At 45.5% G+C, this 72,089-nt stretch overlaps 1 protein-coding gene across 2 annotated transcripts; it reads right to left on the bottom strand.

The window, feature by feature from the left end:
* Positions 1-11,624: 11,624 nt before the first annotated feature.
* On the bottom strand, positions 11,625-43,651 carry tshz3b (teashirt zinc finger homeobox 3b). 2 transcript variants are annotated; one of them, XM_084925512.1, is made up of 3 exons: positions 43,061-43,651; positions 42,500-42,836; positions 11,625-16,763 (listed from the first exon to the last, which is right to left on the bottom strand). In XM_084925512.1, the coding sequence occupies exons 2-3, from the start codon at positions 42,537-42,539 to the stop codon at positions 13,123-13,125; spliced, it is 3,681 nt and encodes a 1,226-aa protein (XP_084781638.1). In that variant the 5' UTR covers positions 42,540-42,836; positions 43,061-43,651; the 3' UTR covers positions 11,625-13,122. The 2 variants fall into 2 exon arrangements, with proteins under 2 accessions (XP_084781638.1, XP_084781629.1); XM_084925503.1 differs by lacking the exons at positions 42,500-42,836; positions 43,061-43,651 and adding an exon at positions 26,544-26,754.
* Between the last annotated feature and the right edge of the window lie 28,438 nt (positions 43,652-72,089).

The raw sequence follows: 72,089 nt of genomic DNA, 5'->3' as shown, positions 1-72,089 counted from the left end.
GTTTAAGTAGAATTTTTAGGTATCTGTACTTCAGCAGTGATTTTTCTGTCCAATTTTTACTTTTACTCGCTACATTTTTAAACAAATATCTGTACTTTCTATTGCTTACATTTTCAGAACAAGCTTATCACTTTTGGTTGAACACATTTGAGAGGAGTTTTGATTTCACATCACGGCGGGCCTTTAAATATAAAACCAATTTGAGCCTAAAGCGTAACACACGAAAGGCATCCCAGTTACAGGGATGTAACATAAAAGGAGATGAAAGAGGCTAAACTGTGCGCCATAATCAGGGGTAAATATGGGTTGTTTTGGGGGTTTTTGCACAACACTGGAAAGACTGCAGGTGTCCATAAGTTGGGGTCACCGTGCTTCAGCATCTAGCTGGCGAAGGGGAGCGAACATAACCCTAACCCTAACCCCTAACCCTAACATAAAGGGAGTAACTTCTTTTTCTAAGGTAATTTGAAATGCAGCTCAACAAACACACAAAGTGTCAGGGCGCGGATCTGTGACCCAGCATTTTGAGTTTATTTTGTATGTCTGATTTCTGATGACATATTAGAGTAATGGTAAGTTCTAGTGTTTTTATTAGTCTTAGTTAGGTTTTGTTTAGTTAAAGCTTCATCCAATCTCCCTTGTTTATGTGTCGGTTTCTGTTTCCTGTGTAAGTCTGATTTTTAGTTACATCTGTGCCTCGTTCCTCTCCCCTGTTTCCACGTTCCTCTCCTGGTGTATCATTCTCCCCAGTCTGTTATGTGTTTCATGTCATATTGTCAAGCTCATGTTGTCGCAGTCTTCGTCTCATTATGTTTCCTGTTTTATTTTGACAGTCTCATGTTGCCATGTTCAGTGTGTTTAGTTTTGCTTCCCCTGTAGCGTCATGTTCCTTTGTGTCACCTGTGTTTTCACTTTCCTCATTTCATTTTGTTAAATTATAGTTTAGCTAAAGGTCCAGCTGCTGTATTTGACAAGGAGCGCAAAGAAAGAGAGCTAACTTCACTCAGAGGTGAAGAAAGATAAGAAAGACAGGACAGGAGAGGAAGAAGAGAGCTTAGATTTAAAGGGAAGGGTGCTCATTTAAAGCTCACATGTAAGTCCTCATGTTTTTAAACCACATATTGGGTCTGTGCATGTGACATTATGTTTTTTATATCATGAAACCTGTTGAAAAATAACTGTGTTACTTAAAGGCTGCATCAAAATCCTCTGCAGGTTATTGCAGGATAAACTGGTTAGCTTGCTGCACAGTGGTAGATTTGCTGTGTGTGACTGGTGCACAGTGGCGGTGGTACTCATGGTCAGAGTTGGGTCACATCCAGTGTAGCAGAGATGAATTTGAAGTTAAGCTGATGATGCTGAGATCCATTCACTGAACTCCACCTTCATACTGTTTAGTATAAAGACAGCATAAACACCGTACGGTCAGTGTGAAGGATGAAAATCAGCCATGAAACATCCCTGACATCAGGTTGAATTTAGAATTCAGTTCAGTCCAGAGCAGCAGGTCAGATGATCACAGCCTGTACTGGAGCCACTGCAGCGGATTTTAAGGTTCCCCACCTGTTGAGTCCCACTTTAACCCTCGACTCTCCAGCGGTGCCTTGATTAACGAGTTGATGGAGTTTGTAACTCGAATTTCACGTATGTCAAATCCATTGAAATGATTTCAAATGCCATTAATCTGTTCTGGACTCCAAAGAACCACAATTTTTTATTTATTTATTTTTGTTACATGTTTTGAAATAAGAAAACTGTATTTAAAAATAATGGATATCGTATAAAAAGACAATACAATAGAATGGACTGCAATAAACTGGTTTCATTCAGTATAATGTACAGCGTTTACTTGGAGGAGGAGAAAGGCTGAACTGAACAACTGAATCGTATTCGCTGATTTTTCAGAGCCTGTACTTTTTCCCTTTTACTCGAGTAAAGAAGTTCGATCAGTACTTCATCTTTTACTAGAATATTTTCAGCATGACTATCTGTACTTCTACTTAAGTCTATACTTTTGCCACCTCTGATTATTATATAATCTGAGACTGAACACTAAATAAATCACAGTTAGCCTTCATACTGTTAAATAAATGATAAAAGCAGCAGAGAAGAGGAGAGATGTATTCATTTGTTAAAACACATGAAAGCTTAAATCAGTTTTTTAAAGTGCGTCTGATAAAGAAAATAAGAGAAACTCAGAGAAAATCAGCCTTTCTGATAAAATATGGAAAGTTATTTTGGATGCTGAGGAGTTCAATTTTGTCTTTTAAATTTTTCCTTTTTCACTAATTTTATAATTTTGCCTTTTTTTTGGTGAACTCTTAGTTTCCCTTTTTATTTTACAATGTAACAATGTACGATAAGTATATATGAATGAGTGTTGATGACATCAGGAGTCAATTACACACAAAGAACTGAATTTCTTAGTAAGAGATACAAGCCATAAAACTCTGTATGTTAAGTATAAGTAAGCACACACATAGAACATGTGAAGCACACGCTGTGAGATTAACAGAGGGCGCACACACATAACCAGCAGAATAATGTGTGACGTTTTATCCCTTTAAAACAAAGAAAATGCTGCACACACACCTGCGAACTCACCCACCCACACTCAGCACGGTCCTGTGTGTGTGTGCGCGCGTGTGTGAAGTGGCTGAGCTGTGTTTGCAGCATTTAGAGGAAATTACCCTGCGAGCGATGCCTCGGCCGCAGCAGATAGCAGGTCGACTCTCCAGGCTGCACGCCATATTGATTTCTTGTTGTGAGCAGTGCTGTTCAAGCCCCATTTAAGATTTCCATCCAGCCTGCCGCCCAGAGTGCACCAGTCAGCCGTAAATTAGGGAAATTGCACATTCATCACAGCGTTATTTTAAGATACTTTGGAAATATGTGTGGAGGGGAGGGGGAGGAGATGTACCGCATTCAGGTAACAAACACAGCTGGACTAGCGTTCCGGCTAACGATGTCTCTGACAGACTGAGTCTATTCGACGGCTTCATACAAATATTTCAGCTTTCAGCCGTAACACTCCTGTCCTGCTGAAGCTCTGACATCAGTCAGATGGGTTAGAGGAGTAACCCACGGAGCCGTGAGATCCTTTCACTGAACACACAGGAACACTTCAAGAACCTCTGGCCATCAAGGACTATTTCAGGGACCAAATCCAACTGAGGGATATCCTCATTCTCATCCACTGATTTCTCATTTTATCATTTGTGGGGTAACAAACAATCTAAACAGGAAATTAAAAAACTCAGACATCCTGACTACGAATTGTGGGGGAGGGGGGGACCCTGAACACAGCACAAGATGCTGGGACCTACAGACCATTCAGGTGCGACCTACCCCATGCACCTGCCAGCTCTCAGAGACAACAATGTACCAGACCTGACAGCTTCTTCCTGCTCACTGTTATGGCATCAAAAAACAGGCACAGAGGAGCGCGCTGTTTGTGGTTATGGACACAGACATTTTTATTTCAGTCAGCATGAAACTGAAACTGACAAATTTCAACCTGAAAAATCTGCAGGTCAAGTTTGCAAGTCCTCTGTGGGGATGCGTCTACCGTCAACAAAGGATGGACAAGGACAAAAAATGGACAAGTGCTGCATTTTTCCTAAAGTAGTGCTCTGTGCCTGAACTCGGAGAGTAGATTTTATTGACGTATAAAGCAAAGGAATCCTTTACAGACCAATTTATCCTGCTTATTTGGATGTTTTCACTTTTTAAATGTGAAAAACTTCCGTTTATGTACGTGGAGATGAAAAAGTGATGCTGCTGTGATGCAAACAGGAACAGAAATCAGTGCATTCAGTTTTTCATGATGTGACTTTTGTTCTCCGGAGCAGTAAAAGTGCAAACCTCTTTTTTTTTTAAAATCCCAGATCCCTGTAAGAGGTCACATCCAGTGTGTTGGTAGTAATAAATGAATGCAGACTGTTTAGTGTCCGTCTTCCTTCGGTATGCATAGAAAAGAAGGCGAGAATATGAACGCTAACCCTTGTAAGGACTTGTTAAATTTTTACTAAAAGGTAAATAAATGTCAGGGTTGCCTCTGATGTCTGACTTTGATGTGCAACTTCTCGGTCTTTCGGCACACTCGCTGTAGTCTTCTTAAGAAACTGAACCTGCTCAGGCTGAATTTCCATATGTCATAGCTCTGATCTGAGACATCAGCAGCTCTATGAATGAAGAACTTCCTCCAAATCAAGACATTAGCAAATCAAGGCCCTGCTAATGTTAGCACACTAAGAGGCTGCAGACAGAGATTCACAGAGCGATGCTTTGGTCTCTCACATGCTTCTTTGATCTTTTACAGCCAAATGAGTTCAGTTTGGTTTGTTACTGTCGTACCAATGCTCTGCTGTGCTCACTGGAAGTGAATGCTGTTGCTGCAGGTGAAGCATGTTGGCCCACATGGATGTTTTCCAATTTTACACCAACTTCAACCAGATTAGCTTCATTTTTCTAAAACTGAACTACCTGCAAGACCTGAAGGGTTATATTACTGGCATGCATCTGTCCATCCATCCATCCATCATCCATCCATCTAGCCATCATCTGTCCGTCTGTCCATCCATCCATCATCCATCTGTCCATCCATCCATCCATCCATCTTTCCTTCCATCATCCATCATCCATCCATCTAGCCATCATCTGTCTGTCTGTCCATCCATCCATCATCCATCCATCTTTCCTTCCATCATCCATCCATCTAGCCATCATCTGTCCGTTTGTCCATCCATCCATCTTTCCTTCCATCATCCATCCATCCATCATCCATCCATCTAGCCATCATCTGTCCGTCTGTCCATCCATCCATCATCCATCTGTCCATCCATCCATCCATCCATCCATCTTTCCTTCCATCATCCATCCATCTAGCCATCATCTGTCCGTTTGTCCATCCATCCATCATCCATCTGTCCATCCATCCATCTTTCCTTCCATCATCCATCCATCCATCATCCATCCATCTAGCCATCATCTGTCCGTTTGTCCATCCATCCATCATCCATCTGTCCATCCATCCATCTTTCCTTCCATCATCCATCCGTCTGTCCATCCATCCATCATCCATCTGTCCATCCATCCATCCATCCATCTTTCCTTCCATCATCCATCCATCCGTCCGTCTGTCCATCCATCATCCATCTTTCCATCCATCCATCCATCCATCGGTTTAGAGAGGTCCTTTGCAGTTTGTCCTGAAGGATCTTGGGGTGTTCCTACGCTTGATGAGATTCGAATCTCTTCAGTGAGATCTGGTTCTGCCCCAGGGTCTCCTTCCAGTTTGGTAAGACTAAAGCTGTTTGACTGAAAAAGAACCGAAGCTCCTAAGAGTGGACCAGATGACAGCCCTGGAAACACTGAATAAATCTTCCATGGGGTCTCATACGGGAATATTGTGAATTTTACTTTCTCTATGTAGAGCTTGTTGACTCTGTTGACTCTGTTCCTGCGGGTATGCAACATGGGTGCAGATTAGCTTGTTTTCATAATTACTGGCAGCAAAAAAAATAAAAAATCTGAAATGGGTCAGTCGCACCTTTTCAATTGTTAGGTCAGTCGTTCTCACGAGGATGAATCGTAGATTCATCCTCGTGAGAAACACCTCCACTGCTGAGAAGGTAAAGGATCTGTTTCAACTTTGCTGTTCAATATATTTTCTTTTCTTTTCAGAAAGGTCATCGTCTTCATCATTACCAAAGATGTGACACAAACATCAGCCAGCCCAGTGTGCTCGCACTCAATTGACACCTCACCTGAGAAACTGCAGTCTGAGGTAAGTTAAAGGTAATAAAACCCTCCCAGCAGGACCTGTTATGTTTAGCAGGACAATAAATAATTGGATGTTCAGCAGCCTGCTGCTCTGTGTGCGAAGAATCGAATGGTGGGAGAACAAACAGAAGCAGAAAGAGAAAAGAGATGGACAGGCCGCCTGTACTTGTACTCCCGCTTTCTTTGCGTTATGCTGTGTGATTCCTTTGTGAGGACCATTTCCACTGAGCTTGTATTCCCACCCTCCCACCAGCCCAGATTCACATCAAGAAGTCTGGATGTGCAACACACCGCCTCATGTGCACGCAGCAGCTTACGGCGCTCCTCTGTGATCTGCACTGAGTGGCCTACAGATTTACAGTACATCCCAGGAAGACCACCTCCCAGTAAACCTTAGAGAGCATGCAGGTTTTTATGCACAGGCCTGTGGACATATGCATTTATTTATTTATCATTAACTGTCAGTGTCTCACTGCTGGAGTTAAAATAATGGTTAGGGTTAAATTAACACATAAAAATTCACATTTATTTAACCTTTAACCTTCATCTGAAACCAGGACCACCTTCCTTCTGGCTCTAAATATGTTTTGATATTTAGAGCCAGAAGATGTGAGCTGTGAGGACACGGGATCCCAACCTTCGATCCGAGCTAACATCAGTCAAACATAACGTGGAAAACATGAACCAACAAACACTTAAATAAACGGCTCACACCGACAGGAAGCGGGGACGACCAGCAGACTGCAGACAGCAGAATCACTCCCGTGATTTTTCTTCTAAAACAGGGCTGTCAAACATGAGGCCCGGGGCCAGAATCGGCCTGCGAAGACTCTAATCTGGCCGAGTTGACAGCTTTGGAAAATAAGAAAACATTTTAAGTTTGTTTTTCCTACTGATAACAGTCAAATGATGAAAAGGTTCCTGTGTTTTTTCTACTGCTATATGAATATTTTTTAATTGGACTCTAGTTAAATATAAATAATTAAAGGACATTTTCTGTGACTTAACAGACACTTACGGTGTGTTCACACCAAACGCGATAGACACAACCAAAAATGGTTTGGTCAACTTGACGCGTGCAAATTCGCACCTCGACGCATGTCCAACGCAAATTAATTGCATATTTTGATGCGCGTGAACCAGTAATGTGGGAGGAAGTTGTGCCAGTTGATTAGCCTTTCCTCCATATTGAATGAAGTACGAAGGGCTTTGGCTGGACCTGCCCCTTTGACCTAGGTCAGAGCCACGTCACCAGGCTCCTGATTGGTTGTCGTGGCGCGAATTGACGCTGGAGTTCAGATTTTTCCAATTCGAGCGGTAGACGCGATACGCGCGTATGCACAAAATGCAACACAAAAACTGGCGAATAAAAATACGCGCGTCAAACGCGCCCGACGCGCTACTTTGACGCGCGTTTTCTCGTCGTGTCAAACGCTTCTGAATTTTCGCAGGACCCGCAATCGCGCGTCATCACGCTTTTCCATTGACGTTACATGTAAACCCGACGCTTTGGTCGCGTCTATCGCGTTCGGTGTGAACACACCGTTACTGTTTTGTAATTACGGCACCGTCTGGCCAATGAGCTACCAGGACGGTTTCTGTTATTTTACACATTTATTTATCATAATTTAAGCCCGAAGAGTCATGCTGACAGATTTCTTTCTTTGCAGCATTTCTTTATCATGAGAAAAACTGAGATGTGCTGTTCTTTTCTTTTTCTTATAATCAGATATCTGAAGAATTAAATGTGCAGCTAAACTTGTGTACACTGTTGTACAAGTAGAGTTTCATCACTTTGGCCCACAAATTGGCCCTTCATGTTCAGTTCACGAGTCCCTTATAATGATGTTACAATAAAATATTCAGTTAATAAATGATTCAGTTATTCCATATTTACAGCAGCTGAAAAGGCAACAATAATAACAGGAATAATATTAACAGTAGCAGTAATAATAATAATTCGACACATAATGAGGTTATGTTATTGTCACGTGACAGATGAAGACCTCAGTGCAGAGGGAGGTCACTCCACCGCAGCGTCCAGCCAATCACAGAGCAGGCTTCTGATACACCTTCTCATACACCTCGATAAAGAAGGCAGAGCGTGTTCATGTAAACGTACAAATTCAGTAACTTTGTTCACATTTTTCAGAGTACTGAAGTGAAAGCTTTGTGTGTATGAGGATCTGTTAGCTAAATTCTTCCACTCAGTGTGGAGCTGATGGGCTTCAGTCCACATGATGTTTACACACAGTTATGTGGTTAGTGAGTGTGTGCGAGCACGCAGAGCCCGGTGGTGGTCTCCATCGTCTCCCGCACGCCGGGTTCGAACCTTAATAAGCTCCCGTGTTGGCAGAAAGACAGAAAATGGCTTCTCACACTTCAATTTCACGCATATTTTCTTTGAGGCTAATGAGAGCCTTAAACACAGCCAGACTTCAGGCTGACATTTGCACACACAGTGCCACCCTGTCACTGTGGATGAAATCCTACCTGCCTCTGTGTGTGTGTGCTCGGTGGGTTTATGAACACATTTAGATGCTGCTTGGGTCTTCAGCTGATATCTACCTGTGCTGAACCGGTTCTGCTCCTGTGCAGGTCTCTCACCTCTCAGCGTAATTTCACTCTGCGTGTTTTTCCCGTGTTCCTGCTGCACATCATCAGATTGATGGTGATACAGTTCCTATTTAATCACGCTCGAGCCACAAAAAAACTCTGCCTAAATAAACACTTGAAAGGAGCTGCACATCTTGTCAGCATTGTTGTCATCTCCCATGAAGCCTAAACAAATATACCTGCCAGGTTTCTTACCTCGCCAAGAGGCGTCACAAAATGGACGTCCGAGGTAATTATAGAGCCGCAGACGTGAAAGGGAAACTCTGTGGGAGTGAGTGTCGCTCTTTATACTTTCATATCCCATGAGGAGGAAGAGGATGGAGCACCGCTGCTCTCTGCTTTTTAATCTAACACTGAGTGGATGAAACAGATTTTCAGTTTGCCGCGTGTCAGAACGCGCGCATCTCTGCATTAGCGGTCATCTGCAGAGCACTTGAAAGATTTTATTCATGCTATTAGTGACAGGTTTTTTCTTTCCAGCATGTTTTAAAAGAGACTGTCATCATCATCATCATCATCATTATCTGCTTTTTTGTTATTAGACCTTAAAGGGGACACAAAACACTGAACCTATAAAGGCTAATTTACCCCACTGAGCCTTGCTCTGATGGACTGACATGGATAAAAAAAACATGCGTAGCGCCATCTTCTGTCAGTACGTGACGTCATGTGGTTGGTTGGTTGTGGCTAATAGACCTGCATTAGTTTGTGTTCGCTAACTAGTGACAGGATCGATAACTCAGAGGAAAATAAGGACACTGAAACTAAACATCACTGTAGTGCTGCAACAATGAGTTTATGTTAAACCAGGATAAACTGTCCGCTTTACTGTCCAGGAAGTAGCTGTTCGTTGTTTGGCTAGCTGCACTCATACAGGAAAATCCAGCTGTTAGCCGTAATGTTCGGGTATGTAAAGCACTTTATAAATGAGGACTGTGGAGGAGAGCCTTTGATTTAGTTTTGATTGGCTGGAGCTCACAAACAAGTGCTTTGAACAGCAGGTGGGTGGGGCTTCCCCTCTCTATGATATCATCCAGATCCAAGAGTAGAAAAAACAGTCAAAGATCGAATGTTTAAAGCAGCCTTAGCTTTTAGCTCACTGCACGTACCCTGGCCTCGTTATTAGAATCTCTGGTCATGTTTTACACGAATATTTGCCATTGAAAGAGGTGAGACATAGCAGACCACCGCCCAGTGTCAGGTTCATACCACAGCTGCTCTAAATTAACAGTACTGGTTAATTATGTTTCTGTAATGGTTAATCCACCAGTCTGGAGAGCTCTTCAGCCAAAATCATATTTTTAACTATGATTACTGTCTTTATCTGTGAATTTTCATATTTAATGTGTGACAAGAAGCAGAAAAAATAATCAAGTGCATTATTATTATTTAACCAAATTACATTTAACTACAGTTACCTACATTTCTGAACAGAAAAATCTGTTTTAGTGCTCAAATATTCTGCTTGATTCATTTTATTACATTTTAGGACAAATTCCAGCGTGCCAGCTCAAATTTGGGTATAAAGACACAAATTCAGTTTATATGTGGTGAATATATTTTTCAGTCTTAAACCTATATTTGACAGATTTCTAAAATATGAGTGTTTTTATGACAGGCGGTCTAATAAATTGTATATGACAGGAAGTATGAAGTTCAGCTTTGAGTTTTTTTCAGATAAACTTGACTTAGATGTCTTTTTATTAGACTGTAGTGTAACAACTCATTTGAATGTGAAGGACTCGGGATGAAATGTCTGAGTATGCCTTAAGTTTGGAGATGTTTCGCTTTCGGCTCCGTTGATTCCTCCTGTGCATTTCCAGCTACTTCTTTGATTTCATCAGTGAGAGAATAACAATCATCAATATAAGTAATAATAATAAGAAGAACATTAATATAAGAACTCGCAACTGTCAGCAGATTCCTCGAGGGAGATTGCTTAGAATGGACATAAATGTACGAAGACGTGGAAAAACTACAGCGACAAATATGTTCATAAAGCACCACGACACGACCATTAACTACATTTTTTACTAGCGCAGTAATGATGTAATGTTTTTCTGTACTAAATTCAGTAGGTTGGTACTCACATTACAAAGGTTCTTCTGTTATCTGACGCTGGGTGGATAGGCAGAACAAAAGAAACCAGACTTTTTCTTTCTGCGCTCACGCTACAATCGGCTCATTTCAGTTTGGTCTTTTCAGGAGCGGCAACATGACCATGACTCTTGTTTTAAATGCACAAAAGGACAAGAGCGTGATGTTATGTGGAAACATGTTTATACCGCTAACAACATCATAGACAGCATGCTAATGCTGTGCTAGCTAACGCTATGCTAGCCAAGAGCCCAGAGTGATGTTAAAGCCGAGCATATGCAGACTCCAGCCCAGCAGCCAGAGCCTGAACTTCAACAGGTAACAAACTGAAGAGCAGTCCGGCTGTACAGTACAGCCATGCAGTAGAATCACCATGACGACCACATTAAAGTCTCTTTGCGCTGGTTTCCATCTTTGTTTTGTGGATCTACGAGCGTTCATACTAAGAGGAAGATCAGGCGTACAAAGTAGGATAGAGATTTGCGTTGGTGTGTGCGACTGTAGCCTGTAGGTCTACATTGTTCATTGGTAATTATGACACAATCAGCTTGTTTAACAGAGAAACCCGAAAGCAGCATAACAAATGACTTTGCCTGGCAAGTACTTAAGTAACATACTGCATTACTTTTAAGAAAACTACGACTAATGTAAAACAGATAATGACCCCAGCACTGATGGGCGGAGGGTATTTGTTGTCCATTTTCAGATGACTTTATGGCCTAACGTTACAGACTAATCATGGCCAGCGTTGCTAAGTCTGCGCTCGATGGCTAACCTTGCTTTCTTGGTAGCGTTGTCGACAGCAGATACAATCCGAAGTCAGGTGGTCGCCGCGCCAGTTTTCTTCAGCAGCTTTGTGATCCATGAGACCGAGCTCCTTTAAGGCACCAGGATAACAGACGAGGCTACAGGGAAGCGCCACAACCATGGTTTCTGTTTGCATGTCGGAGACTGTGTGTGTGTGTGTTTGTCTCCCACACGCCCGCTGCTGCCACTCACTGTAAACTAGTCTGCAGTTCGTCACAGACAGACGCTGACACACTCCCGGTCTAATGTGCTCATTAGGGACTGCACAGCACACACATAATTGATAGCCACGACACACACAGTACACACACACACGCGCATTATTGCAAAAAACAGTTTCCGTTTTTAATGCTGCAGTAGAAAACAAGGTTATATGAAGTCATATAATGGGGTTCATTGTCAAGAACAACAACAACAAAAAACAACAGAAGGAAGTGAAAAGACGACCGGCACAGAATGCATAACGGTGTCTGTGCTGTTTACATGCCCATATTTTACACATAAGTATTTTTTCTTCTTCTCTCTCCACTCTGGCAGCTGTCAGTTACTTCAGCAAATTAACTGCCAAAAATGCAGCCGAACCTGTCACTCAGGAGGTTAGCGTAGCCATGGTTACCTTTCATATCCCAAAAAGATAAAGCTGCAGAGGAATCATGGCCGACTAATTAGACAGAAAAAAAAGGAAAAAAGAAAAGGCATTCAGCGATATGAAACAACCCAGAGTGCTTATAAATAACAGTTTACATGTGAAACATCTTCATAAAGGAACATCTTTTTGTACAGCCTCAAATATCTTCTCACTGTTCGTTCACGTGTCGGATAAAAAGAGTCTTTAACCCTTTGAGCACGAGTCAGGAATAAAAAGATTCACCTGTTGTCCTTCGTTTGCTTTCTCCCTTTGTTTCTGTATCCTTTGATTAAATAACACATTTATAAAACTATTGTGCAAAACAATTTATTTATGTCTTCATATACTGTGCACCAGCAGATAGTCATAGTCCTTTAAATTAAAAATATAGAAACAATGCATAATTTAGACAGGATAAGTCATATGTCTTATGTACATATTTTACACAGACCTGAATTAATAGAGGCCCCTGATCAATGAAAGTAAATCTTTTTTTTTCTTTTATTCACAAAGCTGCGATATTTGTGTCACATCCTGTGAGACGAGGATCCCGCATCGGGCGGAGGATCTGCTTGACTCGACATTTTCTCCGCTTGGGACGTGACGCGTGTCTAATTTTCACAAGGGCCTCGATAAATTTCCAATCTCTAATCTCAAGTCGACAGTGTTTGGATGTCCGGTGCAGAAATGCTTTGACGTACTCAGAGGGTTAAATTTTAAATGCTGCCTCAGCACCAAAAACAATGAAACAGAAGACAGAGCAGTCAGGAGTGAAAAGAGAAAATAAACCATGAAAAGGGCACCAGGTTTAGCTCCAGAAGGTTCAACTAAACTTTGTTTTTTTATGCATGCAGCTTATCACACCTCAGTGATGCCAAAATATAAAAACAACAGAAATCCATTTACACAAATCTCAAAATACAAACACTTTGTTTTAGAGCTCTTTTTTTTACTTCATATACTGCCCCATCAGCCCCCACCCAATCCCCGCCCTTAAAAAAAATGAACGTCTGCGTGAAAAGTCAGTCTACATCATACATAATAAAATTAAAAAACTTCTACAACACAAAATGTAAAACCATGTGCCGAAACTCAGAGCAGTAGTTGCATGGCATCTTTGTGCAGTCCTAACGCTTAAGGCGTCCTTCGTCATCGTTTCTCGTCTGTCAGAGACGGCGAGCAAGCCGGTGCTACTGTTTGTCCAGCTCGCACACATACATGAGGTGATCCTCTGGCGACTTCCCATGAGTCTTACTCAGGTGAAGCTTGACCGCGTGCTTGCTCGCAAATGTCCGATTACACAGTTTGCACTGATAAAGGGCGCCGCTGTCATCGTCCTCGGGAGAGGGCAACGGCGATTCGGAGGAGGGCAGAGACGTGGTTAAGGATGAGGACAGGGAGATGGGTAAGGAGGACGGGATGGATGTGGGGAGTGAGGACGGCAAAGGGTGGCTGGACGGGTGGAGGTTGGAGAACAGTTTCTCAGACAGTCCTTTGGTATGGCGTTGGTGGTGGTGTTGCTGGGAGATCTGGCTGAGCAGCTGCTCCCCAGAAAGCTTCGCCAGGTCTCGCAGGCGAAAGCCCAGGTGGGATTCCAGGTGGCTGACGTAGGTGGACGGCGAACGAATCTGAGAGGCGCAGTCACTGCAGAAAAACACAGGGTGACCAGAATCCAGGTTCTTCAAGAACTTTGTGCCACCGGTTCTCCTCAGCTGGTACTTGACATTGGCCAGCCAGTGGGATATGGTTGTCATGGAGAGACCCGTAAAGCGGGAGATATGCATTCTTTCCTGTGGGCTCAGGTCCGACATCATGTACTTGCCGTCATTTGTTTGTCTGAGACTGGAAGCAAACTGGGCCTGTAGGATGAGGAGGTGCTGAGGGTTCCAGTTGGACTGGCGGCCTTTACGCTTCTGGGCAGGCGAAACATCTTCGGTCTCTTCCTGCGTGACGCCGTCGATGTCAGAGCGCTCGGACTGGCTGGTGGGCGTGGAGGACTTGGACACAGCCTGGCTTTCTGTCAGGTTCCTCAACATGTCTGAGATATCTGAGAGGGCGTTTTCTCTCAGAGGTGACGTGGACATGAAGGAAGCTACTGCAGCTGAGGCTTTGGTCATGCTGATGGTGGAGGAGGGAGACACCGAGGATGGGGTGGAAGTGGGGGAGGAGAGAGATGTCGACCCCAAAGAGTTGCTGCTTTTGTCTGCATTTTTTCCTTTGGTAAGGTCTATGGGTTGGTCGTTGTTCAGATGCTGCTGGTAGAAATATCGCTCGAGGTGCTCGCTACCGGTCTTTTTGGTCTGTGCTGGTGGTGTAGAAGCGGCCACCGCTGCTTTCTCAGCCAGGCTGTTGCTCATCTTGAACAGCATGCTCATTGGGTCCAAGGAGGGCAGGGCCGGCTTGGCGGCCTTCCCCAGGTGCACGTTCATGACGGACTGCAGCGCACTCAGAGGGTTCACAAACGGCTGTTCTGGAGGCGGGTGATCAGTGATGATGGCTGTGCTGCCACACGCAGAGGTGGGTGGGGGTGAGGTCACGGCAGCGGACTCTACACCATTCTCTGCCGACTCCTTTGTAGAGACGTCCCCGTTTGCATCTCTGTGGTTGGGTCCATTTTCTTCTTCTGCACTTGCATTCTCAGGGGTTTTACTGCCTCCTGGTTGGCTTTCTTTGGGGGACTCTCCTCGGGCTGACTCCTCTGCCTCGCTGTTGCACGGTGAAGGGGTGGTGCGCCTCAGAGGAGAGCCCCTCACAACAGCAGCCGGCTCCCTCATTTTCTCCTCCACCTTGGCCACCTTCTCTGTCACTTTCTTGACGAGTTCCTCCATAGCATGGAAGTTGTTTTTAGGTAGTGGAGAGGTCTGGCAGCTAGGAGGCGAGATGAGCGGCTGGTTCTTGGCAGTGGGGGAGAGGATCTCCCCTCCGGGGAACATGTATTTCAGTGGGGAGCTCTTTCCAGAGGTACCCAGTGAAAGCTTCATGATGTTTGGTAGCTGGTAGGCAGCGTGGATGCTGGGATATCCTCCCCAGCTGGGAGCTCCATTCTGGGCCTTGTTGATGGCTGAGGTCACTGTGTTCTCCAAAGACTTGAGGATATCAAGACCCCCCTTTGGACTTTCCTCCAGATCCTCCTCAGTCAGATAGCTATACTTTGAAGTGATATCAAACTTTTCCTCAACCTCCTCCTCACCTACGGCCTTCTTCTCCTTGCTCACATTGTTAACATTGTTCAGAATGGACTCTGCAGTGCACTCCTCCTCCTTCGCCTCCTTCTTTATCTCCACAACCATAGGAGTGGGGGAGATGCTGGTCGGAGGAGGCACCGGGGCAGGTGGAGGGGAGAAGGTGGTAGCAGCCAGGGGGACTGACTGCACCTTCTCTTCAGCTGCTGAGTTTGACCTCGGTGCCTGGGCGGATGCCTCTATGATCGGTTTGCCTTTCTTAATCGCAGAGTTGGTGACTTTGATGAAATGTCCTGTCACCATCATGTGAGCCGTGAGCTCCTGCAGCGTGTCGTGAGAGCTGCCGCACTCCATGCATTTGAGGATCTGTGACTTCCTGGATTCGAACTGCCAGGCATAGCTGGCACCATTTTGGTGTCCATAGCGGTTGTTGGGCGTGATGTAAGGGTTGGTGACCTTTTGGAGTATATCGCCAGAGTCACTGAGGGAGGTAGGCTTCGGTGTGGCGCCTCCATTAGAGTCTGGCGAGCTGGGGATGTCCAGGTCAAGAGGGGCTCTCTTTCGAGCAGAAGAGATAATCTTAGCTGTCACAGGTGTGACAGGCTCTTTCAGAGGCACTTTCTGGTAGTGTTTCGTCTTAATCATGTGGACACTCAGGTCCTGAAGGGATTCAAAAGAGTGTCCACAGTACATGCACTTCAGAACCTTCTGCGCGTCCTCCTTCCCTTCCATCTCCAGCAAAGATCGTTTCCTAGGTTTGGACCACCGTTTAGCTCCCTCGCCATCCGTCTCGTGGTTATCATCACGGTAGTGGCCCGTCTCATTCATGTGCACCGTGAGCTCCACCAGCGTGTCGTATGCTGCGCTGCAGTCCTTACAGCGGAATTTGCTGGCACCAGTGAATATGGAGCCATAGAGCTTGGAGCTCTGCCGGTAGAGCTGGACGGTACTGAAGAGGTTGGGTTCTGTTGATGGGGTGCTCACGGCCACTGTAGGATGTTGGACCAGCGCCATCCTGTTGTGGTGGTTCTGGGAGACCTGCTGGAGGGTTTTAGCCATGGCTGTCTGGTGCCAGTCGTAGCCTCCGCTCCCACAGCTGCTGCTACTGCTGCTGCTGCTGCTGCTGCTGTGGCTGCGGGGGGGCTTCTCCGCTGGGGGCTGGCTCAGGTTCAGGTTTAGGGTGGACCAATAGGAATTGGTCAGAAAAGAGGTGTAAATGGCCTTCATCTTCTCCAGGCTGTCAGCAACAGAGCCTGTTGCTGCTAATATGGCCTCTTCACCAGCGACAGTGGCGGCAGCGACAGTGGCGGCAGCGTTGGCGGCGGCCATCATGGTAGAGGAGGAGGACGGCGACAGGGCGTTGGAGGGATCTTTAGAATGGAGGATCTCGTCCTCATTTTTAAGTGAGGAGCTATCAAAGTCAGACATTCTGTCACTGGTTTCGCTCAGATGGGACTCGCTGTCCAGCTCCTGACCAGAGAAGTCAGCGGCGTTGGGGGAGTCACGGAAGCCCGGCCGGTCCTTGAAGAGGAAGTCCTTGTCTGGACACAGGAGTTTGGCAGCAGGCTCTTCCCCGTCCTGGGCCGAGTCGTCTCCATCCAGGTCTTCATCCAACAGAGCTGCTTCCTTCTCATCTTCAGGGACGTATGCTGCGAAATGAAGAACAAAGACAGAGAGAGATCGGTTAGACCTACCACAGGACCCACCACAGACCTACCATTGTATTAGTCTCAGAGTTGATTCATCATGATGAAAACTCTTCTGACTAATGTGATTTTTGAAACGTGTTGCTAATATTTCCCTGAACAGCTAAAGGATCAAACTCCAGTCCTCGGCGGCCGCTGTCCTGAAACTTTTCCATGTATCACTGCTGCAGCACACCTGAATAAAATTAGTACGTCATTAGCAAGACTCTAACGAACTTGACTGCATGCTGAGGTGGCAGTTCAGCCACTTGATTCATGTTACAGCAGCTCACGAGTGAATGAACATGGTGCAGTAAAAGTACTTTTAGTAGTACATTTTTCCAAACACTTACATTTATTTAAATGAGCAGGTTGGGGGTTGCCACACCAGCATGCAGTCAGTTTTATTCAGGTGTGTTGCAGCAGGGACGCATGGAAACGTTTCAGGACAGCGGCCCTCGAGGACTGGAGTTTGACACCCCTGCTTTAGTGTGTGTGAGGGGCACATGCATCATGACGGGCGCGTGTTGCTTTGAATAAGGATAAATGAAATGTTTGCATCGTGTACATGGCCTGACTGGTTTCTCTGAAGCAGCAAACAAATAAATGCAGCGTATCTGTGAGCGAAACAGCCTCGATCTTCAGGACATCTTCTGAACCTGTTGAGAGGCAGCATGAGCCGACGGCACGGGCTTCACACTTTGTGCAATCGTTCACAGATGAAGGATTTACTCCCATAAACGGGACTCGTGCTCGCACTGACATTGTTTTCTCATTGGAACCGAGTCAGCACCCCGCCCCTCCTCCCTCCACCCTCAGGTCTTTGTTCTGCACAAAATCAGCGGGAGACAGGCGGAGAGAGAGACGGAGGATGGGAAGAGAAAGATGAAGTGAGGGAGAGGCGAAAAATGTCTCTTCAAACACAACTTGCCACCTTATTCTTCTCAAGGGGCAACAGCTTGAAATTAAAACTAAATTTGAAATTAATGAAGCACATTCTGGCGGCGGCATTCGTTTCTGAAGTAATAAATTACTTGTATCAACCTCGGAGACAGCGGTTCCTGTCTGTCAATTAATATGTCTTACGCTTCTTCTGCAGACTCTAATGCATTCCCTAACAGACACACTCGCCATTTAAATTAAGCACGCATGTTCACTCATTACACCGCTCAGCCCTCGCCTCCTCGTAAATAAAAAAAATGTATGTACGTTTCCCTGCGACAAATCTCTCCCCGCAAAACCCATTTGCTTCAATTACAGAAGATTAGAAAAAAGTTTAGAGTTATTATTTACAGTTTAGCTGCAGGGAGACGGCTCGAGGATCTCCATTTATATTCAAATCCCTCCAGTTTAAGAAGAATACAGTGGAAATCACACAGAGAAGAGATGCATCAAGACAAATCACACTGTCGCCTCTCCGTGCAGCTACCAATGTTTTCTTTGGTTAATAAGTCCATCAGAGGGGAAGCAGATGAGCAACGCTCGCGCTGTGCACGTCGAGCTGAGCGTGCTCGCACGTGCACATGCAACAGATACAGAAGGAGAGGGTGTGTGTGTGTGTGTAACGGGCTGTCACTCGCCCATCTGACCTGGCGTGTAAACACAGGAAATGCGTCTGTAACCACAATCCACCGCTTTCACAGACACAAAGGCTACGTTCACACTGCAGGCGAAAGCACATCAAATCCGGCTTTTTGACCCTCTGCGACCCATCTATCCGATCATGGTCTGACAGTGTGAACAGCACAAATCCGATATTTTCAAATCCGATCTGGGTCACTTTCGTATGTGGTCCTGAATCCGATACATATCCGATGTTTTAGAAAGCTGCTGTTTGATGGTCATGTCGCATTAAATCCGTCTTTTACGTCACTGACACAAGACAGACGCCAATTATCAGCTCCGGAGAAGACATCGCGATCACTTCCATCCGGTGAAACTCTTGGGAAGACAACGTTGGAGAAACGTGAACATTTTCTTTGTACTGTATAATCTGCAGATTCTGACAGAAATCTGCAACTATCCTTTGAAGCACCGCTCCTCTAAAACAGCAATAAGGATCATTATTAGGCCAAATCTAGATAACACAATAACTTTATGACTTAAAGCAAAGTTGGGAAACGTAAAGTCCGAAACAAGTCTTTATAGTAAGGGCCATCAGTTATACACTACTGTTTGCTCTGGGTGTAAACAGAGCGCGTTGCGTGTGACGTCTTCTTTTGCGCATGCGGCCGCTTTGAGCGTTCACACTAGAGCGCGTTTGCTGTCGCATTTTGTTTGTAGTGTGAACACGCAGACAAAAAAATTGCATTTGATGAAAAAAATCGGAATTGAGCATTAAGACCTGCAGAGTGAACGTAGCCAAAGAAATGAGCTGCCGCAGACACCGTCAGAGGTCTGGTCCCACCGTCTCTGAGCTGATCATTCTAGCCAATAAGGTTACGTCCCCATGCTGTCTGTTCAGCAAAGACTGGACACAGTGGGGGAATGACGCTGAGACGGCGGTCGGTCGTGCTTTAACCGAATCTTGCCATAGCTCAGATGGTTTTAACGGGTTTTTGTTGAGCAGGAACAAAACCACCGAAACCGGAGCAAAGTGACACAAACAAAACTTCCTGCCTGGAATACCTGCACGACCTGCTGGCATCGTGTGTGTGTGTGTGTGTGTGTCTGTAATGTACGTGTGCGTGTATGTGTGTGTCTGTAATGTACGTGTGCATGTATGTGTGTGTCTGTAATGTACGTGTGTGTGTACTGCATCAGCAGTGAAACAGAGAGGAGTCTTTGTCATTGTCAGGCTCCTGTTTGCCGTCGGCGATGAGATGACACTGCCGTGGGATAAACAGATGTAGAGAGACACAGATATCCCCGAGCCATCACGCGCGCACACACACACACACACACACACACACACACACACACACACACACACACACACACACACACTTCCTGTACGTACTGTATGCACTGCAGTGTAACAGCGCTGTGCCTCGAGGCGATCTCTGGAGTTTGTTTTCAGGATCCACCTGAAAAGCTTTAAACGCGTCACGGCGAGCGCTTTAAACCCGTACGGTCACCTGACCTCTCACCGACACTACGTGCGGTAACGGCGCCCTTTGTTGCAATAAAGCAGCTGTGTATCTGAATGCGTTTCGTCTCTCAGCCTCCTTGGCTCTCCCTCCGTCTGTCTCGAGCCGCCACCCGTGCATACGAGCACTCACCATCTGCTGTGAATCAGCCCAAACGACAGCTGTGTAAGAGAACCGTGCAGAGCCACAGCAGCCCAGAGCGCTCATCGAGGCCAAACGTGAGCACGTGAAACCGCATTACGGCGAGCCGCCTCTGAGAGAATCCGCGTCTCTGTAAAGTACACAGCTTTTATTGGAAACCACGTTTTAGTGGTGAAAGTGTGGAACAAAGAGCAGAACTGCAACAAAGGCAATGAGATTTGAAGATCAGTGGTTCTTCCTCGTTTAAAGGCTTTGTGTTGCTAATGTTTGTGGTTCTTCCAACGGTTCCTCCTGGAGTCTCTGAGCAGTCCCTCAGTCTGTCAGCCCGAGTTTTATCCTAACACGCAGCCTGCAGGAGGTCCAGATGTTCTCGTGCAGCACCTCTGATGAGTTAGCTGAGTCTCTGCTCTATCTGATGGAAAGGCTGGAGACAGGCGAGCAGCTCTAAGATGATACATCATCTCAGTGGCAGGAAGTGAATTATGAACTTCTCTAAATTTCTCAGCAGGAGATGTTTAAAGACATGACGTCGATTCAGATTTGTACTATCCAAAGTCCTTCAGGCCTTCACCTTCACACAGACTTTCACCTTTCTTAAGACGACCAAAGTTCAAATGCAGCATCTGAAAACTTCCTCATGTATACTGAGAAAGACTTTTACAGTCACTCTGCTTCTCTGTGACATCACACTGTAATATTTTCATCATGTGTACGGCATGTGTGAGGGGTCAAAAATCCTGCAGCTCTGATTTTACTGCAGGCGCATCAGCCATGTACACCAGAGAGGAGGGAGGAGGAGGAGGAGGGGGGAGGAGGGGGGAGGAGTGAAGTAAAAAATGAGGACACACGCTGAGATGATCCCCAACGCTGCTGGCTCGGGCTCGACTGTGACCCAGGATACTGAGATCAGTACGCACGCATACACACTTATACCACGCTGCAGTACGAGGAGGCAGGGTCAAACACACCAGGTATGCAGGTGCTCTTTTAATTAGCAGAGCAAGCTGCAGATGAAGGATCAGCAGGGTGGAGAAGCTGGTTTGATCTGAGAGGAGAAAAAAACCAAAATTTTTCCAGTTTTTCAGGTTTCCACAGGACTGTGGACTGAACTCCAAAACGCTTCAACGGGAAATACGGCTCACAAAGCAAAGTGTGGTAAAGTTACGATCTGATCCTCGAGTGTGTGACGGCTTGATTTTAAAGTGCTGAATCTGCTGCACACAAAGAGTTTGCTTCCCCACATCCCATCCACAGGGCCATGTCCGTGTGCCCGTGGACCAAACGTTTGGAGTTTGGGTGCAATGAATCATTTCGTCCTCTTCTTTGGGTTTTACTCCCAAACTTCAGTCGAATGGTTGTTCGTGTCTCTTCATAAACTGAAACCGCTCAACAGGGTCAGACAAAAACAGTCGGCTGGGTGGAAGTATTTCCTCTAAAGCAGGGGTGAAACTTAAGGCCCGAGGGCCAAAATCAGCCCGGCCAAGACTAATCCGGTCCACCAAGCAGCTTTGGAAAATGAGAAGGATGACATACATTTTTGGACTTTTAAATGCATTTAATAAGTTTTTTCAGCTTTTCTGGCTGATAAAGACGCCCCCCATGGTCTACACCACAGTGACTAAGTAACAGATCAACAATTAAAGGACAGAAAAGTCTTTTTCTGTCATTCGGACACATTTCTTTCAATAACGACATCAGCATTTCTTTGTGTGTGTAGTTGAACTCCATCGTGACAGAAAGAGGAGTTTCCCCCGTCCTCAGGATCAAAGTGGTGTGTGTGTGGCGCTCGATGAAAAACGGGTGGACGTCGCCGCCCTAATCAGTCTGTAAACACGCTGCAGACAGGAAACGCTCCTCCAGCTCGTCCCTTTCACAGCGACGGGAGCACGACTGACTCTGTGCACCGACACCAACAGCCTTTTCTTTTTCGTTCCCGGCTCCTTGTCTCAACACAAAGCATTAACCTCCTAGGACCTGCGTCCACATATGTGGACATCACATTTTTGGTTATTTAGACCAAAATACTAAATTTTGCTCTACAAGGGCCTGATATCCACTTACGAGGACGTTATCGTGCTACTGTTCTATCAAAATTTTAAACGAATATCCTCATATGTGGCTCTCATTTTTCTTAAAAACAAAAATAAGGTAAAAAAAAAATCTGGTAATTCTTTGTTTTTACATTCCTCAGGCCCCAATTAGCCAAAATATCAAAGAGAAATTAAAAATGCATGCCGTGGAAGAGTTCGGGTCTGAGGAGGTTAATGTGGTGACGGTGGAACTTTAACCATCTTTTCCTGAAGCACGTCGAGCGGCTTTAATGCCTAAAGCTGATCCAGCCACACGTTCAGCCCCCTCCAGCCTCCGGACATGGAGTGTTGTCTCTCAGTGAACAACACCGCCTAACGACATGGTAACGAGACACGGCTCGGGGAGCGCTGCTTCATGATGATCACGTCCTCTCCCTGCCTCACGTCTGTCCCTCCGCAGTCAGCAGAGCAGCCACGTTAATGAAGTTAATTGAATCCACGATCAATAACGCTTAATTATAGTGATCTGAAATGCACAGACAAATTGGTGGGATAGCCCTTCTGCACATGCACTCAGGGTGGTTAAAGGGGCGTGGCTGCATGCAGTGAGCGCCCTAAAGTGGCGAGGCGTGCCACTGATCCCTCAGACGAGACTGATGGAGTCATGGAGTCACACCATCAGCAGAGCTACAATCAGCCCTCAGACAGGTGAGGAGCACCTGTGGTCTCCAAGCAACCACCAACTGCTGCAGTTCCTCTAGCTATGAGGCGTGTGGCCTCATAGCTGCTAGCAGTCTGGAGCAGCATTGGCCGCCAAGCGACAGCGTTCACCTGCATGGACGTCAGCTTGGGGGGTTTCACAGCTGACTATTGCCATGACGACAGCACAGCTGATAAAGCTGTGTAGCTAACGTGCTCTCGGTTCAGCGGTGATCTCAGAGCTTTTGCATTCTGAGAGTGGAAACGTGCACACACACACAGCGAGTGAGGGAAGTTGCTTGGTATCTATTACCTGCCAGTCTGCTCTGATCTCTTTGGACAGCTCTGATCAAAAGATGTCATCCAGTCCACTCGACCCGGCTCGCCGGGGGAGCGAGCCTGCACGTGTGTGTGTGTTGCCGAGTAAATCACAGCGAGGCCTGGGTGTAAATAAAATGACAGGATCACTTTAAGGTTCTGTCAAGTAGGCAGGAGGCGATTATGATAACGCCCGCTCTGTTCCAATGCAAACGGACACACTTAAATTCAGCGGGCGTGGGATCGCACCCACGGCGGAGCTTGTTCTCCGCGTCCGCCGCTCTTCTTTAGTCCTCCTCGCCTCGCAGAAATAATGCCTTTCTCTGGTGCTCAGTAGAGCTCGACTTACAGCCTGGATGTAAACACACAGAATGACATCTTCCTGAATGTGGGCATGAAACAAAAGAAGTCCTTCGAATGAATCTGCGCGGCAAACGTGGACGTAAAGAGGCTGAAAAAAGTTCCACGGAGGCAATAAAAGGTGTAAAATGTGCCGAGTTTGGGAGAAAAGAAAAACGGCGCGCAATAAAGCCGGAAAACAGCTCTGCTCCGAGGCAATTTAGACTGCAAAACACAAACCATTAAGTTTGTGCATTATCTTTTAATTTAATCTTGAATGATTTATAATCCATCACGCAAGGCTTCAACCATATCCAATTATTCTCTGCTGCTTGATTGACAACAAATGTGATTTATTAAGCTAATAAAAAGTGACGTGCTCTGAAAATAACCAGCGAGACGGACACGCAAACACCTGAGAGATCGATACTCTGCACGTATGTGTGTGACTTTAAAGCCGTGCGAGAAAACCCTTTGAACAATCACGTATGCATCTCTTTACTTAAAAGAGAAATCCGTCTCCATCCAACGCGCTCGCTCTGCAGAAACGTCGGAAATCAAAATGTCAGCCGTGTGACGACTGATGGCTTTTCCTCACGCAGGCCGACTGATTATATTAGACTTTAATTCCTCCGTCCGCGGCTTACGTGTCATCTTAGTCTGCGCTTTATCTGCTAATGTTACGCTCAATCACTTGATATTAATGAAAAACAGAGAGCCAAGCAGTGTGTGTGAGGAGGAGGGGGTTAACGGTCTACAGTTTACATGCATATCAATGTAGGAGTGTGCCATTAAGAAATATTAGCATGTTTACAGCATCACGCCGTGTATGGGCTCATTTAGTGAAGCCGACACACACACACACACACACACACACACACACACACACACTGTGAAACAACAGAGATAATTTTAAATCTGACCAGGAAAGAAAATTACGCACATTACAGAATCGTACGTGTTCGTGACGTAGTGCTGGAGCTGACAGCCATCGACCTCCAGGGCTGACACATGAGCCTGCAGTTCCTCTAATTCTCTGCAGAGGCAGCAGTGAGAAGGTCCTCATGTTAAAGCAGAAACATTTAGAGCCTGTTACAGAGACAGTGTGGTCAGTTTGCATTATTAGGGGCGTGGCCTCTCTGACTGACAGGTGACACAGGTGGCTGTAGCTCCTAGTCAGAGAGTTTGTGCTGTTGGAGCCTTTTGTAGCATTTTTAATGACATCATGTGACCAATAACATGGCTGCTGTGAGGTCACTGGACTAACAGACCATCCAAGAAGGCGGAGCTCTAGTTTTAGGATTTTATGGCTAAGCTAGCAAGCATCAGGGGAGAACTAAGCTCTTCATCCCAAAAACAAACGGAGGCTTCGCTACTAAGAGGTGACACCATGGTGGAAGGTCCATCTTTGATATGACAGACACAGGGTCATCAATGCATGTGAATGTGTGCATGAGCGACAGGGCAGCGCATGATTAAACGTCATCCTAACGTTGAATTTACAGCTGATTTTCCAACAGTTTGGTTTGTGCAGCTCGTTTCCCTGATCGTGACGGGTTCTCATGTTCTTCTGTTCTCCTGAGTTTAACTCCTCCAGCTCTGCAGGTGTCTGCAGATACAGTTCAGGGTCACGCTGCGCTCCTCTCCGAGCTGCAGACACGTCGACACATCATTGCTACGACTCAAAGCAACAAACAGGCGCCATGATTACGAACGCTGATTCTGTTTCAGCTCCAACATGTTTCCTTTAGAAAAGTCTGTGCTGCACATTGTTCTACAGATGAGTTCCTGACGCCATGGATACGGACTAAACAACATCTCCATCACTCACATCAGCTGTGCAACTCATTTTACTCTCACACGTCTGTCACACACGTGTCCCTGTGATTCAAAGGAAACTAAAGCCACCATGAGTCACCAGAAAGGACACCAGCGAGCTTCCTGTTCTCAGGCAGAAACCGAAGCATGGCTGCTGTATGTTTATGATCAGCTGAAATCAGACATCATCTTATTCTGAACTGTAAGTCATGCAAAGCTACCCCAGCAGAGAGCAGCTGGGGCCACGTTACAGTTGGTGGTGAGTCTCAGAGGAGGACGAACTGCTGAATCCGCTCTGATTTCTCAGGTTTCTCTCTGAATCTGCAGCTTTCCTCTGCAGGATAGAAACACATGGAGGCCGTCAAACTGAAACGATTTCACCTGCTGATCAGAACATCAACAGATCTGTTCACTGACACGTTCATCATATGCAGCAATTAAAAAGAAACCTGAGCTGTGGCTTTAAAAACACGTTAGCATGTTGTTAACATGCCATGTGATGGATCTCCGGTCCACGCTGCCCATCAGCACTCTTCATCAGTGTGTGTGAGAGGTTTCAGTTTCAAAGCGCTGTGTGTGTGCGTGTGCGTGTAGTTTCCAGCGTGGTGGTAAATACACATACAGCCATGAATGATGTCAGGAAGCAGAGCGCCATTTTTAATCATGTAATGAGACCCTGAAGACCAGAAAACACCAGACCGAGTGCTTTTATGTCACACAGATGATGTCAGAGTGTGTGTGTGTGTGTGTGTGTGTGTGTGTGTGTGTGTGTGTGTGTGTGTGAGAGAGAGAGAGAGAGAGAGACCAGGCTGCAGGTGAAGCAGTAACACACACAGCTGTGAGAAATGGCGAGCTGGGCTTGACGTCCTTGTCTCTCCGTGACCACAAACCTTCAGAAAACCATCTGTGGCTCACCTTCAGAGAGCTGACAGGAAGTTAGACTTCTGAACTGCGGAGCCTCTGTCTCTGAGTTAGCCCCATGTTAGCAACACAAGCTTTAACATTCAGAGTTACTGTTTCTACGGCTCGTGTTAAACAAAGACCTGACTTCAGAAATCTAGGTGAGGGACAGGGAAGCTGCCTAAGGTGTTCGGACCTGTTCCTGCAGAGCTCCATACGAATTAAACCGAGCACCACGTGAAAACAAAACGCCGTCTACGATGAACACATCCGCTCACGTGGAGGCCTCGGTCCGACGTTCCACTGTCAGGACGATGATCGCTCCTGCAGTCAGGTGATCATGTGACTGCAGGCTTCTCTGTCTGAACATTGCTACCGTGGGATTACTTAATATCTGAAAAACAACTGACCTGCCACAGCCACGCCGATGTGTTTGTGATATATCGGCGCCAGCATTATTGCTTCCCCTCCCTTGAAATCCCTTCTCTTTCACCAAACCCTGCTGCTGTGGTGTCCTAAAAAGGAGAAAAGAGCTTTCACAGGCTCGTCCACATCAAACTGCACCTCGGGACACTGGGTCACATTTGTCCAGAGGATGCAGAGATTTTTAAATTTGCACCATCAGGAGACGATCTGTGCTCAAACTGAAGAAACGGCATCATTAATTTGGTGTCTGTGATGCTGATGAATGAGACGTTTCACTGAAGAGCTGGACTTCATTTACAGGAAAAAGACTGCTGTAAGTAGTTTTAATTTTATGCTTTGTGCTCTACCAAACAAAACCATCTCCTCCACGATGCTCATTAATTTTTATATACAAATATTTACATCCAGTGTGAAGTTATGATGCCTTAAAGCCTCCAGATGCTCCGTAACTCCAATGTTTCTGGATGTCAGAGTAGACGATCGATCAGATTACTGCTGACAGATGTCACACAGAAGGAAAACAAGCGCCGTACCTGCCCTCTCATGTGGGTGGGTTTTAACCACCTTCAGCACCAGGTGGTCACACGTGGGTCACATGTTGGTCATATGCTCCACCAAAACCTCTAAAGTTTGTGTAGCTGTCAAACCAAATCAGTTTAACCCAAAATATGCTGTTGGTTTGGTCTGAATCATCAGGGCTTGCTCGCCTTTAAGTCGCTGTAACCCCACAGCTTTAAGAGAAACCCCAACAACCCTTTGAGCACTCAGCAAGAGAAGGAAGGAAAAACTCTCTTTTAACAGGAAGAAAGAAACAGACGAGCAGGAAAACACAGAGACGCCAGAGCAAATGTGTGTGATTGGAGCTTAGTGTGGGAGTTTTTCTTGCGCACCTCCTCACCATAACAGATGATCTGATATCGTCGTGTCGGTGTTGTTCCCACATCATCATAATAAATGTTGTTCCAGGTTCAACATTGCAAGTGACCAATCACATTGTTGTGATGTACTTTTGCAAGCCAAGCCATTCATTCATTTATGAAATTCCAGTGTTGCAAGGACAATATGCACAATGCTTACCGTTTATTACAGAACAGTATCCTGAAATGCAAAGAATTCAAATTGCTGGATCGGCGGACAGAGGCGGTTTCTTGCAAGTTAAGTAGATTTTTTTTTTACGGAGCTTTTTTCCAAAGTCGCAAAAGTATGACGTCACAACAGTGTGATTGGTCACTTGCAATGTTGAACCTGGAACAACATTTATTATGATGATGTGGGAACAACACGACACGAGGATATCAGATCGTGCTCACCATAACACCAAACGAGCCCACACGGGAAGCATCGTCGATGTCGAGTCCACGCACTCTGACCACAGTTTGTGTTTCAAACGAGAAAACCTGACAGTGCCCAAGCATGAAAAACCAAGCAACGCTTAGCTTCATCCATGCCGTGGTCTGAGGACTGGACCGACACCAGATCGCCGCATACCCCCGGTTCAAGATGTGACAGGACCAGCGGTAATTTGAACTTTATGATAAGAATTGTTCAGTAATTCCTGAGAAACATTCCTGGTTTGGGTTCAGTCCAGATTAGATTTTTTCAGTGTTCAGACAGAACCAGCCGCATGTGGAGACACCCAACGATCGATCAATAACTCAATGGCTGCTCGTTAACCAATCAAGTGTCCTTTGACTGGGTTGTGCTCATCTAAGTAAAGCAGAGCAGACTGTCATTTCTGTGTGTGTGTGGCGTTCACTGACACCGAGTAGCACCCAGGGCGAAGCTCGAGGCGAAATCATTCCTGGTGGAGTTACAGAAAGGCAGGAAGCAAAACGTTAAACACTGACTGAAGCTCGGCAACTGACATCCACCTCTGCCGCTCGCTGCATTTCTACACGTGCTCTCTGGGCTTCCTGTGTGAGCGTGTGCCGCTCGGCTCCAACCCCGCCTCCGGGCCTCTGTCTGCAAGGTCACAGGAACCTCCCACAAACGTTCCAAACACGGGCGTTTTGCCTGAATCCGATAAGATTTTATTGCACAAAGACAGGTTTGTGATTGAATATGAAGAAAATCTGCTGTAGGATTTTTACTGACACGTGTTCGCTGCTGAGCTAACATGAACCACGTCTGCCTGACTCGTGGCAGCAGGCTGGCGGGATCAGAGGGAAGGACTGACTGCAAGCAGAAAATCACACGCTGCTGTGCAGAGGGTTCACCTCGAGGCCACAAAGTCCCACCCATGACACAGCAGTACCTTCTCAGAGAGGTCACCTGCTGATGTGACCACTTCTTATAGAGCATTCACCTCTAGCTCAACACAGTTCAAAATGTAATAAAACTGAAATACCTTTAAAAAAAACTACGTGGCAGGACGCAGGCTTGAGCTTGAGTCAGGTCAGAGTAGCGGGTGCGTCTGAGGTGGATGACCCCGTTGTTAAGGCGGCAGCTCGTTCCCGTCTCAGTGACGAGCCTCAGGCTCACCTACACAAAACCTCCCGATCTTCTACATCCACCTTTCTGAATGAAGGCCATCTTAGTTTGAGCTTCTACAGATGAAGATACAACAAATCATAACTTTAATTCTGAGTTATTGTCCAGCCCACTGGGAACATCTTTCCACCCACTTTGTTACAGTCTGTTGACTTTACTCCACGAAACACTTTCAGTCAACCCAAAATCTCTTTCAGACATGAACACACCCCGGGGTTCCCGTCATACCGTGGAAACGCCGATCACAGACCTGACACGGACACGTCAGCTCTGACGGAAACAACACAAAGACCAGCAATGCACACACACACACACACAAAATCACCAAAAGGAGTGATTTAATCCACAATCATCATTCTTTCACTCACATCTGAGTCTGTATGGAAACACATGCTGACAGCAAACTGAATTATGATGTTATGGAAGGAAAGGTGGGAGCTGATGGCACCAAACACTGAAGCGCCTCCAGTGCTGCTAACCGCCTAAAATCAGACTAATGTTTTCTTCTCAGGTCACACTGAGGGAAACGTTCACATTCAAACATTGAATGATTCGAGTCATTTTCATTGTTACCGGTTTTCACGGTGACGGCGCGACGTTTCCAGATGAGTGAGCCCACACGCTCAGGGAAAGGCTTCATGTCTGTCCCTGAACGTGCACGAAACACAAATCCGGACCTTCGATGTGACCTGCAGAGCCTGAACCATGAAATAACGGAAATAATCATTTTAGTTTGCATCATACTTGCTATGGTGGCAGGAACTGTTGCTTAAAGCTGTGAGTTATTACTGAAACTGCACATCCACCGACTTTACTTCCTGTTAAACTTATTTTTATATTATTTTGTGCTTTTTGAATTTCCAGGGGGAATAAAAGCTAGTGAGGCTACTTCTGCGCTCACATTTGATGCGTGCTGAGTCAGGACTGCTGCACGGAGGATCCTCATTTCAGCAGATTCAAATTAGGAAGCGTCATCAGTGACAGCAGCTCGGCGGAGAGAGGGAAGCAAACCGCCATCTTTTACTTACACAGCTCTGATTTTAAGGCACTATCACCCCTACACTGGTACAACAAGGTACACATAGTACTTACAGTAGCTTCCTCTAGCTTTAAAGTTCAGTATCAGAAAACAAATACAAATAGAAATGAGGTTGAATATTAACTGAATAGAAAAGCCTGCTATCGTACATGTACAACAAAACTGTGGGCGCTCCACGCCGTGTGTGTTGGAATAAATAACAGATCAAGCTAAAAGGAAAACTTTGAACACATTTGACAAATTCAGGTCTCTCAGGTTCAGGTGAGTTTCCCCCCACAGCCCACAGGTGTGCATGTTTGGAAGCTTTTTGGCTGTTAAACAGTTAAAGAATAATTTGCACAGAAACGTCTGAAAGTAGACGCAAAGCGCCGTTTCTGCACGGGTCCTCTGAGTATGGCGGAGGTTGACGCTGAAAAGCGAAGGTTCTTGATTTTCTGGAAACGTAGCAGACTCAGAACCAAACGGCTTTTGTAGCGGCTCGTCTTCGGACGGCAGATGTGCTTCCAGATGTTCTGAGGTGATCTCGCTTCACGGTGGACGTTTCTGCTCTGCTGTCTGCAGATACAAACGGACTCTGAGGATTTAACGAAGAACAAAACGAGCAGCAGACAGAAGACCTGCAGACGCAGACACCTTCGCGGTGAATCCACATAAATCAACTGGGTCACGTGACTCCATCTTTAAATGCAAACATCATGTTTTTCTGAGCAGAGCGACTAACTCTCAGCTGGCTCTCTGAACCGGAGGTGACGGATGGATCTTCAGCACTCTGAGAGCACTCTCCATCCCTCCGTGAAGCCTTTTTAAACCCTTTCTCTGGTTTTTCCAGCCCATCTCCTCCTAATTAATAAGAGCAGGAGAGCCTGTTTTATCAGCACTCACTCACTCCACTCGTCTGAGGGGGGGGGGGGGGGGTCAGGCGAGAGAGAGCAGGAGGAATCTTAAAGAACTACTGAGCGATAGCAGTGATGAGGAGTCCTCCTCTTCCTCTCACCTTTTCTTTTTTACTCCTCTTTCCTGGACAAACCTGGGACCAAGCGGCAGCAGCAAGGGTCATATCTTTTTAATTATCTTTGCCGCCTTTGATTAATTATTCGCCGTGACAACAGCACGTCGGTAATGCTTTTCACCTGCCGCCGCTGACTGACGGCCCCTCTGTTGAACTCTAAAGCAAACAGCTGCTGCCATGATCGCCTAGCAACGGCCCGTGATGGATGAGGAGCAGAGACGGATGGCCACAATAAATCAGCACGTCTGCCTCGGTGCTATAGAAACCTGGGAGGAGAGGGAGCGACGGAGGGCAGGGGAGGAGGCGGCGCTCCAAAAAACACTGGAAGGAGCGGCAAGGAGGATCCACGGAGGCTACGTGCTGACTTCCTCTCTCACCGAGAACTCTCGCGGGGTTAGCGGTGAATCTACAGAAGCAGCCAGGAGGTGGCCGAGCCCACAGCCTGAACCCGGGGACCAATCAGAGCCCACAGAGACAGGACGCAAACAATACAGCCAGGCATCCAGGAATGGAAACACACACACTCAAATGGGCCTGCTGGTGCTTCTGTCCTCCCGCTCCAGAGTAGCTCAAGTCTGCAGCATCCATGTGACCGTGGCGATATACCCCAGTAACAAGTGAATCACCCACCAGTCAAAGCACTTTAGACTGACATTCACTTCAAGCTCTTTATCTAGCTCTCATCCATTAGCAGCTTCACAGTCTCCAGCTAACCCGCCCAGCTCGTGTTTGGACTGGAAGCCGGAGAACCCAGAGAACCGCCACGTGGAGAACATGCAGCCTAGCATTAGGTCGCAGTGTTCAGTCACAATCATGACTGCTGTGGTTGCTCACACCTTTAATCTTGCTCTTCCTGTAGTTCATATACACCCCCCACCTCCGCGTGTCGGGTTACAGCTCTGCAGGGATCCAGTCTAAATAATGTAACAGTGATGAATGAGGGGCCAGATTCATATCCATCAACAGGCTCTTTTTAAGGAGCATCCATCTTCTTCCTGTAAGGCCTCCCTTTGAATCAGAGGACAGGCTCTGTGTGTGTGTGTGTGTGTGTGTGTTGGACACACACACACACTCACACACACACACACACAGGGACAGACACACACACACACACACACACACACACACGGAGGTTTACGTAGCTACAAGCTGTAATTATTCATGATGTTCAATAAGAACACAAGCACGTAAAACAGCGTTTAACGTTTCTGTTTCCTCTCTGATCACCACAAGAGGAATCAAACCCTCCTCCTCCTCTCCTGGAGGAGATCTCCGCCCTACTCTAACACACACACACACACACACGAGGCCTGGCAAGGCCGTGTTTGATAAATGACACACGTCACTGTGTCAGGAGAGAAGGGCGGGTCTGTGATGTATGGAGCGGACGACGAGAGGGGGAAATCGACTGTTTGGCAGCGACACACCACTCGGCTCTCAGAGGCCTCCCAATACATGCAACACACACACACACACACACACACCTGTACACGGTCTCTGCAGGAAAATCACACTTTTGTGTTTTAAGCTGAAATCTAAGTTTGCTTCATTTCTGAACCACAGAAACACTTTGGACCCGACTGAATTTTACCCATGATGCACCCTGATTATTCATATGCAGATTTATGTGTGTCTGAAAATAGCTGCTGATGCCCCAGACCACGCTACCTTTAGTCAGCACCATCCAGTGCTGGCAGTCCAGGACGCAACTGTTCAGGTGTAATCCGGATAAAAATGATGCTTCCATGGAAAATGTCAAATGGTAAATGGCCTGTATTTGTATAGCGCTTTACTTAGTCCCAATGGACCCCAAAGCACTTTACACTACATTCAGTCATCCACCCATTCACACACTGGTGATGGCAGCTACATTGTAGCCACAGCCACCCTGGGGCGCACTGACAGAGGCGAGGCTGCCGGACACTGGCGCCACCGGGCCCTCTGACCACCACCAGTAGGCAACGGGTGAAGTGTCTTGCCCAAGGACACAACGACCGACACTGTCGGAGCCGGGGCTCAAACCGGCAACCTTCCGAGTACAAGACGAACTCCCAACTCTTGAGCCACGATCGCTCAAAGAGTCAATCTGCCCCAGGTACAGACTTTACGGATTCAAGAAATCTGGATCATCGGCACTTTCAATGCCAGTGGCACCAAAACTAACGAAATGAATGAATTATAAATTTGATATTAACAGATATTTCATGGAATATTTAATTAGCAATACATTCATTATTTTATCCACAGCCGTGTTCACCTCACCTTTGTCATTCTACAGGGTGGGCCATTTATATGGATACACCGTAATAACAGGGGAATGGTTGGTGATATTAAAGTCCTGTTTGTGGCACATTAGTATATGTGAGGGGGCAAACTCCTCAAGATGGGTGGTGACCATGGTGGCCATTTAGAAGTCGGCCATCTTGGATACAACTTTTGTTTTTTCAATAGGAAGAGGGCCATGTGACACATCAAACTTATTGGTAATGTCACAAGAAAAACAATGGTGTGCTTGGTTTCAACGTAACTTTATTCTTTCATGAGTTATTTACAAGTTTCTCTTTGTTCACAGCCATTGACATGTCGACGAGGTTAACACGTGAGGAGCGGATCGAAATCGTGTTGATATCTGGTGAACGCAGTAACCGGGTCATTGCAGCAGATTTCAATGCAAGACACCCTACGAGACCACCCATCTCCCATGCTACAGTCAGCAAACTGCTTGCTAAGTTTCGTGAAACTGGTTCAGTGTTGGATTTGCCAAAATGTGGACGCAAGAAAACTGTCACTAATGAAGGAACATCAGTGGCTGTCCTAGCTTCATTCAGCAAGAGCCCACAGCGTAGCACTCGCCGCATGTCACTGGAGAGTGGCATTAGTCGAACATCCCTTCGGCGGATATTAGCTACTCACAAATGGCACCCTTACAAACTCCAGCTACTGCAGCATCTCAGCGAGGATGACCCAGATCGGCGCACAGAATCTGCAGAATGGGCAAAACAAAAACTGGACCCTCAGTTCACGCAGAAGATTTTGTTCAGTGATGAGGCAAACTTTTATGTGAATGGTGAAGTTAACAAACAAAACCACCGCTATTGGTCTGACACTAACCCACATTGGATGGATCCTCCAAGCCTGTTGGAACAACAAAAGTGATGGTTTGGTGTGGTATATGGGGCACAACGATAGTGGGTCCATTCTGCATCAATGGAAACCTCAAGGCCACTGGATATTTGAAATTGCTACATGATGATGTGTTTCCCCTCTTTATGCACTGAAGCTGGCATGTTCCCTGAGTTTTTCCAGCAAGATGGTGCACCACCACATTATGGGTGCAGGTCCGAGCATTCCTAGATGAACAGTTTCCTGGAAAGTGGATTGGTCGTCGTGGGCCAGTTGAATGGCCCCCAAGGTCTCCCGATCTGACCCCCTTAGACTTTTATCTTTGGGGTCATCTGAAGGCAATTGTCTATGGTGTGAAGATACGAGATGTGCAGCACCTGAAACTACGGATACTGGATGCCTGTGCTGGCATTTCTCCTGTGTTGTTGCTATCAGTGTGTGAAGAGTGGGAGAAGAGGGTTGCATTGACAATCCAACACAATGGGCAGCACATTGAACACATTTTATAAGTGGTCAGAAACTTGTAAATAACTCATGAAAGAATAAAGTTACGTTGAAACCAAGCACACCATTGTTTTTCTTGTGACATTACCAATAAGTTTGATGTGTCACATGGCCCTCTTCCTATTGAAAAAACAAAAGTTGTATCCAAGATGGCCGACTTCTAAATGGCCACCATGGTCACCACCCATCTTGAGGAGTTTGCCCCCTCACATATACTAATGTGCCACAAACAGGACTTTAATATCACCAACCATTCCCCTGTTATTACGGTGTATCCATATAAATGGCCCACCCTGTACAGTCATTATGTCTGCTATGTGGGTATCAAACTCAACTGCTGTGATCACATTTAAACTCTTACTTCATAACCTTGATTTTACCACACAGCTCACAGTTTGTGGTATCTTACATTTATCTATGAACTGTAAGTACAGAGCATCATAAATAAACTGACAAATGCATGAAAACAGTTTTCATGTACTGAATATAAAGTCGTTTGATACACTTCCAGTTTTTATTTCATTTTTCCTGTAACCCAGTCTGGATCCAGTCCTCTGCTGGGATCAGGACTGATATTAATCCTGATCCTGCTGAAATGCAGAGAACAACTCCGACTGGATCCAGTTTGATCGTCTACGATCACATAATCCTGGTCTTCCTGTGAACGACCAGATTTCTGGATTTGGTTTCACTGGATTTGAACACCGGGCGCTGGATTTAGGGTTAGTGAATCCAAGGGTGACGAAAATATTCAAGACTAAAAGTCACATTTGACTTCTACAAACCGAGCATGGCCAACACGTCTGCAGTTTTTGTGAAGCTGGTTTTCCAGCATTCAGTTGAAGCCCAGCATCACGTGTGTGTGTGGGGTTGGGGGCTGCTGGTTGTATCAGGTGTTTATCTATGCAGCTGACTCTTTTTTAATTGACACAGAAGAAGAAGAAGAAGAGTTGTGTGTGAAGAAGAGTGGATGTGGGCAGGCAGGCGGGGTAGGGGGGTATCAATCGCAGGCGGGGAGGGGGTGGGGGTATCAATCACAGTCCTGTTTGGCAACAGAGATGCTAGTATTTCAAATAAAACAGGCAAACGCAGACAAATGGGCTGAACACGGGGCTGTAACCTGAACCCAAACTCGGGCTTTGTCTCGCTTTTTTCCTGGCTCGCCGTCTTCCCCCTGCCTCTTTTCTCTCTGGCAGCCGAGGTGGCTGACATCTGCAGAGTGCATTTAAAGAGAAAAAAATGTGTCAGAGGAGTGTGATGCACTCTTTTGCACCCCCACACACACACACACACACACGGCCCCCCTTGCTCGGTTTCATTAGCTCACTGGCAGGGTGGCACTTCTCAAGCTCATTACTGAGGAAGGATTTATGGCGCGGCAGCCAGTGGCGGAGAAAAGGCATCTGTCAATAATTGCAGGGAGCAGCAACTCCCATCTCCACCAGCTTTGAAATCTCATTAGGTATGCAGTTATCAGGCATAAAGATCAAAAACATTACTCAGCTCCGACAGAAACCGACCAAGAAACATTAATTAGCAACAGGCCCTCACAGTAGAAAATAAAACAGCCTTCCTCCTCCTCGCCCCCTCCCTGCTTTCAGCATGGACGGCTCTCTCTCTCTCTCACCTGCCTCCACTCACACACACACACACACACACACACACACACACACACACACACACACACACACACGTCTGCTCCGTGCAGATCGTTGTGTGTGGTGCTCTGAGCGTACAGTCGGGTTTTCTGGGATGTTGAATGGTTAAAAACTAAAAAATAGAAAAAGCAGAGCCCGAAGACAAACCCGCAAACAGGAAGTGATCAGCTACTTGGGACCAAAACTGGCCGTCTGTGAACGACCCGAGCTTCATCCTCAGAGAGGATGCGAAACACTGCGTGGTGGAGACACTGTCGGACAAAGAAACCGTATCTACAGCCTGGAATCACTCTTAAAGGGACGAAACTGGAATAACAACGATCGGACGTCCTCCACAGCTGCTGATCTGTTCTATTTTGGCGACGAAATCTGAAAGAGTACAGATTTCTGTTTGATGGAGGATCAAAGCCCTCAAACAAGGTAAGAAATTAAACTCGCAGCAGCTTCACCTTTGCCCTCTGACCTGATTGCAGGTTAAAGTTCAATAAATTTGATATATTAATAAGTTTAAAGTTAAATAAAGTTCTGCTGCACTTTTCCTGCCTGCTTTCAGCTCAGTGCTGGCTCACAAACACGGCACTCAGATCAAAACTTTCAGAGGCTCTGATCTGTGTGTGAGTGGACTGAAGAGGAAGGCCCTGTCAGCCTGAGGAGGATGTCAGCTTAGGCTGGCCCTGATTACCAGACCTTCAGACGGGTCCTCGCTGCCGGCTCTCCTGCCTTTCATCACACTCACGCACGCACGCACGCACACACAGACTGATGGCTGCCAGTCTCGTCTGGGTTAGGCCAAAGCCTCCGTGGGAAAGCGAAGGACACACACATTTCGCAGACATAAAGGGAACCCCCACTGAGGGTAAGAAGAAACCAGACCTGGAGCTGAGCCCAGATGACACTCAAAACAGACACACACACACACACACACCTTGTCTCAACACTAACTCATCCTCCAACTGGGCCTCTCGTCTCTCGATGTGTCTCCTGAGCATGACAGGAAGTCTAACGGGCCGTAAAAATAAAGGCAGCAGTTGGAGAGGAACGGCCGAGCTTCTTAAAGAGACTCAAAGCATCATTCAGAGTTTGAGGGAGATGATGACGATGATTAGGAACCCTCTGTGATGAAGAGTGTGGGAGCAAAGAAAATCTCAAAGCAGGCTGTGTAGCTGTCTCAGTAATAATCTGTGAGACCAGTGTGTGTGTGTGTGTGTGTGTGTGTCACAGAAACCTGAACACACACACACACACACACACACCTGCTTGGCTCCAGCTGTCATTCTTCCCTCCGTCACGTCTTCTCTGTGTCGCTTCAAGAATGAAAACGATTTCCCTTTAAACACACACTGCTGATGTTTTAGCTGCTGTTGTTCTGACTCTCTCTGCCCCTCCCCCCCCCCCCCCCCACACACACACACACCAGGGTGTTTGGAGAGGAAGAGGAGGCGAGCAGGGAGCAGACAGACAGAGGAGAGGGGGGAGAAGAAATGAGGAGGAGCGGATGCAGCCTTGTGAGCCAATTTAAGAAATAACTGCTGATGCATCAGCTATCGACTGTTTGAGCGCTCGTGATAACGCTCAAGGCGAAACTGGGAGCGAATGACAGCATCAACTGCCGGCAATAAAGTGCAGAGCGCCAGACCAAGGGAGGCTAATTGACAGCTGTCAACCTAATGGGAGCCGTGACGGAGGATTGTGGGAGAGAAGGAGAAGAAACACTGTTTAGAAACCATCAGCCACTTATCCTGGAGGAATGGGGGGGACCCCCCGTGACTGTCGTTTGTCTGCTCGCCGGCTTCTTCGTTCCTTTCTGCTTCCTCCCGCCCGTGCACATAATCTGCTTTACAGTGTCAATGGCTTCCTGTCCGTCCTTGTGATCCAATATTTAACTACGGTACAATCACAGCATCCGCCAGCTTCAAACGCTTCATTAGGGGCCGAGTTTAACCGCAGCGGGTCACAGACGACGGCCTCGGTGTTCCAGCCTCACGCTGAACGAGCTTCAGAGACCGTGGCGTATTCCCGTACACGTCTCTGACCTCACAGCTCATCTGACCTCATATATTTACTCCAGATAAAGATCAAATTTTAGGGCTACGTCTCTGAGTCTGAGAACCACAAAAACACCAAACCTGCTTTGCTTTGGGTCCTTCTCTTTGTGCACAACACATCATTTCCTTATTTTTCCAGAAGCGTGCTTTTTATTTTTCAGGTAAACTTCTAAGTTCTCCGCCTGAAACTGATGGTGTCACAATGGTGACACTTCCTGTTTGGTTTCAGACGTGTCCTCTCAGCTGAGATCCACTCACATTCACCATATGACAGAAACTATCTCTGCCTTTAAGATTGAAACTTTCCTTTCTGCTAAAGCATATAGTTAGGGCTGGACCAGGTGACCCTGAATCCTCCCTTAGTTATGCTGCAATAGACGTAGGCTGCCGGGGATTCCCATGATCCTTGTTCTGATGGATGTCTCTTTGCTTCCCATTTCTGATTGCCAGGTCTTTACTTTATAAACACCCTCAGGTGACTGTTGTTGAGATTTGGGGGTTGTACAAATAAAGCTGAATCGAACGGTTTGTAGACGAGGTTACGTACGAGTGAGCGCCCTGCAGGCTGGGGAACCAATAATATCACAGCTTTAAGGAACCAATCACAGTGTGCGAGTCAAACAAATAATGACGTGGAAACATCGTAACGACTGTGAAACCGCGATCAAATGTCCATATGTAGCAGTTTGTAGCATTGTTACCGTGGTTACCGCCTGATTACAGCAGGCCGGACGTGAAAAAGACCCTCAGATATCGAGTCACCAGAATAACGCTGGTTCGCGATCAGATCGTGTTTTCTTAAAAATCCTTTTACGGCCTTTTTTGAAGCTGCTGCAGATCGGCCACGTTGGAGCAGGCGGTGGAAGCCACTCCCACTCTGACTCTGTGACATCAGGAAAGTGCCGCTCGGCTGGAGACAGGCTTCCTTCCTCACATTGTTTTCTAAGACCTGCAAAAAACCAGCTCAACAGTTTGTGTTTGAGAACGCAACGCTTTATTATTCTAACTGCTGCAGTCGTCCGCCGAGCCGTCGAGGACGCCGAACATCCGAGTCGTGGTCTACGTCTGGCATTTTCAATTTTTAGCTTAAAATCTAATTTTAACAAAGTCAAAAGAAGAAAACAGTCGTCAGCGGTTCCAGAGATGAAGAGACCCGGAGCAACTTCGTTTGAGGGGAAAACGTCGGCGCAGGGTTCTTCGTGAACATCGCCTTAACCCGAGGAAAAAGGCCGACCTCTGATACCTGAGCGTCTTCAGCAGCCTTGTGTGTGTGTCTGTGTGTGTGTCTGTGTGCGTGTGTGTGCTGTTCACTAACAGGTGAAATAAATCAGAGACGAGTGGCATGTTTCTGCGACTAACCAGAGCTCAGAGATCATCTGACAAACCTTGACGTGACTTTTGGAGCTCAAAAAGTCTCTGAATCGTTTCTACTGAAAGACATCGCACACTGAAGAAAGCGCCAACCTTCCCTCCGTTTGAGCCTCACAGTGATCAGCTCACCCAGAACATCACAAGTCACATGATCTTCATCCTCATCGTCACCTGATTTTACCGAATTATGATGAAAAGCTGCAGTTTGGAAGATAATCATTAAAACTTTAAACAAACTCAACCAGCTGAACTTTAATGATGGATCTCGTTACATCACGGAGACGATGACACACTCACGCACACACACTCCTATGAACTAAGACTTGTTGTCCTCACACGAGTGTGTGTGTGTGTGTGTGTGAGGACTTGTAATTCAAATGTAAGACGTGCAGGCGCCTCACTGATGATGGCGTTTTTCTGTTTGGGGATAAATAACGGCGCTGTGCTGTTTGATGGTGGAACTTCCTGTGTGAGAACAATGAAGTGTGACTTTGAAGCTTGGGGACAAAAGCCCGCTGATGTCACAAGCTCGGAAAAAATAAAGCCTCCTGCTCAGGACCGTCACCTCGAATGAACCCTCACCTGCGGCGGGGTGGACGGGAGGCAAACGAGGACGGCGTACGATCATGTTGATTAAATCCAGCGATGGTGGAGAGCTAATTGGCGAGCGTGACAATGTGCGGAGCTTGTCATCTCCAATCATTAGGCCTGTCACAGATCCATCAGCTGCTCAGCTAATTAGCACAACGCTAATGAAGCTGGCAAAACAACTCCTCTTAAGACAGCTAAGCGCGCTCCGTCACCACGGCAGGAAGCGTGTGTGTGTGTGTCGGGTGGTGAAGGGGAGAAGAAACGGGTCTAATGTTCAGAAGAGCTCAGCAGAGACTCAAAAATGTAAACGCCAAGAAAACGGCAAGGTTTGGTTACAAAGAGAAAATGTGCGTGAGAGAAGGAGCATCAGATTCACCTCCTCACTGTGAGGCCACGCCGCTAACTGCTGCGCCACCGCCCTGGCCTGCAGGAACAATCCTCTGAACATCCTCACACTGACACGGAAACACACAAATGTGCTTTTAGATGAGAAACACGGCGTCCAGTAAAAACAGTCTACGCATGTGGAGCGCGTGCTGTGAGCTTGCTGTGGCGTGCACGACCAAACTTTCACCTCAGACAAGCGTGTCCTGAGCACACGTGCTGCTCGGGGAACAGATCAGCGTCACGGAGGAACACGCCGAAGGAAAAGCAGGCTCCTCGGCCCAAAACTCCGAATCATCCTCCCAGAACTCTGTCACCACACGGCAACCAGTTTGACATCACCCTCTCAAACTCAATCTTCCAAAACCGCTCAGCTCGCAGCTGCAGGACGAGGAGAGGAGGAGAGGAGGAGAGGAAAGGAGAGGAGAGGAGGAGAAAAAATAGGACGTGGCTGCTAGTTTCAAATGAAGCTCCTCCTTCAGCTGGCACGTTTATTCTCAAGAAAGAAATCCATCGTTTAGCTTCTGCATCCATCCGCAGCTTTAACCCCACCCAGCATGTCCATTACCCCCCACCCCCCCAGCACTGATTGACCATAAGAGCCTCTGATGAATGTGGCTGTCAGAGTTCAGACGATTGAATCAAATATGAAGCAAAGCCTCACATCTGTAACACCACAGTGTGTGTGTGCGCGCTCAGCAATCCTCCAGTTAAAGCCAAACACCAAAGGTTAAAGGTCATTGTAAAATGATCTGTGATTCAGCAAGATGTTAAGCTGAGCGCTAACAACAGAACGAGGCGAGCGCTGAAGTTTGTGAGGTCGACGTGACTTCAGCCGGTCTGGGGGGAGGAGGAGGAGATTCATTGACAGTTATTGGGAATGAACAGATCAAAGGCTCGGTCGGGTGACGGGTGATCAATCAGGCGTCAAATCAAAGATGGCGACTGTCCATTAAGCTCTTTTCCAGCATCACTCCCTCCTCGCTCTGCGGCCCGTGAACTAATCTTTACTTGGGGAGAGAAGTCTTTCCCAGAAACTGAAGGAGGAGGAAAAGAAAAGAGGTGGAAAAATCTGAGGGCCGGGAATGACCGGCCCCCGATTATCGAGGATAAATCGACGGCCGGAGGAACAACGAGAAACTCAGAAATATGACGACACTAAAAATGAGAAAAATGTTTTAAAAATCCATCAACTAAAAAACAACAAGATAAATCTGACTTTGTTTTCTGTCGGTTATTTGGTAATCCTCAAAAAACCCATCGGAGTCGGCAGACCCAAGGTGCTGGGTCCACACTGAGCCCGACCAAACCTTTTCCTAGAGCTCCCACTGACCTTTGACCTCTGCTGGAAGCTGATGGTCACATGTGTGAAGAGCTGAAGGTTTATTCTGAAAATTCACTTCATCAAACATGCAGCCTACAGGTGTGTGTGTGTGTGTCAAAATAAAAATATTTTACTCTAATATTAACTCTCACACACTCCAAACACACGTTGGGTTAAAAAGGTAAAAATCTGAAAAATAAATCCAGCTGTCTGTTTTTAACAAGAGATGCTGTGTGTGCGTGTGCGTGTGTGTGTGTGTGTGTGTGTATGACAGTGTGTGTGAGACAGTGTGTGTGTTTGTGTTTGGAGTGTGTGTGTGAGAGAACGAGTGTGTGTGAGAGAGTGGGGAAATATTAATGAAAAGTAGCTGCTTAGCGGAGGGGGGCAAACAGCGGGGCTTACCTGCGGCGCGCCGCGGCGCTTGCTGCTTCCTCCGCGGCATGTCGGCTCAGGAGTCCGGCGGAGAGTCGCTCTGAGTCGGCGCTGATCCGAGGCTGCCCGGGGGCTCCGCGGAGCTCCGGCACTGTGCCCCCCCCCGCTGCTCTCAGGACTCCCGCATAGAGCGGGGAGGGTGCGTGGGGAGGGGGGGCAAAAACTGCAGAAAGGAGATTTAAAGAGGTGACGGAAGACCGGCGGGAGTCCCGGTCCGTGGCCGAGCCTCGGCGCGCCGCTCCGGCAGCAGCAGGAGGAGCAGCTCCGCCTCTTGAGTCGCCGATGAGTCCGAGCTGCAACAGGCGAGCTGCGGGGACAAAACCGGAGGACAGACCGGAGGACTGCGTCAGTCAAAGTCCGCAAACCTGCCGCGCGCGCACTGAGCGGCGCTTCGTCTCCGGTTCAAGCTCCGCGCTGAGCGGCGTCACGTAGCTCCCTCCTCCCGACCTCCTCTCTCCCTCTCTCTCTCTCTCTCTCTCTCCCTCTCTCTCTCACACACACACACACACACACACAAACACACACACTTACTTTGCGGGCTGGGACTTCGCCGCGTGCCTCCCGGTGATCACGCGCACTTCTTCAGAGCGGGAACAAACATCCAGAGAAAACTGCTTCTGCACCGGGAGCGGAGGAGCGGAGGACCGGAGGAGGAGGAGGTGTTTGTCCGCTTTGAAAAATCCGCTGAAGACAAGTCCCTCACTCACCGTGTGCGCGTGCGCGTGAATCGATGAGATGCGTGCTTGATTGGATCTCCCTGTTTGCAATAATGTGCATGAGGAGGAGGAGGCTCGGGCTGCCGTTGAGACTTGCTCCTTCTGCCCAGGAGCGCCTCCCTCTGCGCTCCTACTAGAACAAGGAGCCGTGTCCGCGCGCAGGTGAGCTCCCTCAGGTGAGGCCACCGTGAGGAGGCGCGGAGCCGCTCGCGGACGAGAGCAAAGTTTGGAGGAGGAGGTTTTCCGGCGCTCGGATCCTCGCGCAGACCCGGTGAGTGTCCCGTGTGTGCCCGCGCGCTCTCCGCGGCTCGCGCTCCGAGTGTGTGTCGGACTGAGCGCGAGCTGCTGCTGCTCCGTTAGATCCGCCCCAGCATCTGTCCGTCTCTCCATTGGCGCATCCATCAGTGTCTCACACACACACACACACACACACACACACACACACACCACTCCCACTACGCGCACGCGCTGACTGACACGGTCCACTTTGGGAAATCAAAGCTGCGTTTCTTCTTCTGTGAATCAGAGAAACACGGAGCCACGCGGAGAGGACACACACACACACACTCTCTTTCTCACACACGCACACACTTACTAAACACGCGCGTGTTTATGAGGGAAACAAAGTTTAACCCTCACGTGACCAAACTGAAAGCGAACAAACACATTTTTAGGTTTTATTCAAAGATATTTCACATGTTTGAGAGTAACCTGATTACTCCGATCAGCTGTGTGTTTGTAGAAAGCGTAGCCTTAACACTTTTAAAGGTACTTTTAGTCTGCAAGTCAAACTGCGGCAGATGTGCACACAGATGTTAGCTGATTCTGTGCACTGTGTGTGTGTGTGAGATGTTGAAATCAAAGTAATTTTTTCAGATTGTTTTTCTTCTGATTTTAAAGTTTCTCAGCAGCTTCATTTAAATTTGGACTTTTATTTATTTTTAATTTGGTTTAAACTTTTTGTTTCACGTGAAAACATCAGCGCGCGCCGCACAGCCGCCTGCCTGCTTCTCTCTCTACAACAACAAAAAAAAGAATAATAATAATTACATATTACAATAATACAAACAATCGCAATAATTATTGTTATACTAAAATTATTCATAATATTAGTAATAATGTCAGTATAAAATAATTATAATTATTGATATAATAATAATTATTATTATAATAATAGTTATTATTATATATATTAATGATAATAATTATAACTATAATAATAATAATGATAATAATCATTATTATTGTTGTTGTGGAGGGGGGTGAGGACATGTATCGCGCCGGGTTCGTCTGTGAGGAAACGTCAGATGTCCGCAGCCTTTTCTGCTGCGCGTGCACGTGACAGATTTATTCTGAAAAAATGCGGCATAAATGTGCGGAACATCCGCAGTTATTTGGAAAACAGGAAATGATTTTCAAAGTTAGAGACAGAAAAGTTTTTTTTAATAGTTTTTTAAGCACGCGGAGAAAACCGACACACACGCCTTACTGCGCGCGCGTGTGTACGGGTCGGTTTTTACGCACTTTTTGCGCAGATTCCAGTTTGTTCTTTTTTTAAAACAACGCAAAAACTCAGAAACCTGTCCGGGGTCACTGATGGAGGTGACGTTTTTATGGGTTTGTTTTGTTAATTCACACACACGCGCGCGCGCACACACACACACACACACAGATTTGTGAGCTGGGTGAAAATGATACATGAATAAAAACAACAGACGAAAGTGTTCACGGAGCTCTGAGCTCACTTAAACTGAAATCCAAAATCAAAACTCTCAGCAGTTTTTTTAGTATTCACAGTTTAAAATGACTCAAACACAGTTTGTTGATATTTTTAAAGACTGAAAATAATTTTAATGTTCGCACAGAAATCAAATTGATCAGTTTATTAATGATCTTCTTGTAAACTGATCAGTTTCTGGTAGATCCATTTGAAAACATTTTTCCAGTAAAATGGTTAAAAATCAGGAAACTTAAATTCAGCACAGATGGAATTTCTCTTGTTATCTGTTCCTAAAAATGAGACCAATAATCTCTGCAGGCCCCTCGCAGTCTGAGACCAGCTGCTTCATCCCACCGTCTCGGCCGCCGCCTCCAAAATAAAAGACAAAAAAAAGAAACCTGGCAAGCTTGTGCTTTTATTTTACAGAGAAGAGAAAAAAAATCACATTTGCATGAAAACAAAACAGGACAGGCTCTCCACCTGAGAGCTCCCTAACTCCCACAGAAGGAGCTGAAGGGGCAGGTAGCCCCCCCCCCCCCCCCACAGACACCCCCACCCACACTGTCCTCACTCCTCCTCTGTGGGTGAGTTGCGGAGCTAGCAGGGTTGAGGGGGCAAGTGCTGACCAGCCCTCTTTCTTTCTCTGTCTGCTGTTATTAGGTCACCACACACACACACACACACACACACACACACGCACACACCCCTCTGCTCTCCTCTGGTCAGTGCTGCCACCAGGGAGTGGGGTAATTTAAGCCCTCCTTGATGCAGCCTATTCATCACTGTCCCGCGCTGCGCCTTCAAAATTAAAGTCTGATCTCCAACGTTCGACTGGAACCAGATAAAACCCGGCAGAGGTCACAGACGGAGGGCCGGGTAGGTCGCATACCGAGCCGAGACTCGGCGGGAACACAAAGCCGCCGCTTGAAGTTTTATCGTTGTCTTCATCGTCTTTATCAGCTTCATCATCTTTATGTTGGTTTGTTTGGGGGAGGGTGCAGGTCAGGCTGAAGCCTTCAGATGATTCCCCACAAATCCAAACTGTGAACTCGGCATTGAGAGCAGAAAAAATGCTCCCCACGATCGGGGGAAGCATGCTCGAGCGGCGCTCAAAGAGGCTTTTTCTAACAGACCTGATCAGAAACAAACTGGGAACTTGTTAAACCCCTCGGCAGCTTTTAAAAGCTCCTCGCCGTTCCACATCTCAGCTTCACAACTGCTGCTGGGCGGAGGGTTCCTCCCCCAGGAACATGAATTTTTATGAATGCAAAGAAAAGTGATAAAAATGAGGCAGCAGGTCTTGAGGATGAAGCTGGGTGTCCCTCTCAGTCGTGGACAGGGGTCAGAGGTTACTGCTCGTGTCACATGGATCTGTGTTCCCGGGATTCTCTCCCTGCTCTAACTGGAAACCAGTCAGAAAAATACACCACCAGTCTCAGCCTCCTGCTTGCCAGACATATGAGAGAAAAACTGTATTTTCATATTAACAAATATTTAAAAGTGATATTGTTCGTTGTTTGTCTCTGGTTTATTGGGGGCAGAGGTGCATTTGTCCTTTTTTTCAAATTTTGACTTGTTTTTAAAAAAATCAAACTGGACAAATTGGACTCGATTGAAACTCAGAGAGGACGGGACGCGTTCATTCAGATTTCCTGTCGGCCGAGCAGAGACGCGTCCTTGCTTCAGAGCACATTTCAGTCAGCTGTGCTGGGTTTTTTTCTGGCAGGACGGAGAATTAAAAATTTAGTGAAATGAAAATCTGCTCGCTGCACGAGGATCGTTAGAGGAGGAAAATCATCTGAAGCGTTTCTTTGTGTCCTTGCAGCCGCCAAGCCGTCGCTCTGACTCCTCTAACGCTCACGCTAAAAGGTAAAAAAATGAAGCGACGTTAAAACATTTAACACACACAAACAATGGAGAACAGGCAGGAAAATGTGTGTTTTTACGGCAGTGCGATGAGGATATTTTTGGCTGCAGGTATTTATCAGGAAGTGTTTGTGTGTCTGATGACTTTGTGTTTATCAGCGTACAGTAAGACGGCGCACCGCTGAGTGACTCACTGCTTCCTCCTCACTGCGAGTGTGTGTTTTCTGTGGAAGTGTGTGTGTGTGTGCAGAAACCAGGCTGACAGCTGCAGCTCATTACAGGCACTATTACTGATGGGGACTGCTGGGGGAAATTCCTTCTTCCACAGAGCAAGCCACCCTGTTTACCACACACACACACACACACACACACACACACACACACACACACACATATTCATAAAGTGGAGCTTCAACATCTGTAAGCAAAACAAAAGGAAACAGAAACATTTCTGTTTCCTTTCACTGTGGAGTGAAACACTGAGAAAAACATTAAAACATGAATGGAGCTCCTGCAGGAGACGCGAACGCTGTCTCCGGGTACGAGCGGCCTCCTCGACACAGCGTCCGCACCAGTGCCGTGAGTGGGTGTGCACGTAAATACAGACACATCCACAGCCACGGGCGGAGCACTCTGAGAGGAGATGAGATCATCCACACACAGTCAGAGTATACAGTGTCCAGTGACGTTAATGAGAGGGCTGAGAGCCAGACGCACATGTGTTACAGTCATTAGGACAGACTTCAGGCCACTGCGCTCCATTACTGAGCCGCTTGCAAATATGGGGGGTTTCTCAAAGCCATACTCAGGGACCACCGGGGCTCCGTCACAGGCCTAAATGAACCCCCTGAGGTCTCAGTCGCCGTTAGACACAACACAACCAAAATCTGAAGACTAACCTGGGTAATTCACGTTTTTATTATTAAATATATTCTTTTTGCAAAACAGGAAATATTCACTCTGTCTCACACGCGTCAAAAAACGCTCAGATGTTTGCTAAAACAGTTCAGGTCTTTCTCTAATTCTAATATATCAGGGTGATTTAGGCCACAGCACAAAAAAAAAAATCTGCCCAAAACCCTGGCTTTTGGTAATTTAATTACATGTAAAAGTACTGAGAAAAAATTTCCTTTGAATGAATCGTGGTAAAAGAAATTTCCTTGACTCGTGTGCAGTCAGTTTATATCAAATAAACTTTAATGATTAATTACTGGAATAAATAAACTTTGATATTATATATTTCAGTTGCATTTTACTCACATGTTTACTCAGGGGTAAAAATATATAATAATTTTTTGAGTGAGTGTAACAAAATAACTTACGCCAGCTTTCAGTAACCATTTGGTTTGGCTGGTTTTGTCCGCTCACTAAACAAGCAGATTATTTAAAAACCATTTACTGCTTCTCGTAAACCTGTGCACAGTCTTTCCATTTGCTGACCAGGTGGATGTTAGGAGTTCAATGCAGAGAGATTATGTTTCATACATGCTCATGAAGAGATGTTCAGATACTGCAGCGTCCCTCCCTGATTACACTTTTCCAGCTGAATGTTTAAATTTTCAATTTAATGAAAAACTCAAATACCCAGTGTGGCTGACAGGTGAAAGGACATCTCTTCCTCCCAAATGCCTCCCATCAAACCCTGTCTGCCTCTTAGATCTGATGTGGGTTAGCCATGTCTACGTCCAAATTTTTGTCGTTTCATTTTAAGTGTTTGAAAATGAAATGAGAAGAAGCATTCTTCCCTGAAAACGCAAAAATCCATTGACTGTCCATCATCCATCAACCATCCATCACTCGTCCATCGACCATCCATCAACCATCCATCGACCATCCATCGAACATACATCGACCATCCATTGACTGTCCATCATCCATCAACCATCCATCACTCGTCCATCGACCATCCATCAACCATCCATCGAACATACATCGACCATCCATTGACTGTCCATCATCCATCAACCATCCATCACTCGTCCATCGACCATCCATCAACCATCCATCAACCATCCATCAACCATCCATTGACCGTCCATCGACCATCCATCGAACATACATCGACCATCCATTGACTGTCCATCATCCATCAACCATCCATCACTCGTCCATCGACCATCCATCAACCATCCATCGAACATACATCGACCATCCATTGACTGTCCATCATCCATCAACCATCCATCACTCGTCCATCGACCATCCATCAACCATCCATCAACCATCCATTGACCGTCCATCGACCATCCATCGAACATACATCGACCATCCATTGACTGTCCATCATCCATCAACCATCCATCACTCGTCCATCGACCATCCATCAACCATCCATCACTCGTCCATCGACCATCCATCGACCATCCATCAACCATCCATTGACCGTCCGTCAACCATCTATTGAACATACATCGCCCATCCATTGACCATCCATCGAGCATCCATCAACCATCCATCGAACATCCATTGACCTTCCATCGAACATCCATCATCCATCAACCATCCATCACTTGTCCATCACTCGTCCATCGACCATCCATCAACCATCCATCACTCGTCCATCAACCATCCATCACTCGTCCATCGACCATCCATCGACCATCCATCAACCATCCATTGACCGTCCGTCAACCATCTATTGAACATACATCGCCCATCCATTGACCATCCATCGAGCATCCATCAACCATCCATCGAACATCCATTGACCTTCCATCGAACATCCATCATCCATCAACCATCAACCATCCATCACTCGTCCATCGACCATCCATCAACCATCCATCACTCGTCCATCAACCATCCATCACTCGTCCATCGACCATCCATCGACCATCCATCACTCGTCCATCAACCATCCATCACTCGTCCATCGACCATCCATCGACCATCCATCACTCGTCCATCGACCATCCATCGACCATCCATCAACCATCCATCGAACATCCATCAACCTTCCATCGAACATCCATCATCCATCAACCATCCATCACTCGTCCATCGACCATCCATCAACCATCCATCACTCGTCCATCAACCATCCATCACTCGTCCATCGACCATCCATCAACCATCTATCACTCGTCCATCGACCATCCATCGACCATCCATCAACCATCCATTGACCGTCTGTCAACCATCTATTGAACATACATCGCCCATCCATTGACCATCCATCGAGCATCCATCAACCATCCATCGAACATCCATTGACCTTCCATCGAACATCCATCATCCATCAACCATCCATCACTCGTCCATCGACCATCCATTAACCATCCATCACTCGTCCATCGACCATCCATCGACCATCCATCAACCATCCATTGACTGTCCGTCAACCATCTATTGAACATACATCGCCCATCCATTGACCATCCATCGAGCATCCATCAACCATCCATCGAACATCCATTGACCTTCCATCGAACATCCATCATCCATCAACCATCCATCACTCGTCCATCGACCATCCATCTACCATCGACCGTCCATCTACCAGTCATCAACTGTCCATCATCCATCAACCATCCATTGACCGTCCGTCAACCATCTATTGAACACACATTGACCATCCTTCGACTGTCCATCTACCATCTATCGACCATCCATTGACCAACTATCGAACATCCATCAACCATCCATTGACCGTCCGTCAACCATCTATTGAACATACATCGCCCATCCATTGACCATCCATCGAGCATCCATCAACCATCCATCGAACATCCATTGACCTTCCATCGAACATCCATCATCCATCAACCATCCATCACTCGTCCATCGACCATCCATCTACCATCGACTGTCCATCTACCATTCATCAACTGTCCATCATCCATCAACCATCCATTGACCGTCCATCAACCATCTATTGAACACACATCGACCATCCATCGACTGTCCATCTACCATCTATCGACCATTCATTGACCAACTATCGAACATCCATTGACCATCCGCACACACTTAGATTTGATTCATTTTAAGGGCTTTAAAGGCAGACGTAAGATACTTATTTATTTTGAGTTTACATTCCTCAGTGTGTACAGGTTCAGTGTGGCTCAAACTACTCTGCTTGTTTCCTGCCCCTTGGACACTATTCCTCCCAGAGCTCTTCATGAGTTTCTACTGGTCATCTCCCCTGACTTCTCCCTGTTATCAGTCAGTCACGATCATCTGGGTGACCCGCTGGTTTAGATCATTACTAATTGCAGATCCTTTTGCAAACTTCAACTCGTTTCTTAAATCCCAGAGAAAACTGTGGCCCATCAACTGCTTACAGCTGGTGCAGCCTTCGACACCACCGGGTGCACTATTCCCACTGTCATACTTAATATTCACCAGCCATCGCTAGGGATGGGTATCGTTTAGGTTTTATCTGATACCAGTGCCAAACCGGTACTTTTGAAATGGTGCCGGTGCTTAAACAGTGCTCGAACCGGTGATTAAAGAATGGAGAACACAAACTTTGTCCAAAAACCTCTCATGTTTAGCTTTTTTCCACTTTTTCTTTGGTCATTTTAGCCTTTTTGGCCAGGGTGAAGGGAGTATCTGCCATCAAACAAGAAGACAGCCGCATGTAACTACGACGGTGTTTGCTAGTTCACCTTACATGCATTAATTTAATAACGTGGTTAGCCTACTCAACGCAAATTACACACGAACAACATTAAGCTACTCACGCAGAGAAGAACGGCTGCTGCTGCCATCATCATCCTCATCATTTCTGCTACACTGGCAGGGCTAGGGGCCAGGACTCTCCTCTTCGGGTTCTTGGGGGATGTTGCTAACTCCGGGTCCAATAACAGGCACCACAAGCGCAGTAGATGTGCTCGGTGTGAGGTCTCGCAGCAAGCTATCACACACGGTGTATTTCTTGGCTTTTAAAAAAACGCTATGCATCGCCAGGTGTTTCATCAGATTCAAGGAGTTACCTCCTTTGCACAGTATCACCTTAAAGCACTTGTTGCAGGCTGCTGAGTTTGCATCTTTTGCTGTGAAGTACAGCCAGACTTTGACTGCTTCGCTTTGGGCATTTTTAATCTGTAGCTCTGCTCTAAAAGAACGTACGTACCTGGGCTGAAGTTCTTGTACTCAGAGCTTCTCCAAGGACGTCAGTCAGGACTGATCATCTGCGCAGAACCTCAGCATTATTTCTGACCAGCATCTGAAATCTCACATCTCAAAGCTCATCCAGTCTTTTTTTCATATCATTCAAGAAACATCACAAAATTCTGGCCTTCATTGCATCACCCCTCCTCTTTCTTCCCCTCCCTGCACGATCGTGTCACACTGTTGTTAATGACATAACAAGCTCTTCATGGACTTTATACGTCATTAAACACCAGCGGGCCTCTCCGATCTTCTGATCAGGTCTCCTGACTGTCTTGCACTGTGGTTTTAAATCCAGAGGTGATCACGCTTTCAGTCTGTAGCTCCTGATCCTTAGAGCAGCCTTCTCACCCGATTCAGGTCGAATCTTTTAAACGACTTCTGAAAACCTATTCTTACATTAGCTTCTTAGCTTTTTGGCTCTTCTAATGTTTGTGTGTGTGTGCATGAGAATGTGTATTAGACCATGTGTGTTGTATGTTTGATTGTGTACGCTTAATTTTAATGTGTAATTTTTGTCAAACTGTGAAACACTTTGTAACAGTGCTGTACAAATACAGTTATTCTTATTATTACATTATGGCAGTTAAGGCACATACTGTGTGTGCACTCTGTGCTGTCGTGTAACTGTGGCATTAATCAGCCTCTTAAACTGGAACAGGCTGCTTTTATTAATTATGTTCAATGAGACGGTGGTGGTGCCACTCTCAGCCAGCCCTCCCTCCTCGTTTAGAGGCACCAGTCACTTCCTGAAGGGAAGACAGCATCATTACAGCATAATGAAAATGGAGTCCAGTGAAGTGCAGTACAGAGTTCAGAAGGGACTCGTGCTTTAAATCCAGAGGTGACTTTTCTTGTGTTTACAACTTGTCTAAATGGAGGAAAAATCACTGCTGTAAACTGGGACTGTGTTCCCGCAGATCTGAGGCACATTAATGGCTTCGTTTTGACGCAAATGTCAACATTATGAAGGAAACACTGATGATCTTTCAATATATGAATTTTGTAGAAATGTGGCTGAAAACCTGAAACACTGCAGAGCGCTCCGCTCCTAACGCATCGGCGCTCCTCCCTCCACCTGACGGTGTTAGGTTCTGCTCTGTCTCTGAAGACAGCTGAGTGTGTTTAAGGTTTTTAAACCTTTTTTGTTCTGTATTTTTTACATGATCAGAATAAATTGGGGAAAACCCCAGTTCTGGTTAAATTACCACTGGTTGCAATATAGCTCCCCCAAAACGTTTTTTTAATTCAGTTTAATGCCACAAATTTGAAAAAGTCAAGATTGAAATCTACGACTGAAATACTGGAAACTATGAATACTGCTGAGCACAGCTGTGAGACACAGACTCATCACGGTGCCTCTGGTAAATATCGACAGGTTTAAAGAGACCGAGTGAATCCAGCCTCACATTTATCAACAGCGTTTCTCAGCCAGTGAGAAAATCTTCTGCTGCACATCAGCCTGCTAAAATACACTCAGCGCTGCCCCCCCCCCCCCACACACACACACACACACACACTCTGAAGTGATACCCTGTCTCTGTGTTAAATGCAGGCACCCCGGGGTGCACCGGCCACACTTTCTCCTCAGTGACGGGCAGCTGGGGCCCTCGGGCCTCAGCGCTTTCTATCTGCTTTGACATCTACGTCGGTGTCACGGCTGCTCCACGCCTGCCTGAATTAGTGCTTTGGCGCTGGGGCTGAAACGGCCAGCGGTCTGCCCTGCCCCGGGGCCAGAAGACGAGAGGTCAATCTGCTCAAATGATTTTCCACTTCGGCACAGAGCGAGGACTCGTAGCTCCGGCACGTTCAGGAACACGGAGGCTTCCGTACGCCGCCCGCTCCTCAAACGCTCAGAGGTTGAGTTTGATCTGCGCAGACGGACGCCGATGAAGCACGGAGACGGCAGACATGTGCTGACCAGCAGATCGCCATCATCATACCACGCTCAGTGATGTGCTGTGTGTGAGTGTGTGTGTGTGCTGTGTGAGTGTGTGTGTGTGTGAGTGTGTGTGTGTGTGTGTGTGTGTGTCAGTGTTTGTGTGAGTGTGTGTAGTCCAGAGGAGTTTGTAAAGGCTTTCTGTCTGAGGTGTCAGCCTCCCAGAGAGAGGATCAAGTGCTAAGCTGAGGACTCAGGAGCTCAGTGCCAGCTCTGTGCGCGCACATGTGTGTTTGTGTGTGTCCGTCCAGTAGCACGCGCACACACACACACACACACACGGAGGCAGTGACACATCCCTTTATCTGTAACTCCGGTGACCACAAGTCTGACTGCAGTCACCCCGCAAAGCTAAATCCACTCACTCAAAGGCCGGATCAGTGTGTGTGTGTGTCTGTGTGTGTGTGTGTGTGTTGGGATGTTCAGAGCTTCTGCAGAGAGCAGAGCTTTTCTCCTGAGGGGGAAGTGCAAAGTTGAAAGGCCAAACACACTTGTGGGGGGTCAGCGAGCAGCCTGGCAAGCGGAACAGAAACCTCATAGTGTGTGTGTTTATATTTGCCACACACACACACACACACACACACACACACACACACACACACACACACAGCGTGGTATTACTGTTATATTACCATTAGAAAACACGATTTCTCTGTAAGGATGACACATCAGCTTGTGTGTTATAAATCAAACATCAGTGACGAGCTGATGTCTCCTTGGATCTAAAACTTTATTTTTCAGATACAAACTGGTTTTATGTACATGAAATGTTTCAGAAAATTCTTCACTGTGTCAAAAATGAAGCAATAATGAGCTGGTCCTGACGTTTCTGAACAACAAAAGGAACAAAGAGATTCTGGATCATCAGGTTTTCAGGAGGCACGCCGGTTCGGTCAAAGCTCAAGACGTCAGTTTGAGCTGTTCTACGTTTATGTGATACAAATACATCTTTCGGTGATAAAGGGGGCGTCTGGCTTTGAACACACGTTCTGCTTCCTTGTGTATGAAACACACCTCGCAGCAGCAACATGAATTTCATTTACACTCTGTAGGAACACAGCTGCTGCCCTGTTACACCTCGCTTTATGGCACTGTAAAGGGAGGCGGTGCATGTCGAGGCGTCCGGCAAGCTACACACCAGTGCAGAGAAACGTGTTAAAAGCTGAAGCATGTTTGTCTTTCTCGCAGTTCAACTACAGCACGAGGACCGCCCTGGCTTCTTCTTCTGTGGTGTGCACAGATTTGGGAGACCTCAGCTGGAGGTATGAGGGCACACACACACACACGTGCAAACCTGTAAGGCCAGCGGACACGCTGCTGTTTGCCGAGTAGAATTTTGCTCATCACGCACTACTCCACTTTCACATCACACATCAGACTCACACACACATCGTTAAATCTCTCAGTCTGAGTGAGTGTGTTTGGGTGGAGATGACAGCAGCGAGGAGGAAGTACACAGGAAGTACATTAGTTATCACTCCCCCGTCTTCTCCACCTTTTCACTTCTTATCACCAGCAGACGTTTCAGAGCCGACCGAGCCGCCGCTCTTCCCGCTCTCGCAGTTCTCTGCTCCACTTTCATGTCGTCGCTGCGATCCAGATGACACTTGGCAAGCCGCAGAAGCCGCAAGACAACTAGATGAAATATTTAAATGAAATATGGCAGGGGTATGAGAGGTGAAGAAAGGATGAGGAGTAAGTGATAGAAGAAAAAACGAGCCGAGGAACAATACTCCAAGTGTCAGGGATTTCTTTTCTTGGCTCGGAGAAGTGACGGGAAGTGCAGATGAATTGGCTTTGACCTGGGTGTAGCCTGAAGACACAGGTATAACTGTATGAGCTCACACTAATGTGTCCTGGAATGATCAGAGGATAGTCTGAACCCTTCAGCTTCAGGCAGCAGCACTGCAGTCCAGATGGACCGGATAACGGCTCTGACCCCGGGCTCGGTGCTTGTACGGAAGCTGGCGTGGCACCAAAGATGGGCGGGGCCTCAGTGCAGTCCTGTCATTGTGTCAACCTTAGTTTTGTGAAACTGGACAAGTGAGGTGGAGATCTGCCAATCACAGGTAGCACCGCCCAAGGCCCGCCCCTTCTTGCTGCTCCTTTGTGACTCTACTTCGACACTTCCTGTTACGCCCCTCCCCCACTCCCCCGAGACTGTAAATAGTATCATTTGTCTATAAAGTTGTTATTACACGTGCATCTCTGCATAACATTGTGTCCTTATTAACATTAAAGGAAACAAAAAACAAAGAATAACTTTATTAAGATTGTTTTTTAGTCTGTAACAGATTTAAAGTGCATGTAGTAGTACTGCAACTCTCTAAAATACTACTGCTACATTTAAAGAGCATCAATTTGTCTGAAATCAAAAAAATAAATTCTTATTCACACTGTAAACATTTTTTTGACCGACTTGATTCAGAAAAATAAAATTAAACAAAATTGAAATTGATCAGCAACATTAACTACTCAGCAGACGGCCTGGCCTCGTCTCCCGCTGTAGTCACAGTGAAGCCGAGCGCTACATACGCCTGGGTGGAGGTGCTACAGGAGAACCAAGGAGAGCGTTAAAATCTGCCTGTTCCTCTGTAGCACACACGGGTCAAACAGCCTGACCTGAACCGTCACCGACCCCTCGTCGTCTCGAGGTGAGCGACTGCAGGCCGCAGCCCTCCTCTGCAGCCGTGTGTCTGTAGGCTGATTCAAACAGTCATACAGAAGGTCAGTTTTATTTTTTATATTAGTTATGTTTTTATGTCAAGTCGCACATTTACTCAGAGGACAGGGTCAGGACCTGTGAGGGGTAACGTGATGGTCTCACAATAAAAGTCCTCCACACTGAGCTGCAGTTTAAATTCATCTGTTTCCCACTGCTCTTCAACCGAGGCTGAACGAGATCAGAAAAACAGTAATCTGATAATAATTCATAGTTTTTTATTAATCAGGAAGTGAAGCTGGACTGTGTTAGTGAGCGTGTCCTGAGCGCAGGAATAGTAAAAATCAAAAACAATAAAATGAAACCTCTTTACTGAAAACTGTGTGTGTGTGTTTTATACAGTTAAATATCTTCTTATTAAATATTATATTAAATCAGAACAGCAGTCGCCTCAAGGTGCTTCATGTTGTAAGGTAAAGACAACAATAGAGAGAAACAAACAGACAGCCCCCTGTGAGCAAGCAACAGTGGGGAACGAAGAACTCCCTTTTAACAGGAAGAACCCGCTGACAGAGCTCGGGGAGGGAGACGGAACAAAAAAAGGTTCAGTTACTGCAGAACAGCTGAAGCCACCTGACAGACACCACACCTGATCTCAGGTAACTTCAGAATCTGAGCTGTGAGCAGGAGGTACCAGAATAATCTGTGATGAATGGATCCATTTTCCTGCAGACAGGTGTGCTGTGACTGAGGTGTCCGCCTTCAAATATTCAAGTTCATTATTCAGGAAACTTGAACCTTTAATCTGACTTCCACTCACTGTCCCAGTCTCCGTGGATGTTCTCAAAGTCTGCGTACACGGTGACATCATCAAAGACAAACCAGCTGTTCTTCTTCTACTCGCTGATGTTCTGGAGTCCCCGCGTCTCAGAGTGACGTTTTCATAAATGTGCATGGGTGTAGTCACCCTGCATGCAGTAGTTGCAGTTAAGTATTACTTCAAATAAACAGTGTGTTTCCCGGCGCTCGGCTCTGTGGACAAATGAAAGGAAGAAGGAACGCAGGGCTCTGATTGGCTGCAGATGTGAGCTCAACTCTGGCTTTCGTTAGCATCCCGCTGCCAGGAATATTTGCTTCAATTCAATAAATAGAGCTGTTAGGAGCAAAGCATTTCCTCGTCACCATGTCGGGGTTTCAGAGCGGATGTTTCACGTCGGGTGTTTTCCCCTCAGCTGCACGCTTGCAGAAAACACTGGAGAACAGCTGCAGACTCACAGCTGCACATGTGGCTCTGACGAGGACTCGAGGCACAAATACTTTAGATTATTGGGAAGAGTCAGGTATTAAAGAAGGGCATGAAATGAAAAAGAAAAAGGCTCTTAACTATTTTAAGTATTACTTTTACTCTGTATTAAAACATCTCAAAAGAGAAACAGTTTCCACCTCTGCAGGTACACCAGATAAAAAGTGAGCTGCTTAATTTAAAAACAGACAAACATCCAGCTGTTTGTGCCAGTTTTGTCAACTAATTCTTTATTGAAAGGTAAAAAAATTAGGATTATTAGAGGAAAGCGCCCCAGAGGGTCATTAACACCACCCAAAGGATCACTGGCTGCCCTCTCCCCACGCTGTCTCAAAAGACACCGCACACCCAGCCACTCCCTGTTTGTACAGAGCAATCAGTGAAAGGACAAATACACTCAAACACAGCTTTTACCCAGCTGCAATAACACGTCTGAGTGCTGCTACAAAATAATGATCACTACGCCGCTCTTGAAATGATGACCAAGGTTTGTGAATGTTTGTTTGTGCAGGGGGCTCAGGCCATTGTCTAGGTATAGTATTCTTATTAGTACAGTATTTTATTTTGATTTTATTAAAATTTCATATTTTTATGCATGATGCACTGATCGGAGAACACTTTCAGTTTCGTTGTACCTGTGACAATGACAATAAAGACTAAAGTCTATTAATTAATTTATTTAACACGAGTGTGCATCAGCTCTGCGTAAAAATCACATTTCCTGTCCTGTATTTATATATCAGGTCTTTAAGGAGATGGATGTTTGGTGAACAGGTGGAGTAACTGTCCTCCATCAGATCAGCGCTGCTCCTCCTTCTCCTCCTCCTCTGTGCCCTATCAAATCATTGCATGGAGATATCCCGGTGATCCAAGAGGGCCCGGTAGAAAGGTCACGGAGAGAGTCCGTAAAATGGATGAAGCCTAATGATTAGCTCAACCTTTACCTAATCAATAATCATTTATCCAACAATATCACCGGCAGCCATAGCCCCATTTGCCATTAACCTCGGCGCTGAGGAAAGGAGCAGTATTGTTTCCCGTGGCAGCTTTATGGTGCTCAGATGAGTGGTAGGCTCCTGTGCTATTAAAGGACTGCAGGTATTTTAGCGCAGCGCTGTCGTATAATCAGCCTCTGAATGATCCGAATGATTCAGCGCGTCGCCGCCGGGCACTTTTCACTCCAAACATTATGAGAAAGAAATATTAAAATACTTCTGTCAGTCTTTAAAGCTTTAAAAGTCCATTTTGTTTCTTTGCTTCCAGAGAGAGAAACAATCACTTCTGTTCAGCTTTATTTGATCTTTTCACATTAAAATACTGTAGCATGAACACACACACACACACACACACACACACACAGTCTCCTCTGTGTCTCTCCATGATGCCATCTTCATCATAACCTCCCCCTCTTTATTGCCTTTAATGACTCTCTCTGTCTTTTCATTAATCGATTCTCGCTGACATGGTCTGAATTATTTTCCAATTACAGCAAATAAAAGAAACAGAGAATCCGCTGCGAACACATGCCTGCATGTATGTTTGCATCTGACTGGAGCTGAACACACACACACACACACACACACACACACAGCAGGGGAAGCTATAAAGGTCAGAGGAAGCCAACAGCTCTCCTGAGTTGACACTCCTGGACGGTGTGTGCGTTACAGAGGTGCGGCAGTGAGCAGAACGCACCGACACACTCAACACTCATCCAGAACACAAGTCAAACACACACTGATGCAGAAAGTCTGCAGCAGTAGAAACGAGGAGTCTGTCGGCCGGTCCGAGCGACCTCCCGCAGGTCATTGATTTAATAGGTTTCAGCAACCAGGCGAGAGCGAACCGCCTCCTATTCTGTTCTTTAATCACATGACTCGAGCACACCATTCACACTTTGCTTGAAAATGTGCACAAACTCGTAGTCTCAAAAAAAAATTACCATGTGAAATGAAAAGAGAAAATGTTCCCAAAGAAGCAGATCTGAGCACCCGGCAACCGTGGCAGTAAAAACTCTGCTGACGAGCATAAATCCCACCGGAGCAAAGGTCCTTAAGGTTAGACCGCACCTTTTACAACCTCTGTTTAGCAGAAGTGATGTAATGGTAGGATGGCCAAGATTTTATTTAATTAATAGTATTTACAGCTTTACAGAGCTCAGTTTGTTGGCGTGCCCCATACACTATACTGGTACACTAACACAGTACAAACTAAGTCATTTCAATTTAAGAGATGTGACCTTGCTTATTTTCAGACACATACGTGCATATATATGATAAAGATGGCAGAATACAGAAATACTGTAAACCATTAAAGTCTGCCAGAGCTTATTTTTTTGGAGCATTTCAATTTGCTATGCATCAATACAACCTTTATGTCCCAGATTTTATTAATATATATATGTAAGTGCATTAGTAACTACATAAATGACTAAAAGTGCAATAAACCACAAAGGCACTGAAAATCTTTTTTGTTTTGTTAACACAGATTTTTTCTAGATACAGGAGATACTGAAAAAGGCTGCACGAAATAGCATTAAATCAGAGGAGATTTATTTTGAGCGTTTTTATATTTTCATTTTTGAGAAATACTCATTTTTATAAACTGTAGCAAAAATTAAAATTGGTATAACTGTGCACAATTTGAAAAAAAACACAACAACATCAAAACAAACGATTTCCAGCAATGCAATCTAAATTCTCAGTGTCCCAAAAACTGCTTCAAAGAAAGTCAAAGGTGACTTTTCAACAGCACCAGTGGAGGTGTGACAGGCTTTGGAGGTCAATGAACGCAAACTCATTAGTGGAAGCAAACAGCGACTTGGGATTTATTGAACGGGTGATATGTAAGTGCGGCTCCTCCCATTTTGTGTGCAAAAAGGAATTATTATTCTAATGTGTTTGGTTGCAATTCTACTGAAATTTAAAAATAGTTACACAGACGGGCGCTCCCATTGGCTATAAAGGGTTAAAACAACTAATACAAGAAATTCACAAAATGTCCCAATGTTCAGTGAGTCCGAGATCTCGGTTTGTGTCCTGTACATCACACAGCTACAATAATGTCAAAATCAGGTTCAACTCATTTAAGTTAAAAGAGCAAAGTATTTGTCTTCCAGACAGATGTGAAGCTTTTCAGTCAAATTTCATGACAGGGAGAAAAAATGAAACTCACAGTGTGAGCGCTGTCTGCTGAAATATACACAAACAAGGCAGAGGGTAATTCAGTGCACATGATCATTAAAAAAAGGAGCAAAAGGAAGCCATATAAACACATTAACAAATGACCAAATATAATTTCATTACAAAATTACAAAATACAAAAATAACAGCACATAAGTAATTTTCCAGTTGGACGTAAATATTAGAATATGAATAGAATTTATACTATAATATAATATAATATAATAATATATATAATATATAATATAATATTTATATATTATAGGGTTTTATCTCAGCTGCTGCTTCATGCCGTTCACTGCTCTGGTATGGCACCGTCGTTAATAATCATATTGATTCTTTTAGAAAGCTAAACATAAGAATCATTTATTCCTATTGCTATTTATAAATCATTCAACATTTAGCTGTGTTCTTCAGCCTGAATCTACTCGTTTCTCCGACTCACAGAGCAAAACTGGTGAACCCCGCTCATCAAACAACTGTAACTGGGATGGAGCAAATAATCCCAGATGTGTAGCTTCAGTTAGCACACAGCCCTTGCCTGTTTTCAACTGCCCTTAAAAGAAAACAAATTTTTTATGGTGTGTGTGTCGGGAGGGATGGGTGGCGCGGGGTGTAATGCTCAGAGAAAGTTTGAATTTTTCAGATGACAATTTTTTTTACTTCAAAAATTCTCAGTTTTGAATATTTTTGTGCAAATTCATCGTTTTTTCTCTGTAGTTTTTAAACATTCTGCATATTTTGTTTGTTTTTGTTTTGCACCTCTGAGACTAAAGAAGTCACTTGGATGAGTGACAAAACATTTCCCCCACTGAATTTCCTTAGCTGGATGATTGAGCGTGCATCAAGACGTCATGTGTCTGGCGTGTGTGTGTGCTTGGACGTCCTCCACTGTCACTGAGTGTGTTTTTATAAACCTGTCAAAGAGGGGGTGTGTATCTGTGTGTGACTGTGTGTATATATGCGTATATATGTGTGTGTGTGTGTGTCCTGAGCCGTCCTGGCCTCTCCCCCGTCCCTCCTCGGAGGGAGGGGGTGATATACGGAGCTTTAATTGTCAGGTCTGGCCCCCACATTCCTCGTCTCCTCCATCCTCCAACACTGTGTCACTTTAACAACCACAAATTATCACTGCGATGGAGATCTCCGCCTCGCCGCGGCTCTGCGAGGATACAGAAACACTTCCTTCAATAAATTACACACACACACACACACACACACACACACGGTCATTACCTGCCTGCAGCCCTCTCCCGCTGCACTCGGCGCTCTGACTGACATTTTTATTGTGTCGCCTGAAGATGGGAGCAGATCTGACTAAAAGGGGCTGAAATGACTCCTCGCCATCATGCGACCGAGGTTATTGATCCTCACGGAGCTGAGGGGGAACGCTGATTGGCGGAAAGCGACCTAGGATCATTCCTCCAACAACATCTGACTTCATCAGATCAGAAGGAAGAGTTCTGTGAGGCTCTCTCAGTCACACTGAACAAAACATAAACGGTAACGTTCTCCCTAAAACCCGAGACAATCAAGTTTCTCTCTCCGCGTTCATGTGGTTCATTTTTATATCGGCACTAAACAGAAATAATTCCAGCCAGCCAATCGGATGCAGCCTAAGTGCTTCAGCATGGCGAGCAGAGCCGGGCTGATGCTCTCCAGCCGACGGGATGCCACGTAAGTGTTTCAGTCTGTCTTCAGAGAAGAGCCGTCCAGGACCGGGCTGCTGCCTAATCAAACGCAGACCAGAAACAGCTCGGACTGATTTCCTACATCTTGACATGATATCCTGAATTAATTACCAGAACTTGAATAATATATAAAGGAAAAATAAATGTCCAACACTCAGGGCGAACACAGAGAGGCTTCAGAGCACACATTCTCCCCTGTGTGTGTGTGTGTGTGTGCGTGGCTGCGTAACCTTCGCAGTGTGTTTCCACATCGTTCTCGTGTGTGTTCAGGATTCACACTGAAGGCAGCTTCACACACAAACTGTGACAGAGTTTATTCAGGATGTATCCAGTCGGAATAATTAACCCCAGTCTGATTTCTATGGAAGTTTATCAGCTCGGAGGCGCCCCCTGTCCCACAGCTGGGGGAGGGGAGTAAATGCTGTCTCTGTTTCAGACAATAAACTTCATAAAGTGTACTTTAATGGAGGCAGAACAAGCACTCCTTTGTGTTTTAGCCTCACGGAGGATCAGTGTTACACATTTTGTTCATGTTGCTCATTGGTTTATGGCTGTCTCCTCTATGAGGCTTTCTGTTTTCATATATTTAAAAAAAAATAGATATTTTTTAAAAAACTGTTGTCAAACAAAAACAAACAAACACTTTTTATCACCTTTGTTTAGCAGAAGTGATACAATGTCAGCAAGGGCCTGGATTTTAATCATTTAGCAGTATTTAGTTTCACAGAGCTCAGTTTGTTGGCGTGCTCCATACACCACACAGGCACACTAACACTAACTAACACTAACGGTTTAAATTACAAATCAAATAAATTCAACTTAAGAAGGGTTCACTGACCTCTTTAGTTTGCTTTACTCATTCTCATTAGACAGACTTATGGTGAAAGAGAAAATATATGCAAACACGACAGATGGTCATTCAGTACACCTGGAATACATCAGCAGGAGATGTTTCAAATCTTTTTTGACCTCCACAATCACTAAAAACAACATCGCACACATCCTTTGAAACCCTGCTTGTCGGTTACAAAGAAACAGCTTCGTAAAAACAAAAATCTCTTTGTTTTTAGGAGAACATATTCTCCTCTTATTCAGATAAGACAGCAAAGATAAATGAGCTGACTCAAATCTGTTGGTTGCAGGGGCGATTTTAGCCCATTTTTGGGGGTGCTTCAGCAGCTTAGATTCATTTTCAGCACCCCCAAAATGAATCTAAGCACCCCCAAAGATCTCTTACTTTTTTTGACAATATTTGCTGTTTGTGTGACACACTACTAAAAATATAAAAAGCATACAGTACTGTACTTGTTTGAGACGTAACATTTTAACAACAAAAGTATAGATAACCCCCCTCCCAAAATGGTTTGTTCCAGCTCGTCTCTCCCCTGCTCTGGCTCTAGCGCCCTTGCTGCCAGAGCGATGGTGGCTGAGACCCAGCCGAGCGGAGGTGTAAGTGCCTGGCTTAAAACAGGGCATATTAGCTGCATTTAACCTTCAGTTACTCTTTATACAGTTAGGTAGGAGTCAGACCATGTTTCTTTTTAGCTGAAAAACATTACACCAGGTAACCTGTAGTGTTGAAAATGTGTTTTCCGACATTGTTTGCTACCCTACAATTCGTCCTGCTCTGTAGTAAAGGCAGCGACATTTGACGGTCCTGTTGCTCCGAATGAAATTTATACAGCCTATTTAAAACCTAAAACTTTAAATTGTCCGCAGCCTGCTGTTGGTTACCACTGTCCTGTTTGAAATGGATACTAACTGACTGAATGCCCATTAACCTTATAACTCCTGTTGTGTGTGTGTGTGTGTGTACAGAGAGACAGCCAGGTTCATAATGGATATATGGAAGTTTTTTCAAAAAAAGGAGCCACATTCAGGTAAAAGTTTAAAATCAAATGATCCATCAATCAAGGATAATGTTGGATCAGTTCAGGTTCAGTTTCAGTTTTAGTTTTATTTGTCATATGCAAGTTAGCACAGGGTCAACATTGCAATGAAATGTGTTTGACGAGCAGCAGTCACTCAGCAGCATGATACAGTAGGAGAAAATATAATAAAATAAAATAAAATAATAAAGAAAATAGAAAAATGGTAAGGAGCAAAATATTAGAGAGACATGGTAAAAGAGAAAAGATGACTAAATATATATGTATCTATAAATATAAATATATGTACACTAGTGATTAAATAAGAAAATCTTGAAAAGACATATGACGGGAGGGCAGATGGGATATTGCACAGGAATGAGCAGCAGAAAATTACAGTACTGAACTTTTAAATATAAATATCAATGACAATAAAGTGGAGTGACCAGTGCAGATTAAACAGAGTACTTGTGAAGCTGCAGGGTAGCTTCTGAGTGCTGTGTTGTGTGTGTTTAAGTGTTGTGGTTGAGGTGTCGTATGGCTTGGTGGTAAAAACTGTTTTTGAGTCTTGTGTTTCAATGTTTATATCTTTTATTAGATGTTCATGTGATTTGGTTATTTGCCTTTTGGTTGAAAGTACACTGAGAGATGACTTTTTGTTAGCGATCTTAATAGAATTTTTTTCATATTAATGTAATTTTTCATCTAATTGAATACAATCTATTTGTGTATGATTGTCAGTCCAAAGAGGGGAATGTGAGGAGAAAGTACAAGGTCAGGAAGAACCAGGTAAGGAAACAGACAGGGAACAGTGACAGGCAGAAACTGTTGAACTGACAAAGAGAAAAAACCTGATTTTACTCACAATCAGGAAGTTGTGTCCTCCCTATATTAAAGCTGCTGTACAGAATCTGTTAAACAAACTGGGTTGAAACATTTTGACCCTCTTTAACAACATTCCAACATAACATTATCATTGATTGGGGAGATTAAAATTAATGATATATTTTTATGTGGTTCAGCCAAAACTCTACTAAAACCTCAGCCAGTAATAGGTAGGCCAACTTTTGGACCGTCCAGTTGTCTGTGTACATCACATTTGCTATCAGAAAGAGCCAAACAGCCCTGGTGGAGTGAGGAGCTGTAAAGAGAAGCAGATGCTCTGTTTCTAAAAATGTTTCAAGCTTGTTTCAAAGATTCTGTACAGCAGCTTTAAATGTTGTCCAAAAGCACACAGACACTTATCAGTGTTTCTCACACTTGTTACAGTGTGGACCACCTGATAAAATGTCAAGCTCTCCCAAGGACCACTATGAAAGCATGAAACTCATAAATCTTACAACACAAAATTAGTATCTGCAGTAAAGATTTTTTCATGCATGGTATGCATTCTACCACAGGCAAAGTTGCCTTTGCCATTTTTATTTTTATTTTTTTAAATATTTTGTAATAATTTATTTGTAATAATTTATTCTGTTTTGGGAGTGTTTTGTATCTGTATTATATTATACACACACATTAAAAGTGAATCTCTGTCCAAAAAATGCACTCAGTTTACTTCTTACTCACTATGAGCATCATTCATTATTCTCCCCCAGTAATTAAGGTTAGCATATGTATTTTTTTATTCCAATCCATTCTTCTTTTGCAGCATTTAAATAACCTTGATCAGATTTGATGGTTTTGTTACAGACTTTTCAAAAATTGAGTGTTTTGCTTTTCTTTCACAAATGTGGGGATTAAATTGTGTTAAAATGTACAAAACAGTGATATCATGTTTTGTGACGAGGACCCAGGCACAGAGAGACTTGATGAATTTAAGAATCTTATGATTTAATAAAGAAATTTGCAGACTTGCACAGAGATGGTAAAATTATGATGACTGATAACGGAGACGAAGACAACAGACGATGAGGACAGGGAGGAACAGGTTTAAATGCACCAAAGTGACAGTCAGAGAGAACTCGGGACAACATTTAAGGATGCAGGGACTGACAGAGACAGGTTTATCTTGCCTGGCTGGGCAGCTCTCTGGGTGCTCAGCACCCCCAAAGCTCTGATTCTAGAATCGCCCCTGGTTGGTTGGACAGGGTTTTCAGGTTTCAGCTGCAGATTTGAGGGGCATTAAGTTGGGGTTTCCTCATGAAATTATAATAATTTCTGAATTTTTTACATGAGTAATCAACTCTGAAAACATGAGGAAATGTTATCATCAGACCACATGCATCTTAATTCAGTTTCACTTTATTTATACAGGTGAGGCAAACCCGGAGACATGGAAAAAAGACAACCCCACAAAGAAGAGAGGGCAACTGACACAATAAATACACAGAGGGGTGAAGAAAGGAGCACATGGAAACACAGCAGGGACAAATAGGCCTAACGACACAGGGGAAGCAAAGCGCATAGGATGCAAGACTGTCAAATAAAACAGGAAACACTAAGACTTAAGCACAAAACTTGACACATGAACCAGGAAAAAGGAATGGTAAATGACCTGTATTTGTATAGCGCTTTACTAGTCCCTAAGGACCCCAAAGCACTTTACACATTCAGTCATCCACCCATTCACACACTGGTGATGGCAAGCTACATTGCCACCCTGGGGCGCACTGACAGAGGCGAGGCTGCCGGACACTGGTGCCACTGGGCCCTCTGACCACCACCAGCAGGCAACGGGTGAAGTGTCTTGCCCAAGGACACAACGACCGACACTGTCCGAGCCGGGGCTCGAACCGGCAACCTTCCGATTACAAGACGAACTCCCAACTCTTGAGCCACGATCACCCCCAATGCTCAGGGAAACTGAATGGAATGGGAGACAGACCGGTTGGGAAAAACATACATGAAAGTAGACAACGGACACAAGGAGGGGAACATATAAACAGGGAAGGGAGATGAGACACAACAACAGCAGTTCGGAGGTCAGCGGTACAGGGGAGACAGGTCTGTAGGCCGACCGCGAGGCCAGCGGTGGTGAGGTGTGGTTGATGGTCAAACGTGTGGCCAACGGTATCTCACAGGGGCCCAACAGAGGTGATGAACCCCCCTCAGGAGGCTTGGCAGTGTGGAGGATGCAGGTGGCAGAACTTACTTGGCTGAGCCTCCAGGTGCTGAGGAAGGATGCTGATTCCGAGAGATTCCGAGAAATAAAATTCAGCCCCGATGCTCCCAAAATCTGACTTCAGTCTTTTATTTACAGTTTGTGGATCTGTCAACATGAAGGTAAGTAACATAGTCTCTCTACTAGCCGACTTGGAAACAAAACCTCAGCACAGAAACAGCTTTAGTGAAGGTTACAAATGATCTTCTTATGGCCTCTGACAGTGGACTCATCTCTGTGCTTGTCCTGCTAGACCTCAGTGCAGCGTTCGATACTGTCGACCATAATATCCTATTAGAGCGATTAGAACATGCTGTAGGTATTACAGGTACTGTGCTGCAGTGGTTTGTATCATATCTATCTAATAGACTCCAGTTTGTGCATGTAAATGGAGAGTCCTCTTCACACACTGAGGTTAATTATGGAGTTCCACAGGGTTCAGTGCTAGGACCAATTCTGTTTACATTATACATGCTTCCCTTAGGCAGCATCATTAGAAGACATAGCATACATTTACACTGCTATGCAGATGACACCCAGCTCTATCTGTCCATGAAGCCAGATAACACACACCAATGAGTTAAACTGCAGGAATGTCTTAAAGACAGTAGCGGTTTTTGATACGGGCGACACGGGCGCCCGGGGCGGCATCACGGGCATCGGCAAAAATAAATAAAAAATAAAAAAATGCTCGTACTCATGCTGCCCCGACATCAGCCAGCGCATACTGGGAATGTCATAGGCACCGATCGGTTTTCTATCGCCCATTTGCTGGGAGTAAGGGCGCCCTCCGTTTGCGAGGTGCGCCTGCTGCTTGCGGCGCAGGGAGGAGAGGGCGGGGCGGTGGGGGATTCACTGGTGGCTGGAGCAGCGTCTAATAACCAACTCGCAAAATAAAACAAAATAAAGACAAAACAACAAACATGAAAACACCAGACATCATGATACAGACTTGTAATTCTGTACGCGAAAAGTGAGCGAGAGCCCTCGGTGCACCTGCTCGCTGCTGAAGTCAAAGTAAACTTTATTGTCATCTCCGCTACATACAGTCCAGTGTATAGAGAGACGAGACGACGAGGCTCCAGTTACAGCAGTGCAAGTAAACAAGCAATATATATAAGAAGAGTAAGAAAATAAATATACACTTTAGGACTCGGGGTAAAGGATCAATAACAATTGAAAATTTATAATTTACAGTTTGATGATTTAAAGTCTCACACACAACCCGTCGAAAGGGGAGGGGCCGGCTGCTTCCAAATAGAGCACATTTCATTCATAATGATGCAAATCCAAGCCCATTATGTATTCATGATTTGAATCCTGGGTTGTGTGAAATCCCAGAAATGCACCTTAGACAAAGTAAATCTGTGAACTAAGGTGTAGGTCTGTTAGGATATGTTGTGGTGATCCTCGAGTTGGGTGATTTGTGTTCATACTGGAGTGCAAAATGAAAACCAATGGAAGATGGACAAGAAAAGCTCAAAGTCATCAGGTGCTCAGTTTAGAAAAAAGAGAAAAGAAGAGGAGGAGAAACGAGCAAAAGATGCAGGTAAGCAGATGTGTGATTGGATAATGGCAGGTCATCCTGAAACAATCAGAATACTTTATTAATCTCTAAGGAAATTATGTGGATTACAGTTGCTCCAAAAAGAAATGGTAAAAATAGCAACAGTAACAGACTTAACTCCAAACAATACATTATGCTACAGATTTTAATATTAATTAGTCATTGTCAGTTGTTGATTTGTCCTGTTCTCATTGTATGATGAATTATGATGGCTGTTTGGTAGCTGTTTGCATACAATGCATACTCTCTCTCTCTCTTTATGTCTCTCTCTTTGTGTGTGTGTGTTTCTCTGGCGAAATTCAGTATGGTTCCAACAACAGTTTTATGTTAATGTATAATCCTTAATATGTTTTATGTGTGTGTGTGTGTGTGTGTGTGTGTGTGTGTGGGGGGGGGCGCCAGAGGGAGTGTTCGCCTGGGGCGCCAAACAGGCTAGGACCGCCACTGCTTAAAGACATAAAGACCTGGATGATATTTTATTTGATATTTTGATAATTATGGAGTTCCACAGGGTTCAGTGCTAGGACCACTTCTGACCAAATTATTCCTTCGGTGCACATATTAAACAAATATGTAAGACTGCTTTCTTCCATTTGTGCAACATCTCTAAAATTAGAAACATCCTGTCTCAGAGTGACGCTGAAAAACTAGTTCATGCATTTATTTACTGACTCCCATTCTACTTTTAAATACTCTAGGAACAACAAGTAGACCTGCAGTGTGAGAGCGAAGTGCTCTAATAGGGTGATATGGTACTACAAGGTCATTAAGATAAGATGGGGCCTGATTATTTAAGACCTTGTATGTGAGGAGCAGGATTTTGAATTCTGGACTTAACAGGAAGCCAATGAAGGGAAGCCAAAACAGGAGAAATCTGCTCTCTCTTTCTAGTCCCTGTCAGGACTCTTGCTGCAGAATTTTGGATTAACTGAAGGCTTTTCAGGGAGTTTTTAGGACATCCTGATAATAATGAATTACAGTCGTCCAGCCTGGAAGTAATAAATGCATGAACTAGTTTTTCAGTGTCACTCTGAGACAGGATATTTCTAACTTTAGAGATGTTGCACAAATGGAAGAAAGGGTTAAGGTTAGGGTTATGTGGAACCAACTCCCAGTTTGCACTTGGGCCCTAATACATCCCTTAGTCACAGGGTGGATTATTAAGCATTACCCATGAGCCAAAAAAAGCAAATAAACAAATAAACCAGTAAAGGAGAGAAACTCATGAGGAGGACGGGCAAAACTTTTATTTAGCAGAAGCATTCAGTAGATTAGAAGTGGAACATGAAGAGGAGGACCCAAATGCAGGGCACGAACAAAAACAACACATTTATTTGTTGCTTCAAAATCCAAAAATTAAACAAAGTCATTAAAACCAGAATCAAACAGAAATCAGAGAAGTGTGAGGAGCACAGATAAATGTTCTGTCAACAAAGGGACAGTGAACAAAGATGGAGACTGGGAATTACTGAATGGAACATAGGTGGGATCATAACACAAGAAGTTAAATCAAACTAAAACAGAAAATAACCAAAAGATTAATGTGAAACACAGAGACAAGAAAGCTCATGATCAACATGAAGACAGAGATGAGGGAACTGATGAGGAGTCAGCATAACAAGACTGTCCTCCAAGGAAGGCCAATCCAAACATCACGAATCTGCAAACACTCCAGCCCAACTTTTCTTTCAAGGTCAGACCAGTTGAGCTCAAACAGCTCAACTGGTGACTCGGTGTCACTGGATGCTTCTTGTGTGCAGGTGTGTTTTTCTCCAGAAGTGAATGGCACAGGCAAGTTTCTAACAATGAAGGCAGAAGGTGAGTATGACTTTAAAGCCTAGTAAGAGGTAAGCATCAAAAAACAGGCCTGAGCTGCTCACTACCACACAGATCAGGTTAAAAATGAGGCAACGAGTGGAGAGAAGAGCGAAATACTGCTGGTGAGGAGTTATGAGTGTGACAGCTGGAGTCAGAACCAGAACAGAAACCATTTGAAGACATCATCTACAATAACAATGGATGAAAACACAGGATCACAAACCAGCAAACCCATGAAGGCAAAAAGGAAACTAGCAATCAGACTGACTTCCAGAGTAAAGAAATGCAAACAGGAATCCAGAACTTCCTAAATCTCAAATACAACAATCAATGTTTGTGTTTATGGACTGTAATTAAAAACCAATCATTCAAACAGAACCAGAGAGAAAACGCCCCAAAAACTCTACCACAACAGTCACATCAAGGTGCTTTGTATTTTAAGGTAAAAACCTTACACCTGCTGGACACGAGCGATCCAACAGTCTGGAGTATTCTGAGAGGATCCTGATTGGTGGAACAGCTGCTGTACCTTCAGAGAAAACATTAACCTCTCCTCCAGCTCATCTCCTCCTCTCAGCCAGGACCCGAAGAAGAGAAGGGAGAGAAACGATCACCTTCAATTGGATGACTCTCCTCACATTGACACTCGAATTATTATGAAAGAAGTTGACTGCAGATTTACAACCAGTGGAAACCAATCAGTCAGAGGAGTTAACAGCAAATGCCATCCTCTCTCCCAGATCCTCCGCCGTCTCTTTGCTCCTCATTTGAATCCAAACAGGAAGCAAACGTGGAGAATTTCCCATTCCCAGAGTTTTCCCTTTCAGTTTCCAAGCTGAAATACAGATCAGCCTGCCACATTAAAAGCATCTACTTTTAGTATATAACAGATCAGCCCCACCACATTAAAAGCGCCTGCTCTGAGTATCCCCTCACCTAAAACAGGCATAATTAGCCTGTGGGTATTTTAGGATAATTGTTCTAACTTGTGATAAATGTCTTTTTTGCTTCCA

Source organism: Perissodus microlepis, chromosome 1 (assembly GCF_051167445.1).
Source record: "Perissodus microlepis isolate ML-2025 ecotype Zambia chromosome 1, ASM5116744v1, whole genome shotgun sequence".
Classification (NCBI taxonomy): domain Eukaryota; kingdom Metazoa; phylum Chordata; class Actinopteri; order Cichliformes; family Cichlidae; genus Perissodus; species Perissodus microlepis.
The sequence above is the reverse complement of the archived record's forward strand: the minus strand, read 5'-3'. Positions and strand labels throughout refer to the sequence as shown.

Bases quoted from the DNA above. Each gene is read 5' to 3' on its own strand.
- tshz3b (XM_084925503.1), bottom strand. From the start codon at position 26,589: ATGCTGGCGCCGATATATCACAAACACATCGGCGTGGCTGTGGCAG. The intron at 16,764-26,543 runs GTCAGTTGTTTT...TTCATTTCGCAG, and splicing joins CATCGGCGTGGCTGTGGCAG to CATACGTCCCTGAAGATGAG.